The sequence below is a fragment of the Solanum dulcamara genome, chromosome 2 (genome assembly GCF_947179165.1).
Source record: "Solanum dulcamara chromosome 2, daSolDulc1.2, whole genome shotgun sequence".
Lineage (NCBI taxonomy): Eukaryota > Viridiplantae > Streptophyta > Magnoliopsida > Solanales > Solanaceae > Solanum > Solanum dulcamara.
In genome coordinates, this window is record NC_077238.1 from 79,304,373 (window position 1) to 79,376,461 (window position 72,089).

The window sequence follows — 72,089 nt, forward strand, 5'->3', positions numbered from 1 at the left end:
TTTCTACAATATTAATGAGAGGATCCAAATTCGAACTCTACAAAAGGAAGAAATTAAGGTCCAGTACAAATCACTTTTTTCTTTATGAACCTTATGTTACACTATCTAAATTAATAGGATGTTTAGGTTTTGAATATCATGTTACATAATTAATATAAAAAAAGAATAGTCAATGAAGGTACGAAAAAGGATTAAAATGTCCTTAAACTATGTGAAATGAATAAAAATATTCTTCGTTTATAGTTTGGTTCAAAAATATTTTTTTTATTAATATTTTGATCTAAAAATGCTTTTGCAGTTAATAGTTTAGTTAATAAATGCCCCTATTGTTACTAGATGAGTCAAAAATATTCTTTTTTGAATAAATATATTATTTATTCTTTTTAAATATATTTTGTTCCTGATAAAAAAACTGTATTCTTGTTTTATTTCTTTTGAAACTCACTTTAACAAATAAAAATGTAGAAAATATTTTTTTCTTCCTAATCTCATTTTATTGGTTAGAACAAAATAACTTAATGTACACTTTTAAAGGATAATATATGTCACATATATAAGATCATAGTAAGCCCGTCTTTAATTTTCATTTAGATAACGATAAAAAATAGGGAAAAGAACGTTTGTACCATAAAATGGGAAACTATTTAGAAACAGTTACCCCCTCCCCCTGTTTTTAACTGCTAATTCACATTTATTGTTTGATACCATTGGAGTATATATATATACTCTTATGGTATCAAAGAGAAGTAGAGAACACTACTCAATTACTCTTTGATACCATTAGAATATATATATATATATATATATATATATATATATATATATATATATATATATATATATATATATATATATATATATAGTGTAATGACCCGTTTGGTCATTTTGAGAATGAGTCATTTCTCTTCCATAAAATACTCTCTCCAAAAAAAAATAAAAATAATAATAATAAATTATAAATTTGGACTATTCAATAACTACGGTTATTTATTGAGGGGTGTTTTTAAATAATTAATTTAATTGATGGGCTAAATAATTAATTTAATTAAAATTCTATACCACTTTTCTTATATTTAACAAAATAGGTAAGTAGGGTTGTCATTGTTAATACATAATTAGTTTGAAAATAAATAAATAAATAAATATATATATATATATATATATATATATATATATATATAATCTGATGGCTTAATGCCATCAGATGTAACGAGAAGAAGAGGAAAAGAAATTAGGTCAATAGGACCTACTCGTCGGCGCCGTTACAAATAGAAGTCAGGTGATACTTTTACGTCAATTTTTCTTGGTTACATTAATAGTATAGATAGGTTGAATATAGATTAGTGGGATTGTCTATGAAGTAAACTAATGTTAAAGTGCAAAAAAAAAATGGTTTCTGTTTATGTTGAATTTGTGGGGTAAAGAATAAAGAATGTAACAATTTTGCAATGATGAGTAATAATTGCATACTGCTAATACAAAAAAATTACATACTAAATCCCTGTACATTGCATGATAGGATTGGATCAATTTGGCAACCCTTTTATTTTGTGCAGTAACGCACGACTAATGGTACTATGGGCTTCATATTATTTTTTTTACTTGGTTTTGGTTATCACATTATAATTTAAGTTTTGACATATTTGTATAGCTAATTAAATATTTGGTGTATTATATTATATGAACACCATTAGATTTTATGTATTTGGAGAAATTGGAACTTAACCCTAGGCTTGAGATTTAGGGAATAAAGTATAGATATGGGTGAGTTTTTGGGTCTAGGCTAAACATATAGTAATATGGGTATTATTAGTCTCAAAGATCTTATTGTGGTTATTTATTTGATTAGATTATACTTATTTGGAGGCCCAACGAAAAGGAAAGGCTCAAGTACCGGAGTAATTGCTTGATTAATTAAGGCAAGTGAATTTCTAAACCTCAGTTTAAGCTTATAGATGCTTGTATTTCCGTGTCATATATACTAGGGAGTAATGAAAATTGAACTGGATTATTGAATATATGATTGACCTTAAAAAAAAATAGAGATGAGAGTATAAAATGGTGATCTAATGACATGTATTGGTGGAATTGATATATTGTGATTTTGGACATGTGAAACGACTATGTTGATGTGAGATAGGAAAAATTATTGTGGTTGTCATGTTATTATCGTGAATTATATGAACATGAATTGATTGCACTGGTTCTGACATATTGTGTTGATACTGAAAATGATATGAAACAAAAGGGGTCGGGCCACACGCTCCGTGGCAAGTAATATGAACAAAGGGGTCGGGCCACACGCTCCGTGGCAGGTATTATGAAATAAAGGGGTCGGGCCACACGCTCCGTGGCAAGATATATATATTGAGGGGACGGGCCACACGCTCCGTGGCAGGTTACATGGACAGAAATGTCCCCCATGGGTTCCGGACTGTGATTCAGCGGATGTGTACCGATAGGACAGACATGCATCATTTCATTGCATCGCATTTTGTTGATATTTGTGAATTTGTGTTTACCCCTATATTGCTCTGTGTATGTTGAACTTGACTTGGTATGATTCATTGAGGAGAATTTGTGGACTGTATTACTGTTGTTATTGTACAAGTGTAGAGTTGGGCTGATTTTATGCAGGTTGTAGTTAAGGAGGTTCGATTGGGAGGACAGGAGTATTTGTATCTATTAAGCTTTGCTTAGTTTTAGTTATCCACTTGCTGAGTACCGTGTTGTTTGGTACTCACCCCTTGCTTCCACACTTGTGTAGGTTGTGAGGCCGGACTTGTTTGATCTCCTAGTGTTTCCACCACATCTGAGGCTATCATTTCGAGTGTTGAGGTAGCTGTTACATCCATCTAGCGGACACCTCTTACTCTTTTATTATGTTTTAGTCCTACTCTAGTGACAAAGACATTATGACTGTATTTGCTTTCGTACTTCGGTAATTTATTAGTGGCTTGTATACGTGACAACCAGTCTTGGGGGATTTTGGAGATTATTTATTTGTTTTTGACTAATTTAAACCTTATTTTATCTCAATTACTTCCGCATTTACTTTTCGTTGAGTTTTAGGCTGACTTGTCTCGGTGGGTTGAGATGAGTGCCATCACACCCGAATTCGGGTCGTGACATAGATGGTATCAGAGCCCAAGGTTCATAGGTCTCACGTGTATACAAGCCGCGTCTAAGTAGAGTCTTGAGGATCGGTACGGAGACGTCTGTACTTATCTTCGAGAGGCTATGAAGACTTTTAGGAAATATCTTCACCTTTTGATTCTCTATCGTGCATCCTTGATCCGATCTATTTTCTATTGCCTTACTCTGTTCTCTCACATATAGTGGTGACTCTAGCCTGATTTTATGTGCGTGTAGTTGAAAGGTCATCGGGTGGTCTAGGTCTAATTTGGAGGTGGAAGTAATAAACTTATGGAAAGGGTGTATGGTGAGATTTGTAATGCACGATGATTTTAAAAGAGTAAGTAAGGTTATGGTTCAATAATGTAATTTGAGGATATGGTATAAGAAGAGGAACAATGGTATGAAGGATTATATGAGTCTTATATTTCTAGATAGTGGTTAAGAATCGAGAATGATGCTTATTTAGCTTACTCGATGTTTGAAGTGGTTCTACATTTGAGAATGGTATAGTTAGGGGAATGACTATTTTGTGAGCACTGTGCCCTCGAGACTACAGACTGTGAAGTTCGTCGTGAAAGAATGAGTTACATAGTGTGTGATGAGGATGATTTGCGTTAATCAAGATCAGAATCTCTACAGCGGTTTGATAGGGTGGATGTTTTTCAGGAAGGGTTATTATAAGTCTACTACCGTGGTACTTGTGATTATTTAGTTAGGGTTATGGATTGTGTTGCTTCTGCTATTGACCTTACCTATTGAAGAGTGGTATCTATTTTGACTGGAAACTGAAATGCGTTGGTAATATATGATAGTTACGTAATGTTTAGGAAGATGTAGACTATCTAGGTATGATCTTTACAGTGGGCATGATGTATTCTAGTGGTGGATCTATCAAACTTTCACGGTGTGGTACTATTGGTATATAAAAATAAATACATCGATTATCAAGTGTGATTACTAACTACTTAAGGAGTTATCAGTTGTATCATCTTCCCATATGATGAGATTTGATGTTGCATTCACATTTGAAAAAAAAAAACCAACTAGTTGGTTACTTCGGATACTTGGGCTAAGCATTGTTTATAAGAAAGATCTTAGTGGTGGATTTTGGTATGATTAATGCGTTTAGGTTGTGAAGTGTATCCCGAGAATTCTAAGTGAGGACTTGTAATTTAACCGTAAACTCCAAGGGAGTGGATCGATATCAGAATGATAAACTTATGGATAAAGAAAGTAGCAGTGAGTATACTTGTGTGAAGGCAATTAAGAATTTTAGTGAGAGTGCGCATAAAATTGGGTTATTCCATTGGAGTTGGTTGGTATAACTGGGTTTAAGGTGTCTTATCGATTGAGAAGGTTGACTTCGAGATGATAGCAATGGTTATTGATCATAACGGTAATAAGAATTTGTGATGGATTATGATCATGACATAACCATACTTTAAGAATTTTGGGTTAAATAGATTCGATATGATAATAATGACTTGCAGGTATCTAAATTGTGATTTTTTTACTATTTGGTGAGTGGCGTGGTTGTATGAAAAGTCGTAGAATGTGTTGAGACACCGCTCGAATAGAATTGAAAGAATCTAGATTCATAAATGAAAATAATTAGTGAAATATAATTTAGCCTTTGAAACAAGGCGAGAACAATTATATTTACTCTGGTTGTAAGGGCCGAATGTATCTTCAGAGAGAGTGAAGAATTAAATTTAGTGAGATGTGGTTTTGTTTATTTTGCTTTGTTTATGGTGGCAGTGTTATGTGTTATTCATATGGGTTAATGATTATTGGATAAGATTTGAGAAATAACTTTATAGGCATTTGACTCGAGTGTGGTAATAAGTTCTTTTGTGGTTTCGAGTTTGGTAACTGATATAATTAAATTTTAATGAAGGATACAATAAGATCAATGGAGAGGTGATCAATGATAGCTAAGATACGTGAATTCATAAAATCCTTCAATGTATGAGCTAATATTGATAAATAATAAGATTGGGTTACATTGATGAAATTTGAAATTCAAGTTGTTCATTTTAAGACTACATTATGGCGGTAGGTTTCATCAAAGTATAGATTGGCAAGATGAAAATTGATCGATCACATGGGGTATTGAGCAGTTGAAAGAACTTGTGCAGGGTTTGGATTGCAGAGTTTATTGCTTTTGATCATTAAAAGGCCTAAGAAAGGGCTTCACTTAAAGTTTTGATTCAAAAGAATAAGGTGGTAAATGAGTTAGCAAAAAGAATAAGAGTCTGGTATATTAAATAGTTCAAGGTATTTGGAATTTGCTTCATGGGAAACATCTAAGAAATGATAAGAAATAAGACACCATGTGTAGATCTTTAGTTCAAAGTTGAAGATTATACGAATTTTTGCTCTTGTTTTCAGATATGACTATACAATGTCGATTGGTTCGACACAGACTTATGAGGGATGTAACAATGAATTTTCTGAAGGTTTGGTTTTGGTTTGAATGAAAAATAGTGAGGTGTCGAAGATTATGTATTTTATGTAAGGTTAGACTCTCAAATTATGGTAGGTGACTTATGGATGCACTACAAGATGGGATATAGTTCTTCATGGTTATTAAGGATATAGAATTGCATTGATACTACTCTGTTGGTGGGTTATACGAACTATTGTTATGCGTTACATAGACACTAGAGGGTAAATGGAGGCTATGTGCTCATAGTATATAGAATTATTCAGGTGACCAAGAATTTCTCTAAGTTTTGGTTTGGGGAACAGACTAGTCTATTGTGGGTAGCAAAAACATCAAAGTGATGGAGTCAGATGAATGAAAATGTTTGATATAAGCACTATGAGAGAAGTATCTTGTGTTATTCGATCTTGATTTCGTACATTCTTATGTAACTATCTGTTTTATTTCGGACATGAGTTGAAGTATGATTTGCTGTCTATGCCCACATGTGTTTTTACTTCAGTGGATGGATCCCTAGTGGTTGATCGGTGTATCGATCCTGCGATACCCTTTTGGTAGGGTAGGATGCTTTTACAAACTTGGGTATTTCAGTTGTGATAGATTTGGTGTTGTTAGGGATTGTTGAAGTATAATAGTGTGAATTTACATGCACAATTCTTTTTATAAGAATTTGTAGAAGAGCTACCATGAATACTTACAGTTGTCTGACAGTCTTAAAATTCAACTCTCATCGGGGTCTCATTCTGGCTAGGTATGGTAGAATGTAGGGGGCCAATGGGTCTAGTGTTACCGCTCTTAAGGGTTGTTTACAATCACAACTACTGATCTACCATTTTCGATAGTGTTATTAGAAGTTTTGTATGCTTGGGTGTATCGATCGCTAGGAGGGTATTCAATCATTTCATTCTTTGGGTTAGATAAATCATATTCTCCAGTAATGAGTACCTAATGCCTAAAGATCAGATTTGTATAGCTTAAGCTCGTGGGAAGATTTGGTAGTGAGAATGGAATCTTAACAAAATCTGTGATAGTCTGTGCATTATGAGTGTGGTGATTGATTCAGGTTCACTTCTGGTTGTAGCCGGTATTAGTCTAGAATTTTCTCGTGGTTATGTGATGAAAGATTGTCCTGATGGTTATGATGAGGTTTAGAGGGTTTTGATTAAGGTTTGGTTAATGGGTTAATCTGTGACGTCTAAATTATCCCTAATTTATAGATTTGCTAAAGTTTTATTCGAAAGTTCAGTTGTTAGAAGTTGATCTTGATGTAATAGTCTTAATGAGGAGCTCACTTGAAGGAATGAAAACTGACTTTTGAGGATTATAACTCAGGCTTTTGGTAACGTTGAATATTCTCTTTTCTCCTTCTTTATGTTCGAGGACGAACATGATTTTTAGTGGTGGATAATGTAATGACCCGTTTGGTCATTTTGAGAATGAGTCATTTCTCTTCCATAAAATACTCTCTCCAAAAAAAAAAAAAAATAATAATAATAAATTATAAATTTGGACTATTCAATAACTACGGTTATTTATTGAGGGGTGTTTTTAAATAATTAATTTAATTGATGGGCTAAATAATTAATTTAATTAAAATTCTATACCACTTTTCTTATATTTAACAAAATAGGTAAGTAGGGTTGTCATTGTTAATACATAATTAGTTTGAAAATAAATAAATAAATAAATATATATATATATATATATATATATATATATATATATAATCTGATGGCTTAATGCCATCAGATGTAACGAGAAGAAGAGGAAAAGAAATTAGGTCAATAGGACCTACTCGTCGGCGCCGTTACAAATAGAAGTCAGGTGATACTTTTACGTCAATTTTTCTTGGTTACATTAATAGTATAGATAGGTTGAATATAGATTAGTGGGATTGTCTATGAAGTAAACTAATGTTAAAGTGCAAAAAAAAAATGGTTTCTGTTTATGTTGAATTTGTGGGGTAAAGAATAAAGAATGTAACAATTTTGCAATGATGAGTAATAATTGCATACTGCTAATACAAAAAAATTACATACTAAATCCCTGTACATTGCATGATAGGATTGGATCAATTTGGCAACCCTTTTATTTTGTGCAGTAACGCACGACTAATGGTACTATGGGCTTCATATTATTTTTTTTACTTGGTTTTGGTTATCACATTATAATTTAAGTTTTGACATATTTGTATAGCTAATTAAATATTTGGTGTATTATATTATATGAACACCATTAGATTTTATGTATTTGGAGAAATTGGAACTTAACCCTAGGCTTGAGATTTAGGGAATAAAGTATAGATATGGGTGAGTTTTTGGGTCTAGGCTAAACATATAGTAATATGGGTATTATTAGTCTCAAAGATCTTATTGTGGTTATTTATTTGATTAGATTATACTTATTTGGAGGCCCAACGAAAAGGAAAGGCTCAAGTACCGGAGTAATTGCTTGATTAATTAAGGCAAGTGAATTTCTAAACCTCAGTTTAAGCTTATAGATGCTTGTATTTCCGTGTCATATATACTAGGGAGTAATGAAAATTGAACTGGATTATTGAATATATGATTGACCTTAAAAAAAAATAGAGATGAGAGTATAAAATGGTGATCTAATGACATGTATTGGTGGAATTGATATATTGTGATTTTGGACATGTGAAACGACTATGTTGATGTGAGATAGGAAAAATTATTGTGGTTGTCATGTTATTATCGTGAATTATATGAACATGAATTGATTGCACTGGTTCTGACATATTGTGTTGATACTGAAAATGATATGAAACAAAAGGGGTCGGGCCACACGCTCCGTGGCAAGTAATATGAACAAAGGGGTCGGGCCACACGCTCCGTGGCAGGTATTATGAAATAAAGGGGTCGGGCCACACGCTCCGTGGCAAGATATATATATTGAGGGGACGGGCCACACGCTCCGTGGCAGGTTACATGGACAGAAATGTCCCCCATGGGTTCCGGACTGTGATTCAGCGGATGTGTACCGATAGGACAGACATGCATCATTTCATTGCATCGCATTTTGTTGATATTTGTGAATTTGTGTTTACCCCTATATTGCTCTGTGTATGTTGAACTTGACTTGGTATGATTCATTGAGGAGAATTTGTGGACTGTATTACTGTTGTTATTGTACAAGTGTAGAGTTGGGCTGATTTTATGCAGGTTGTAGTTAAGGAGGTTCGATTGGGAGGACAGGAGTATTTGTATCTATTAAGCTTTGCTTAGTTTTAGTTATCCACTTGCTGAGTACCGTGTTGTTTGGTACTCACCCCTTGCTTCCACACTTGTGTAGGTTGTGAGGCCGGACTTGTTTGATCTCCTAGTGTTTCCACCACATCTGAGGCTATCATTTCGAGTGTTGAGGTAGCTGTTACATCCATCTAGCGGACACCTCTTACTCTTTTATTATGTTTTAGTCCTACTCTAGTGACAAAGACATTATGACTGTATTTGCTTTCGTACTTCGGTAATTTATTAGTGGCTTGTATACGTGACAACCAGTCTTGGGGGATTTTGGAGATTATTTATTTGTTTTTGACTAATTTAAACCTTATTTTATCTCAATTACTTCCGCATTTACTTTTCGTTGAGTTTTAGGCTGACTTGTCTCGGTGGGTTGAGATGAGTGCCATCACACCCGAATTCGGGTCGTGACATAGAGAGAGAGAGAGAGAGAGAGAGAGAGAGAACACTACTCAATTACTCTTTGATACCATTAGAATATATATATATATATATATACATGTAGTGTTTCAGTGAAAAGATTACTCAATTATTACTTGATATATATCATCAAGGTATATAGTATTCTGATGGTATCAAGGATGAATTAGAAGCAGTGGTTCAGTGAATAAAATAAGGTGGAAAAAGGGTAAATAGTTTGGTCCGTGAGTTCAACTCCGATAAATAATTTGGATTGAATCTAATTTGGATAAATACTTTGCTTAATGGGTCCAATTTATGTAGTTTATAATAAAATAAGAAAGATTTTTAATTTTCACGTATTGAAATTATTGAGGTGGGCTAGTTACATCACACTTCATTCATTTTCATTCTATATAAAGGTAATGAAATCAAGCATTTCCTCTGCACCACCCCAACCAAAACATCTCCCTTTGGCTTTTGCCTTTGCCATTTCTTATTTGAACTAATATTCAAATTTCTTTAGTTTCATCGATTTTATCTGGATCCCAACTTTCTTCGGAAAAAATGAAGTTGGAAAATGGTCAAAAAATTGGGAGGGTTCATGACAGAGCTGAGGGCCCAGCAAAAATTTTGGCCATTGGGACAGCAACTCCTTTTCATTGGGTTGATCAAACCTCCTATCCTGATTATTATTTCAAGGTTACAAATAGTGAGCATTTGGTGGACCTCAAAGAAAAATTTAGACGTATTTGTAAGTTATTTTCCCCTTCAATATTACACTTTTATTGTTGCTAACGTTTAAGTTCTATGCATTGATATTAATAGTATAAAAATATACGTATAATCAGGTCAACATGTAACATATTTTATTTTTAAAATTACAAATTTCACATACAGCAAGTAAAGAATTACAACATGTTAAATCACACTATTAATTAATGTATCTCATTAAGGTATCATTGATGATTCGAGGATTAATTGGACGACCAAGATAAAAAATAACATTTATCGTCGAGCAAGGCATTTATTGTTACAAAGTAATGCCCTTCAAACTTAATTAAGAACATCGAAACCACATATTAAAGGATTGTATATTAAACCTACTATAACAAACATTCTCATATTCGTCTTCTTTTTATAATGGTGCTTTACTAGAAACAAGATTCAGTCGCTACATGCCTCCCGTACCCATATTCCTAAACATCCCTGGGAGGAGAATAAGGATAGCTAGTCACAGATTATTTTCTCACCTACATGGTATACGAATCCAAGATGTACATGCATTTGGAGCATTTGTTTAGGTTTAATGACTCGTATACAAACTTGTTCTATTGAGTTACATCGACTATTAGGGACGGAAAGTCTATGATCTTAAACGAACATCACTTCTTAAGCTAGTTTTAACCTATATTAATCATAAAGAAAGAAATTTTCTCAAAAGATCTGCAATTTCTTGAAATTCCTGCAATGGAAAAAAATATTTATATATGTGATATTAAATAGTTAGTTGTATGGGATTAACCTTTACTCATGTTAATACATCTAATTAAGATCTAATATTTTTGTCATGTCAGAAAATTATGTGTTTATATATATAAAAATAAACTTCTAATATTTTTGCATAAAATGAACTTGAACGAAGTAACATGAATAGTGAGAATTTATACATATTTTAAATTGAAGAATAATTTTTATTTGTGTAACATTATTTATTATTCTGTCAAAATCCGGCAATTGTATGACAACACATAAAATAGTAATATAAATAATCATTTATCTCATGCACGTAAAAAAAATGTTTTTTAAAGAAAAAATATCTAATATGTCACTATGATATATTAGATCAAGTTAAGCAATATAAAAGAATTATGTGGTAAAGAGGCTATTTTCGATTGATCTTTTAGACTTTGGCATTTAAAACTGATAATGTGAACAACCTCACACCGGCAAAGTTAATGTTTCCAAAATATAAAACATAGAAATAAGTCATGACATATATGCTTTAATAAATATTAACATTTTACAAATGGGGATAATATCTTTGTTTCTGTTCAAGGTCAATTATGTAGAGTGTCAGTCACTTATTATTTGCTCCAATAATTCAACTAATAAATTAGCTGGTTGATTTTATTTATTAAAGATATTGTCTTCTCCCACTCATTAAAGGAAAAAAAATAAGAAAAATATATGCATTAATTGAGAAGGAAGACTAGTGGTTTCACAAATTTAATCAAATATTAATGATCCACGTATAATGTTAATTTTGCTGTTACACTATATTGAATTTTTTTAATTTTTTTTTTGCCTTTTACCTCTAGAAAATTGATTATTATTTTTTTTTGGTTCATTCTAACTGATTTATTTTTCACAAATAATTTCAGGCAGCAGAACAATGATTAGGAAAAGGCATATGTTTTTGACAGAAGAAATATTAAAGAAAAATCCCAATTTGTGTTCTTACAATGGGCCATCCCTTGATGTTAGGCAAGACATTTTGGTCTCAGAAATACCCAAACTTGGAAAAGAGGCTGCCCTTATGGCCATTGATGAATGGGCTCAGCCCAAATCACAAATTACCCATTTAGTCTTTTGTACAAGAAGTGGTGTTGACATGCCTGGTGCAGATTACCAATTAATTAAGTTATTGGGCCTAGGCCCATCAGTTCAACGTCTAATGATGTACCAACAAGGTTGTTTTGCCGGTGGCACGATGCTCCGGTTAGCGAAGGACTTAGCTGAGAATAACAAGGGTGCTAGGGTACTTGTCGTTTGTGCTGAGAGCTCGGCGATAGGGTTTCGCGGTCCGAGCGAAGCTCATCCCGATAACCTTATCGCGCAAGCATTGTTCGGGGATGGCGCGGTCGCAGTTATAATCGGTTCGGACCCTAAACCGGGCCTAGAGTGGCCCATTTTTGAGATTGTCTCGGCGGCCCAGACGTTTGTCCCTAACGGGGATAACCACCTCGCGCTACACCTACGCGAGATGGGCCTTACATTTCATTGTACCAAGGACGTACCACCAACCATCGCAAAAAATGTGGAGAGTTGCTTAATAAAGGCGTTTGAACCATTAGGAGTTTCAGATTGGAACTCGATGTTCTGGATTCTTCATCCAGGAGGTAATGCAATTGTGGACCAAGTAGAGACTACATTGGGCCTAGAGCCCGATAAGTTACGGGCCACGAGAAATATCCTTCGAGAATATGGTAACTTGTCTAGTGCATGTGTGCTATTCATATTGGATGAAATTAGAAAAAATTCTGCTAGAGAAGGGCTGAAAACTACAGGAGATGGGCTGGATTTGGGAGTCCTTTTATCATTTGGGCCTGGGCTTACAATCGAGACAGTTGTACTCCGTAGTGAGCCCATTTAATATTTCAATAATAGGCCCATTATGTGTCTCTTCTTTTTACTTGGGCCTGGCCTTCTATGATGTTTAATTTTAGTATTCCTTAATTTTATTTTCTTTTGTTTTTGGGGTTGGGGGGTGCGTAGTTTCCTCTATATGCATGTATTAATAAATAATAAATGTCCACTATCTCCAGACATATTATATATAATAAATAATAATATAAATTAATGTCATTTATTGCCAAATTTTTTATTATTTTATTCTTAATATTATTATTTTTAGTTCTCAAAACTTTTTTTGCTAAAATAAAACCCTAACTTCAGATTCATTCTACATTTGTTGTTTTTCCTTTTTCTTAAAAATATACTATTAAATTTGTAAAAGCTTAATAATAAATCAAGGGTATTTTAGTAATTTTAATAAAAATAGCTTATGAGATTATTATTATTTTATCAAACACGACAACCGCTTATTGTTGATTTCTATACTTCTATTCAAATAGATAATTATTTATTTATAAAATCAGTTTGAAAATTTAAAAATATTTTTATATTGTTGATTTCTATACTTCTATTCAAATAGATAATTACTTATTTATAAAATCAGTTTGAAGATTTAAAAATATTTTTTAGTACTTAAAACTTATGAGGTATTTACAAATTAGCTAAATCCAAAATCAATGGAAAGCGATAGACCAATTTTTATATTGCTCATGCAAACTTGTGGGATGATTTTGTTAATGGGGATATAATTAATACTTATCATAGTTTAAACATTAATTAGGTTAAAGATTCTTGGAATTAACAATGTGTGTGAACTCACAAAAAATCATCATCCGGCGCCGGCGGCACCGCTGCCAAAAATCCCTATAATATTTTTTTTATAATCGAGAAATTTCTAAGTTTTATTGAGTGGCCTTTTTACTTTCTATGCTTATTAAGCTTTTATTTTTGACAATTTAAATCAAAATAAATTTAGAACTCGGTATTAGCGGATAAAAGTGCATAAATATTTGATTTTAATTATGTTATTTAACTTGTATTAAAATCTTTATACGTGTACTCACTTTGTATCAATTTCGGACATTATGTTTGATATTTTATATAACTAAAGTTCGTATATATATGACTGATGTTCAGATAAGATTCAGTCATTCTTATTTGAACTTTATCAATATATAATTAAAATACAATAATTTTTACTATTGAAGACAAATACAGGTTAAATAACAATATTAAAATGAGCAGTTCAAGAATTTTTTTGCGTTATTAATACTTAAGATTGACATCTTAAAATTTAAAATTCATAAAATTAGTTGTAGTAGTTATGCTATAAAAAAAAATAAAGGGAATTGACCACATAACATATACCATGTCCAATTCAAGTTGCATTGTTTAATTAATGAATTCATATGTTCTGTCTAACAAGACATAACCAATACCTACCAACACATTAAATTTGTGGGGAAGTTTGAAATAAATTAAAATTCTAAGTGTGGCTTTAGTATATTATTCAAGATGGCAGTGGATCGAGGGAAAACTATTTCAATCTTTAATTAGAGATTTAGAGTTCGAGTTTTGAATATAAAATTTTCTTTATTAGGTAGCACTTTACCTTTAAATATGAATTTTTCGACATAAATTTAAATTTAATCGAACTTAATATTGATATTAAGCAATGAAATTGATCTACAATTAAAAGAATTTTTTTTATAACGTACTCGATAGTAACCCTTAAAACTAAAGTGGCCACACACACATATATATAATAATGAGATTGTCTAACTTTTTAAAATAATAAAATTAAATTTTAAAATAACTAACTGGAGTGAAAAATTAGATAAATTATCACACAAATATAATAGAATGAATGAAATTCCTTCACTTTTAATTAGATACTTCGCATTCAAGTTAGTTGCACCAAATCGACCCGCATTATATATCACGAATATGAATTAATAGATCAATAAATTTTGAATCTAGATAAACTTATCTGAATGAGGAACAACCTTTTGAAACATGTGGGATATCAAAATAGATATTATATTTTTTCTCTCCAATTCCCAAGTACATGTCTTGATAGCTTTCCTATTTAGTATTTTTTTAAAAAAAAATTATTTTCACTTTTGGGCACTAATTTAGATTTTGTATCGCATAATCCTCATTTAAGGAAGAAGTTTTCTTCTATTCAAAACTCAAACTCTTCGATTAAAGGTAAATAAATAATATGCATTTCATCACAATCCTACTTACCCTTAGTAGCATAGTCACATAAAGTTTAGGATGGCCAGTCGGATGCCCTTCGTCTAAAAATTATACTATGCATATAAAAATCGTTCAGGAGGGCCAGTCGGACACCCTTCGTCTAAAAATTATACTATGCATATAAAAATCGTATAAAGTATATAAGTCAAAAATTATTTTTCATACATATATATTAAATTTTGAACACTCTTAATAATTTTTTTGACTTTGCCACTGCTTACCCTACTTACTTTAATCGAATATTTTCTGTAAATAAAATAAGGTAAGTCCCCCAAAATAATTAATAAATTAGAGGGGACAAACATAAGGTATCAAGAACATGTCTCCTCTCAGAAAATAACGTGATTTATACAAGTTCAACATGCTCCACTCACTTTATTTTATTTTATTTTATTTTATTTTATATATGGACATGAATTTTACCACCAACAAAGGATATAATTACAAAATTACGATCAGATCCATTCAACTAAAGTTAGTTGCATTTAACCAACATTAATATTTATAATTTTATATGTCTGCATTTGAGATTCTCTTGGAACAATTATTAAATTCCTTATGGAAATTCTACAACTCAGAACGCACAGTCATGTGATATAAATTGGTAGCCTCAATAATACCAATAGATTTTGTTTGTTTGTATATTTGCATTATTTGAGTAGAAAATTATGAATTGAACTTATAGTAGTTCAATCTGTCTAAATTAAAGTCTACACTTGATGAAATGCAATGGACAAACGGACTTACTACCGTCTTATGCTAAATATAATAACTGAGAAAATATTATGTATATAATATTGTGTTGATATATATATATTTTATTATTAAAATAAAATATTAAGGATATATTTTAATGGATATAAATTGACAAGAATGTGGTCAATTATTCTTGGTGTAACTTATGTAACTGCAAAGCCATGTTCTACTTTATTATGCCTTGTAACATATGTAACTTGGATGACATAATTCCTCCATTAATTTACTTATATTATTATTCACTTTATTTCTATTCAAGACAAGGAAGGATTCCCCACCAATAAATAGTGGTGTTTCTTCCTTTGTGAAGAATATGACAAAGAAGATGAGATGAAATATGTTAAGTGTGGAAAAATATTGTAGTGTGTAGTAGTGAAAGAGAGAGTTGAGACAAGAAAATATTCTAAGTCTTCAACTATATTCGCTATACAAAAGAGACTAATTATATGTTGAACGAAAGTGTTCTTTTTATGGAGCTTTGAACTCTTCAACTAATCCAAAGTTGTTTGAGTTTTACAACTTTGTTGGGCTGTTGTATCCTGAAGGAGACAAATCAAGAGATATACTGTTGGATCGGTGTAGATTATGCCGCAGTGAGCTTGAATCTCCTTAAAGCGAGCGATATATCCACGCCTCAACCTGAATGAATTATTTATTTATTTTTATCATTTTTATTTTCAACTGTAATTATTATAATTGTGGTATATTACACCTATATATTGCAAATACATGATAATGTATATAATATTGCAAATACACGAATATACATTTTTCCGCACAAAAGAAAGATATTGACTACACCCTAATACCCTACTTCCATAGCTATCACATCCACATGTAACCTTATCAAACAACACCACTAGAAAAGAAAAAAGACATACCTAAACATGAAAAAAAAATCTAGAGAACAATAGGAGTTAATCTGATGATGAACACTCCAATTACTTTCAATTCAAAAATTGTCAGTTCGAATACTCTTTGAGGAAATAAAAAATGTAAAAGTTCCTAAGGAGCGATAAAAAAATGTAAAGAAAAGAGAGTGCAGGAGAGACAGTTCATGGTGGTTATTGGTTAATATGAAAGTTTAAAATGTTCAAATTGGGTAATTATCCAAAAGTTGAGTCATTTCTAATTATATACAATCTTTACTATTCAATTCCTATTTTGTACTTCCTATATTATAATTTCATATAATTTATTCACAAACTAAACAATTTCTTAATGAGAATCTTTAATGACCACTTAGACGTTATGACATATTGTGAGATCACAATAAAATAGCATTTAAGAACATTTCTCTTATACTTTTAAATCTAAGATTTTACTTTCTGACCAATCAAACCTACAAATGTCACGACCCAAAATGGGCCGTGAGTGGCACCCACACTTAACCTCCTGGGTGGGAGAACCAATGATACAAACCCCAGCTTAGATTAACGATTCAACTTATAAATCACGATAACACTGCGGAAGCTCAATCTTATTAAAGTCAGAAATAACAAAAGCCACTAAAATCTATTACTTGACGTTCCCCAAAATCTGAAAGTCATCACATTAAGGACATCTAAATTCTAAATCTAAGTCTGGAAATATCAAACACCAGAATAAACAAATAATAAAATGTGTCCGAAAACTAAAGACACCATGCCATAACCGAGAAATTCCATCACGAGCTAGAAGGGTAGCTCACCCTGAAATCTTCTGAATTGGAGACTGACTAGAGCTGAGGTCGAGTCGAAGCCGATGGAAGACTCGCTGCACTCCACAAAATAAAACAAAGAAAGATATACGTAGGGGTCAGTACAGGGCAACATGTACTGAGTAGGTATCATCGGTCGACTCAAAATAGAAATCAATATACATAAAATAATAGTGGGAAATCAACAACAACACTTAACAGGTGGCAACCAACGAACAATTACATAACCGGTCAACAATATCAAGATCACACATGAGGACTCAAGCCTCTACACCACACTCTTTGAAATATGAGTTTTTGGAGATTGGGTAGCATTAAGTAATTTTAATTTATTTCCCTTTAATATTACCGTGCCGGAACGTGACACCCGATCCAAATATACTGTGTCGGAACGTGACACCCGATCCAAATATACCGTGTCGGAACGTGACACCCGATCCAAATATACCGTGTCGGAACGTGACACCCGATCCAAATATAATTAATTTATCCTTCCTTATGATTACATTCCACTTCATTAACAATATTTCATCAAGCCTTCTTTATTCAAGGCACCATTTTTGATGGGGCAAGTTCAAGATTATGGATTTCATGGCCTCGGGATTTTAGACCAATCACAATAACATATCAACCATCCAAACCACATCAATTAAATGCGTAGTAAACTTCACACATATTACTCCATGAATATCAATCACTATTAAGAGTCTATCTATGATGTAGAATAAAAACCATAACCTACCTCCACCGAAGAACCAAAGTCAAGCAAGCTAAGTCAATGGTGATTTCCCTTTCTTCGATGCCTTAGAACGTTCCCAATCTATCAAGTATGCAATATTCATAAGTAAACGAGTATGTAGACACCCATATTATTATACATCTAGCCTAGACCCAAAAGCTCACCCAAATCTATAATCAATTTCTAAATATCAAGCGTAGGATTAAGTCATAATTCCTCTAAATAATATAACTTTGATGGATTTCATATAAGCACTACTCCTAATATTTAATTACATATCTCAATATATCAAAACTTAAATCATAAGGTGATAACTAAACAAAATTAAAAATCAAATCCACTAATTTATAAAAGCAGTAACTTCACTGCAACCACAAATTCCATACACAATGACACCAAATGGAATTCATTGATATTATTACCTACTGATGACATTAAATGCTTCTCCTCAAGCATATGTAGCCTACCAATAACTAGCGTATGTAATTACAACAACCAATTTTGACATAGCTACTTAGATTTCTTTCCATTCAATAGTAATAATAATAATTTAGGCCACTTACCTTTAGGATGCCAACTTATAAAGAAATTGAAAGCTGCTAGATGAGAATTTCTTTACATGAGCCACCTCTTTCTTCAGAGACGTTCGTCCGCCGCAGGTATGTTTCTTCTTCTCTCTTTTCTCGTTTCAGTTTTGTGTAGTAATGAACAATTAAAATATTAAACCCTATTCCACTTTATTTTAAATAAATATAGAATAAGTGGTATAGAGTACTAATTAAATTATCAACTTAGCCCATTAATTAAATTAGTTATTTAAATTTACCCCTTAATTAAATAACCTTAGTTATCAATTAGTCCAAAGTATCCACTAAAAATTTACGGAATAAGTCTTTTATGAAATAAAAAGTCATAGTATACAAAACGACCTGACTCGACGAACAAATGTGGATATTTTCCACGCATGTCAGCCTTAATCTCCCAAGTGAACTCCTCAACCGGACGATTCTTCCATTGAACCTTCACAGAAGCAATCTCTCTTGACCTCAACTTGCGGACCTCCCTATCAAGAATAGCTACAGGCTCCTCCTCATAAGACAAATTCTCATCAAGCAAGACTGAATCCCAACGAATAATATAGGTTCCATCACCATGATATTTCTTTAGCATAGACACATGAAACACTGGGTGCACTCCAGACAAACCTGGAGGTAAAGCCAATTCATAGGCCACCTCTCCAACACGCTTAAAAACTTCAAACAATCCAATATACCTCGGACTGAGCTTACCTCGCTTACCGAATCTCACCACACCCTTCATGGGTGAAACCTTCAACAACACTTGCTCTCCCTCCATAAACTCCATGTCCCTGACCTTTCGGTCTGCATACCCCTTCTGCCTGCTCTGAGCTGCTAGAAGCTTCTCCTGAATGATTTTCACCTTCTCTAACGATTCCCTCAAAAGATCAGTTCCCCAAGGTCTCACCTCAAAATGCATCAAATCAACCAATAGAAGACCTACATCTCCTCCCATACAACGCCTCAAACGGAGCCATATCAATACTCGAGTGATAGCTATTATTATACGAGAACTCTGCCAGGGGTAGGAACTGATCCCAATGACCACCAAAATCTATCACGCACGCACGAAGCATATCCTCCAGCACTTGAATTGTCCTCTCAGACTACCCATCAGTCTGAGGGTGAAATGCAGTACTAAGATCCAATCTAGTACCTAACTCAGCATGCAAGGTCCTCCAAAAGTTAGAAGTAAATTGTGTACCTCTATCTGATATGATAGAAACCGGAACTCCATGTAATCGAACAATCTCGCGGATATAGAGTTTGGCTAACTTTCCAGCATCATAAGTCACCTTTACTGGAATGAAGTGAGCAAACTTAGTTAACTTATCAACAATCACCCATATCGAATCAAACTTACCCAAGGTCTTTGGAAGGCCGACCGAAAAATCCATTGCAATCCTTTCCCACTTCCATTCAGGAATGGCATTCTTTGAAGTGTCCCTCCAGGCCTTTGGTGCTCATATTTTACCTGCTGATAATTTGGACAATGGGCAACAAAATCCACAATGTCACGCTTTATTTTGCTCCACCAATAATATTGTCTCAGATCGCGATACATCTTGGTTGCACCAGGATGTATAGAGTACCTCGAACTGTGAGCCTCTGCAAGAATAGTCTGAATCAAATTATCAATACGGGGCACACATACCCGCCCCTTAATCCTTAAGACGCCTTCTTCATCGATCACGGCCTCTTTGGCCTCTCCCTGCAAGACCATATCACGAATCCTGCTTAGCTTCTCATCATCAAACTGCTTTTCTTTAATCTTGTCAAGGAAGGAAGATCTTGCCTCCACACAGGCCAAAAACCTTCCTTTGTCAGTTACTTCCAGCCTCATATAGATAATGTCTCCACTGCTTCAATGCAAATACAATCGCAGCTAACTCTAAATCATGAGTGGGGTAATTACGTTCATGCACCTTCAATTGCCTTAAAGCATAGGCAATTACCTTCTTCTCCTGCATTAGCACTGCACCTAAGCCAGAATATGATGCATCACAATAAACAATGAAATTCTTACCTTCTACTAACGGGGCAAGAATCGGTGCAGTAGTCAATAAGGTCTTGAGTTTTAGGAAACTCTCTTCACACTCATCCGACCACACAAATGGAACTTTCTGCTTGGTCAGATTAGTCAGCTGGGAAGCAGTGAAAGCAAATCCTTTGACGAACCGGCGATAGTAGCTAGCCAAACCAACAAAGCTCCTTACCTTTGAGACATTAGTGGGCCTTGCCCAACTCTTCACTGCTTCAATCTTCTGGGGATCTACCATCACTCCATCCTTAGAAATGACGTGCCCTAAGAAGGACACTGAATCAAGCCAGAACTCACACTTAGAGAATTTGGCATATAGCCTTTTTCTCCCTTAATAATTCTAGAACAATCCTCAGATGCTCTTCATGTTCTTCTCTGCTCTTTGAGTAGATCAATATATCATCAATAAAGATAATAACAAAGAGGTCTAAATATGGCTTAAAGATTCCATTCATCAGACTCATGAAAGCAGCAGGCGCATTTGTAAGCCCAAAAGACATTATCAAGAATTCATAGTGTCCATACCTGATTCGAAAAGCATTCTTCGGTACATCTGCTACCCGTATTTTCAGCTGATGGTAATCAGACCTTAAATCAATTTTTGAGAAAACACAAGCACCCTTCAACTGATCGAATAAGTCATCAATGCGAGGAAGGGGATACCTATTTTTAATAGTCACCTTGTTCAGCTGCCTGTAGTCTATGCACATACGAAGACTACTATCCGTCTTCTTTACAAATAAGATTGGAGTACCCCAAGAAGAGGCACTCGGTCTAATAAAACCTTTACCCAACAACTCCTGAAGTTGGGCCTTCAACTCCCTCAACTCAGCTGGGGCCATTCCATAAGGTGGAATGGAAATAGGGCGAGTGCCGGGCTCTAAGTCGATACAAAAATCTATATCTCTATCAGGTGGCATACCAGGTAAGTCTGCGGGGAAAACATCCATAAACTCACGAACTATAGAGATAGACTCAATCGTCGGCACTTCAGAATTATCATCCCTAAGATGTGCTAGGAAGGCTAAACAACCCTTACTCACCAACCTCTTAGCACGAAGAAAAGAGATAATCTGAAATGGGGTGGAAATATAGTCACCCTCCCACACCAACTGATCCATCCCAGGCTTGGCTAATGTCACAGTCTTAGCATTGCAGTCTAAGATAGCAAAATTTGGAAAGAGCCAAGTCATACCCAAGATTACATCAAAGTCAACCATCTCCAGAATAATCAAATCTACATAAGTTCTGCTCCCACAAAAGTCACAAGACAAGACCTATACACTTTCTCAACTAGCACAGACTCACCAACAGGTATAGAAACACGAATAGGCATGTCAAGTAAGTCACAATATAAATCAAGTCCATCAGCAAATGCGGGAGATACATAAGAAAATGTGGATCCAGGATCAAGCCAAGCTATCGCAGACCAGAAGAGTACCTGTGATAACAGCATCGGATGCCTCTGCCTCTGACCTCCCAGGGAAAGCATAACAATGGGCTCTGCCACCTGTCTGACTATGTCCCTTACCGGGCTGTACTCCAGTAGTTCCAACCTGCCCGCCACCCCGGCCGGACTGACGACCACCACGACCTTGGCCACCACGTCCTCCAGAATGACGGCCCCTACCATAGCCGTCGCCTCCACCTCTAACTACTGAGACTCTATAACCCTGATCATGCCAAGCCTGACTCTGCCTTGGACAATATTTTCTGATATGTCCAGGCTCACCACATCCGTAACAAGTCTTAGGGTCAAGAGTGGGTCTTTGTGAAGACGAAGAAGACTGAAGATAACCCCCAAAGTTAGAAAAAGGCTGACTAGTCTTTAACGGACCTCCATCTGAAACCTGCAATGAAGACTGAATAGGACGGATTGAATAATCTCCAGAACTTTGCCCTCTGGAGTAAGAACCACTAAACTCACCTCCTTTACGAAACTTCTTGAATGTTGTCTCTTTAGTGAAGTTATCTGGCTTCACCCCCTCTACCTCTATCACAAAATCAACCACTTCCTGAAAGGATTTTGTGGAAGCAACAACCTGTAAAGCTGGAATTCGCAAATCTGACCTCAATCCCTTCACAAAGCGGCGAATTCGCTCCTCTGGACTGAAGCAAAGCTGAGTAGCATATCTGGCTAAGGCACGAAACTTGGCCTCATAAGCGGCAACAGACATCCTCCCCTGCTCTATATTCAGGAACTCGTCTCTCCTCCTGTCCCTTAAGGTCCGGGGAATATACTTCTCCATAAAAAAATCAGAAAAGGTTGCCCAGGTCATAGGTGGTGCCTCTGCTGGTCGGCACTCCACGTGAGACCGCCACCACATTTTGGCGTCTCCTTGAAACTGGTATGTCACAAACTCAACACCAAATCGCTCTACTATATCCATTTTATGAAGCAGCTCATGACAATAACAAGGAAATCATAGGCATCCTCAGATTCAGTACCCCTGAAGACTGGGGGTTTCAACTTCAAGAACTTAACAAAGAGATCATGCTGGTCACTTGTCATTACCGGCCCTGTAGTCAATTGAGGAAACATGCTTGTCCCCAAAGACGCAGTTATGCGGGGAGCCATAACAGCTGCATGTTGAACTCCTGGAATATGAGGTGCTGGGGGAGCTTGTCCCTGATCGGATAACCCACTAAGATAGGTGAGAACCTGGTGGATCATCTCTGGAGTAGGCTGGGGTGGTGCTTCTCTCTCATGAACTTGCTCCTCCTCCACCCCAACATCATCTCTAACTACCTCATCAGCCAGTGGAGGGCTCGCTGCTCTTTCCCTGGCTGGCCCAGCTGTTTGGACCCTGCCCCTGGTGGCCTTTCTTCCGCGACCTCTACCACGGCCTCTCGTTGCTACTCTTCCTCTGCCTACAGCCCCAACGGCTGGCTCAGGTGCTCTTGTTGCTCTAGTTCTAACCATCTGCGAAAGTAAAGTGGAGAAGGTCAGATACCAATTTGTATCACCTAGATACCAATTGGATTCAAGTAATAGCACGAAAGAAAGGAAGAATGGAGTTTTCCTAAAGTCCTGTAGCCTCTCGAAGAAAAGTAAAGGCGTCCCCGTACCGTTCCGCAAGACTCTACTAGACCTGTCCTTGTGTGATGAGATCAATGAACCTAAGACTCTGATACCAAGTTTGTCACGACCCAAAATGGGCCGTGAGTGGCACCCACACTTAACCTCCTGGGTGGGAGAACCAATGATACAAACCCCAGCTTAGATTAACGATTCAACTTATAAATCACGATAACACTGCGGAAGCTCAATCTTATTAAAGTCAAAAATAACAAAAGCCACTAAAATCTATTACTTGACGTTCCCCAAAATCTGAAAGTCATCACATTAACGACATCTAAATTCTAAATCTAAGTCTGGAAATATCAAACACCAGAATAAACAAATAATAAAATGTGTCCGAAAACTAAAGACACCATGCCATAACCGAGAAATTCCATCACGAGCTAGAAGGGTAGCTCACCCTGAAATCTTCTGAATTGGAGACTGACTAGAGCTGAGGTCGAGTCGAAGCCGATGGAAGACTCGCTGCACTCCACAAAATAAAACAAAGAAAGATATACGTAGGGGTCAGTACAGGGCAACATGTACTGAGTAGGTATCATCGGTCGACTCAAAATAGAAATCAATATACATAAAATAATAGTGGGAAATCAACAACAACACTTAACAGGTGGCAACCAACGAACAATTACATAACCGGTCAACAATATCAAGATCACACATGAGGACTCAAGCCTCTACACCACACTCTTTGAAATATGAGTTTTTGGAGATTGGGTAGCATTAAGTAATTTTAATTTATTTCCCTTTAATATTACCGTGCCGGAACGTGACACCCGATCCAAATATACTGTGTCGGAACGTGACACCCGATCCAAATATACCGTGTCGGAACGTGACACCCGATCCAAATATACCGTGTCGGAACGTGACACCCGATCCAAATATAATTAATTTATCCTTCCTTATGATTACATTCCACTTCATTAACAATATTTCATCAAGCCTTCTTTATTCAAGGCACCATTTTTGATGGGGCAAGTTCAAGATTATGGATTTCATGGCCTCGGGATTTTAGACCAATCACAATAACATATCAACCATCCAAACCACATCAATTAAATGCGTAGTAAACTTCACACATATTACTCCATGAATATCAATCACTATTAAGAGTCTATCTATGATGTAGAATAAAAACCATAACCTACCTCCACCGAAGAACCAAAGTCAAGCAAGCTAAGTCAATGGTGATTTCCCTTTTTTCGATGCCTTAGAACGTTCCCAATCTATCAAGTATGCAATATTCATAAGTAAACGAGTATGTAGACACCCATATTATTATACATCTAGCCTAGACCCAAAAGCTCACCCAAATCTATAATCAATTTCTAAATATCAAGCGTAGGATTAAGTCATAATTCCTCTAAATAATATAACTTTGATGGATTTCATATAAGCACTACTCCTAATATTTAATTACATATCTCAATATATCAAAACTTAAATCATAAGGTGATAACTAAACAAAATTAAAAATCAAATCCACTAATTTATAAAAGCAGTAACTTCACTGCAACCACAAATTCCATACACAATGACACCAAATGGAATTCATTGATATTATTACCTACTGATGACATTAAATGCTTCTCCTCAAGCATATGTAGCCTACCAATAACTAGCGTATGTAATTACAACAACCAATTTTGACATAGCTACTTAGATTTCTTTCCATTCAATAGTAATAATAATAATTTAGGCCACTTACCTTTAGGATGCCAACTTATAAAGAAATTGAAAGCTGCTAGATGAGAATTTCTTTACATGAGCCACCTCTTTCTTCAGAGACGTTCGTCCGCCGCAGGTATGTTTCTTCTTCTCTCTTTTCTCGTTTCAGTTTTGTGTAGTAATGAACAATTAAAATATTAAACCCTATTCCACTTTATTTTAAATAAATATAGAATAAGTGGTATAGAGTACTAATTAAATTATCAACTTAGCCCATTAATTAAATTAGTTATTTAAATTTACCCCTTAATTAAATAACCTTAGTTATCAATTAGTCCAAAGTATCCACTAAAAATTTACGGAATAAGTCTTTTATGAAATAAAAAGTCATAGTATACAAAACGACCTAAAGGGTCGTTAGAACAAATCATTATATTCCGCCTAAATCCACATTTGCCTACCCATGATAATACGAAGCATAAACATCTTAACAAGAATCTTATGCTAGTAATATAATAACAATCGATGTTGTTAATTTTCTAATAAAACATAAAGAGTTGACGTTAATCTCACGCCTTCCTCACAATAAATCGAAACCATAGAAGTGTACTTCTATTAGGAGCATAGGTAAATATTCACAGCCATCAACTTTGACTATAATGCAAGTAAAGTCAACTTTGTTCCTTACCTAGGGTACCACCATGTGAATTATTTCATAGAAGTCAAAATACCAAAGTACACAAGTAGTACTCTATTAGTTTCAAATTATTTATTATAATTTTTTAAAAAAATTATTTATCATTTTAAAAGTAAACAATAATTTTTTTATCATAATCTCCTCCTCGCTCTCCTCATGATTAGCATTTTCTTCGATAACGTGTAAAAAATAAAATATAATAAATAATTTGAGACATGACGACCAATCTTGTAACGTCACATTCAAGAAGATAGAAGGCCTTCACGTGCAAGGGTTCCGTAGCCATGTGGCTATTGAGACAGTCGGCACCAAAACTTGGAACTGCTGAGATAAGACAATATAATACTAATTAAAATAAGAGAGAGAAAAAGACCAAGCACGGGAGTGGTGGATTGCGATTCTCGATTCTTAATCAGATATTTTGAAGGTTATTATTGAAATAGTAAAACTTTTTGATATTGAGCATTTTATTTCCATGTTTGACTTACATATTATGGATAACGCGTAGTCTAATCAATAAACTTTAAATATTAAATAATTAAAAAAAAACAATTTTTTTTATATTGAATGCTTTATCTCTATATTAAACTTACATGGTGCAAATAAATATTAATCAGATTAGTGAACTTTGAATATCAGATAGTTAAAATAATTATATTAATATATTGATATTGATGACTGTTTTATCTTCGTAGACTTGGTGTGAACATGTATTAAATATAAGTGTTTTATCTTATATTATTAAAGTTACATGGTGTGAATTTCATATTAATTAAAAAAGCATTTATTTCATATTAAAGTTACACGATATGAATTCGTATTAATTAGATTAATGAATTTCAATTACCAAATAATTAAAAAAAATAATAAGAAAGAGATGTGAGGCTACACAAAGCTTATCTCACGGATCTTGCCTGCGGTATTATGGCTCCCACAATATCCCTTTAATTAAATGTTATATTCTAGTCTAGGTGAGATGTTACATTCTATATATATATATATATATATATAAACTCTTTTTTGTTCTTAGAAAATGGAGAGTTAGATGCAATAACAACTCTTTATATCAAAAGAAAAAGAAAAATGACTAAATGGGTCAAAACAATTACCACTCCATTCAGAAAAGCTAGAACTTTTTTCAATAATAATCAACAATCACCAAGAGATTCACCAAGGGAAAAGAAGTCACAAGAAGAAGGTATGTACAATTTGTGTATAATAGAGTGTATATATTTATGTTGCTTTGAGCTGAAAGTCTTTCGATCACAGACTCTGAAGGGTAAAGGGCTGTTGTTGTTATTGTTTGTGGAGTCGATATGTAGTGTGTTTGGTCAAGAGACAGATCTAGATAGAGTTTATTGCTATTAGCTTAAATCAATTAAACCTTTGTAGAAAAAAAAGAGTTTAAAGGTGTAAATATAGAAAAGATCAAATTCGTATTTAACTTGTTGACTCTAAATTTTAGATTCACATGTGGTTATAATTCATTTGGCCTCATAGAGGCAATTATGTATGAGTTTGGTAGAATCCAACAACTTCGATTTAAATTCCATATTTATCTTTAGAAATTTGTTTTAATTTAGAATCCAGTTAGTCAAAAGGGCTAAAATCAAGAATTTGTAAACTTCAAATTCTCAATTCGCATAGTCAGTTTGACCTTATTATTTGATCTTCTCTTAACACATGTCTTCTTTTGTGTTAATTTGCAGACCAAGATAAGCATGTGGTAGATTTGCAAGGTGAAGTAATGGCTTGTGGATATGAAGATGTTCAAGTGATGTGGTCAATTTTGGACAAATCCAAGGCCATCAGAACATGAATCTTTGTTCTATTTGGAGCTAATTAATTAAATCAAGGCACATATTGTACATATTTTATCATCATCTTGTTCATGTGGTGGCTAAATTGACGCCCAAAATGCAAGATTTTGAAAATTTTGATGATGTTCTATACATAACAACAACCTTACCCCCCCCCCCCCCCAAAAAAAAAAAAAAAAAAAAAAAACTAAAAGAAGAAAAAAAGGAAATAGCACATACCCAAGATTACTATTTTTTGGCTAATCCCCATGATCAATGAAGATCAAGGAAAGATTCACTGTATTTGATTTACATTTAATTCTAGATTCAGTAATCAAATATTCATTTATTTTAGCTTTGAGGATCGAAGGACCTACTGCTTGTTTTAGACGATTTTTTTTTATTAATAGTTTCAATCAAAATATATGTTGTTTAATATGCATTTAACTGTTTTGAAGTAAATATTTCATATGGATAAATTTTAAACCTAACTTTATTAACATGCTTTTCAAGTGTCTTTAATATTCAATTGCTGACCATTACGCCGAAGCCACGACTAAAACTTGATGAATTTAACCTTTGAAAGTTTTACAATTATAATTGTTGCTATTTTGAAATAGTAAGTTCAAAATTTAGTGTTTGTTGAAATTTCAGTGCTAAAGTTTCTTCCCTTGTCAAATGCCCCTCATTAGATAGGACTTAGCTGAAAGTTCTAGCACTTCGGATGTGTTTGGTATGAATGGAAAATATTTTCCTAGAAAATATATCTATATTTTTTGAAAAACAAATAGATTTTTTTTGTATGTGTGTTTAATATAGAAGCAAATATATTATTTTAAAAATATTTATATATAATCTAAATAAATATTATAAGAGGTGAAAATTGTGGAGTGGTGGTATGGGGGTACGGGAGTGGCAATGAAAATAAAATGTGTTGAAGAATGAGGACACAATCAATATGACGTGTTACTGAAACTTGTTTTTTCCTATTTCATTTTCTTCACTTTTAAAAAATTTATTTTTTTCAAAGAAATATTTTCCAAAATATTTAATCAACCAAAAAATGAAAAAAATTGAAAAACATCATACCGAACACATTCTTATTTCTTAATATGCCACATCCTGGGATAGAAGCTTGATGATAAGATGAGCTTTATTAGGCTATTCAAGCAACAAAACTCGAGTTGATTTCTCGTATGGTCACTCATCTAACAGTTATTATCTCAAAAACTCACTTTTTTTTATTGAAAAAAATTGAATCAAGAAGAGAAATGACTTTCAGAGATAATAACTATTAGTTGAGTGACTGACCAACTTAGAAATCAACCCCAAAACTCAGATACAAAGACAATAGCCAAGAGAATCACCAAATGATAATACTCTCCTCTGCAAAACTGTATCCTTTAAGCATGTTTTATTTGTTCAAATACTTCCATCTGGAGGAAAGTGCACTTCCGTACCTAGAAAAGGTCAGAAATAAAAGCAATTTGAACTCAATAACAGGAAATCACAACTAATCCAGCACACGACGCTCATTCACATATGTTTATGGAATAGTAGCTACCACAGACAACACGACCCCAAGCATTGCAAGATGCATATGCAGAGCTCGAGATAGTATGAGTGCTTGTTACTCTTGCCATGCATTCAAGCAATTGTTACCAAGACAGGAAGTGCTGAAATCTTGACTTGGTGTTCGTCAATACTTTGCAGTATTGCATACTTCCATTTTTTCAGCAATCACAAAAAGGTGTCATTAAGAAAAAACTGATGCATATGGCTGGCGCAAAATTCTTTTCATGAATATCTGTTAAAAAAGGGCAGAATCCGTTCAGCATTCCTTCATTGTTCGATTTTTCAACTAGTCAAACGAATAGCACCTTACATTTGCTTATACTATGGTGCCTCCCAAAACTACTAGCAGGGGAATCTGTTGGAAGTATGAGATGTTCTTCATTATACTTGACAGTCTCGAGACTAAGTCCATGAGGTGGAAGTAACAAGGTATACTTTGCAAGTTCCTTCCTATCACGAGATTCCAAAATCGTAACTACAATATCTGGTGGAACTGCTTGTCTTCCAACTTGAAGCAACAAAGCGACCTACAAAAGATTTTGAGAAAAAACACCACGTATTATCTTCAGTGTTGCCGTTCAAGAGCAGCTGAGATTCAATCCTGAAATCATGACGAATAATGGGAATATTTTTCTTTATGGGTAACATACCATGTTCCGAACTTGTCTATATAGGAAACCAGATCCTTCAACTTCAAGCCGTAAAAGAGGTCCCTAAAGAAAAACACAAGAAGATATCAACTCAAAACTTTATTGATAGACATATGACAAGTAATGCCTCCATGGCTGCAGTTTCATATGTTCTAAGCACTGGCTTCGTCATTAAGCTATGAAAACCAACTCAGGGTATGGCCCATAAACCAAACTTGGCTAAGTTTGACCTCCCTAGTTTGTTTCTTTTCATTATTTTCCTCTACAACTAATCCTAATCTGGGAATTTTGCTTTTTCCCTTTGTTTTCTTTTATCTCAAGTGCTTCCTCATCTATGTCATTACTTTCCTTTAATGTTTCCTTCTCAAGCACTGCGTAAGATGAGCATCAAAATCGAGTTACGGAAAACTAAAACAATTAAATTTTCGGAGGGATGAAAAGTGTGAGAGTGGAGAGTCTGTGGAGGCTGGATGATTTTGTGGTCAGAAGCAACAGTAACAGTATGCTTTTTCCTTCATTTTCACTTTTATATTTTGTTACTCTAGTCGTTGGGTAAACTATCATAGGAACATGCAAACTGCAGCCTGAAACATTTTTTTTAAAAAGCACAAGAGTTATATTGATAACAAAACTACAGCAATCTGGTTCAGAAAATATGTACAGCAAAGAAAAGGTTATGAATCTCAGATTGGGAAGTAAAGAGTATAAACGGAAACTATGAAAGGGTGGGCCTTCTTCTATTTTTTATAACAAAACCGGAGTGTATTTGTCAAGCACCAAGAATTTTCCAACTCTTTACACAATATACTAGTACAATTATTAAAAGCAATATGTATAGCCATCAACTTCTGTAAAAAGTCAGCAAAGATCAGACCAAAAATGTAAGGGACTGAACTCTATCTTTGAATGTTTTTTGTATCAAACACCATATTTTCTATCCTTCTTGTTATACAGAAAGGCCACCTTAACAGAAGTTCTTTACTGACACGGCATAGAATGGAAGTTAAGAAGGTTGGGTGTCTTCCATCATCCCATGGTTTGTACGGTGGACCGGGGTGGGTGCTCGTACCATTTTGAATAGTTCAAGGCGTAGAGGGCAATAAAAAAGTTTTAAAGGGGGGAAAATGTCCATAGTTATCCATTTTTCCTCTCATATAAGATAGTCTAATGCAGAGGATTTGCATTTAGGATAAGATAGCCTCACTATTGATTGTAAAATTATTTTTCTTTTGTGTTTGCCACCTTATGTTCATAGATTTACTACTAAGTATGGCACTTTAGAACTTACAAATCAGAGATACTTTTTAACATTATGGAGCTATATTTTTTTCAAAGGAACATTCCAATATAAATACTACTAGTGTTGACATGTACTCATCTGTCTATTATGAGATGTACTACGATATTGACACACTTCGTAAACAATAATATTTTAAGACATTCACAGAGTTATCCTCATGTTACAAAATCAACTTCTTAAACAATTCAAACTTTAACAATGATGTAATGGCTTTTTTACTATCCAAAGATAACTTTTTATCAATTGCTTTAGTACATTTACTCGTATTATTACCCATAAAGAAATGAATTAGATTAAATTCTTCATTTCCATGCCTAGTCAAAATATCTCAAATAAAATGGGATATAGGTGAGACTCATAAAAAATTGTACTCCTTTATTTTTGGAATTTGTTAGCATGAACTTCAAGAATACACAAGACTTGTTGAGTTTCTAAGCTTAGGGAAGCCCTGATGCACCTAATGACGGAATTTTGATATAAAACCAATATGCATGTACCTTGAGCCGTGAGACAGCTCAAGTGTATTTTGTGTAGACCAAGAGAAACCCACCCTCACTGCAAGCCATGGAATCTAATTGATAAGTCTTGTATCAGTAAAGGGATGAATATAGTACCTTTTCAACAACATCAAAGTGAAATATCGTCTTCACTGGATTTGGCACCCGGTCATTTCGTGATGTATTGGCAAAGGCAGAAAAGTTATGTTTCCCCACGAAATGCTTTGCGGCCTCTCTCATGACAGCAGCGTCGAGTTTATACTCACTATGGTAAGCATAGTGCCTCAAGAATGGGTCCATGATAGTGGAATTATATACTTGGTAGCAATATATCTTGCTTGTGACAGAGAAACGCGCATGAAACTCAGGTCCTGCAGGGCTAAATTCTCTAACTCTGATGTCAGAAGGAAGAAGACCATTTACAGCTCTATGAACATTGTCTAGTGTTTCATAGTTGAAAGGTGTAATGAAATGTGCCACCTGAAAGCCAAAGTTGGTTCTAAGTCTATTTATTTTGATCATTTCTCTTGGTTAGTGAGAATCCATTGGCAGGGAAAGCAGACCTGACCCCATGCATGAACTCCTGCATCTGTCCGGCTTGCACCAACTAAACAAAGTTCTTTGCGGTTTATTTTCGTTTTTTTAGTCAGAGCTTCTTCCAGAATGCACTGTACAGTAGGTGTTGACTGCTGATACTGCCATCCTACAAGATACTCATCATTCTGGATTATAACAATAAAGCAACTGCATCCCAACATACACACGCAAAAATATAGGGAATAAAAGAGGTATACAAACATTTAGAAGGTAAGTTTAACATCTTATTATCTTAGCAATCGTTGCGCCTGATAAAGAACAAAAAAATAGAAAAAGGATGACCTTAGAGAAAAACGAACTCAAATTACCTACATACACATGCTAGGAGGAAATCGAGAAACAGAGAACAAAAGGTAAGGTGTCAAATTTGCAATTACTAGTACCTTCAAAATCTTACTATGCCATCTGACTTGCCTAGTTCACTTCGTCAGGGTTGACTTGATTAAATTTCAGTTTAACATGGGGTGTTGATTTATTTCTTTTAAAAAAATATAGTATACAACTAGATACAACATCAAAAACAGTACTAACTTCCAAGTTTTAAACTTCAAACAGATTGAAAAGATAATTATGAAGGTCATAAACAAAGAATGTTATTGACTCTTTGAATAGTAGTTAGATCAAAATGGGATGGACGGAGTACAATCTTAGCAATCTAGAACCTGAATGAAAACTCTAACTAATCCATGCATTACTAATAACTGCATAACTCTACCAAGAAACCAAGTGACCCTTAAAAGTTTATAACCTCCTTTTGCAAAAATTACTTGAATGAACAATGCCCAGAAAAGAGTCAAACGCAGAAACGAACATGATTTTGAGATGAATCTGAATCCAAAATGACATTTAACAGCACTAAACAAGCTCTACGCCTTAATTGATTTTTAGGAATGACGTTAATTATCTATTATCGTACAAAAGAATCCAACGGTGATATATTGTGGTGACTTAGGGAATGTCAAATAAATTAGCCATTTTTAACAGTAAAAATGAGAGCACTAACCAACTTGGAAAACTCGAAGAAAATGAACGTGCAAAGAACAAACTTGAACAAAGAAAATGGATGATGTACTGTGGTATGTGAATGTACATAACATGGTTTTTTCCTTTCACCTAAGATTGAGGAAGGACTACTAAGTCAAGAAACTCATCAAAGAATATTTTTGAATATCTGCTGCTTATTATACCTAGGTAAATTCTCAGAAATATAGAAGACTACAAATCTGTCACAGTTCCATCTATCATTCTAAAGTATTTCATCCACACAAAGAAATATCAAAATACCGCAGTTACTTGTGAATGTAACTAAAAATTAGTTGTTAACTTTAGAGTAACAAAGACCACGGCGAATTAGGGGTTGATTTCTCGAATCCCTTTGTCCCAATTTCTGTTGCACAGTTGGAATTTCAAGAGCCAACCAAGTTTTTCTTTGACCGAAATTTCTTTACAGTGCCTTTACGATAGTTTTCAAATATTTAAATTTTATTTCAGAAAACCTAAAGCTTCAATGTCGAATTCACAGTCAAAATTTAAAAATTTGAATCTTAAAATTGTAAGTGTGTCCCTCAGAAAGTGACCTTTCTTCTCAGTTCCAATTTTCTTCAACAATATGTAACTAATAACTATTAGTTAAGCAACCATCTGAGAAATCAACTCGCCAATTAGATTATAAGCAAAAAAAAACCCAGAGATTTCAACCCTCAATTTTCTATCTGAAGTAACACGAAGATAAAATGAAACCTGAAAATCTGGTACCGTCGTAAGCAATAACTAATCGCCATTTATAAGCTGGTAATGACAGTTTCACCGATCGACCCTTATTTGGACTTTCATCCTTTCCACTACAATTCTGTTGGCAAAATTTCACATCAATTAGTGAACAAAAATAAAGTAAATTAGAGTAAAATGACAACGGAAAAGCACATACTGAGTTACAATTTGCAGAATTTGTCTCGAGATTTGGAAGTAACGGAAGTGCCAAAGCTGCTGAGAAACACATTCTTCATTAACGTTAGCTCAATTTTTACAAAATCAATCCATGAATTTTTCAGCTTCAAAATACATATGCTTTTTTTCTTGGGAGTTTTGAGCAAAGAGTATCAGAGTTTTATCCGGTTGAACCCGTATTGCAGCTAATTAAATCTGAATGCACGTTGCACAACTCATTTGGGTGACGCTTCGACACACACGAAAGATGGATTTAGAGAACGGGGGTTTAAAATATTAAAGTAAGCTTTTGTCATTTCATCTCATAATTTTAAATTATATGATTTCAAATTATGAGATGATAATTTTAAATTCTATAAAAGACTTAATTTAAGAATTTTATATCATAATTTTAAAATATAAAAATTGATCACAAGTTTATATTTTATAAAAACATCTATTATTTTATATTTACATAATTTTTTATGAGAACATTAAAGTAATGATGAAATATTCACAATAATTATATAGTTACTCATGACATTGATCGTGTTTAATTTTGTAGAGTAGTAAACTATAACTCATGCTTAATTTTACTTTCTTGTTTAATTAAAATTTGATTAATAAATTTTGTATTTTTTAAAAAATAACTTTATAATAGTGTATTATACTTTTGTTATGAATTTTGTTTATTTGATAAAATTGTACAAAGAATTGAAATAATTTTTATAGTTTTTACAACTTATGAATTTTGTATGTTTATGAGCAAAAAATACAATTTAAAATTTTAAATTGCATGTTCAAATAAAACTTACAACATCATCTTAAAAAAAATTCATGATTTGAATTTAACAAATAGATAACTTTTTATTAAAAGACTCTATATAGTGTTTATTAAAGATAGACTATTCGATTTCCTCCTCGTCCTTAAGGATGATGTTAATCTTAAGAGTTAGTTAAGAGCGTAACGTATCGAAGTAAATTTGATTTAATATAGAGTGTCGAAATAAATCAGATTTGACTTGATTTATGAAGTGCTTAATTAGTGACAAAATCTAGAATATACTAGACGGAAGTTCAGAAAACTTTGTAATAAATTAAGAAATCAAGTACTTTTTTTGTTTCATGACTTTATGTAGCATGTCAAAGTAAATGAGATTTGACACGATCAGTAAAGTGTTCAGTTAGCGATAAATTTAGAGTATACTGGACGAAAGTTCAGGAAACTTTGCAATAAATTAAGAAATTAAGTACTTTTTTCCAAATTTTTTGTGGCATCAAATCAACAAAAAAACTCATAAACATTAAATTCTAAATTCATCTTTGTATTTATTACGATGATATTGTGTCACACTATAAACATCAGTTAAAATTGAACAACACAGAGAAAATCAATTCTAAAGAAAAAGGGGCGAAAGTTGTATATCTCGAAATATTGAGGAAAGAATGTTATTTTTGCAAAGTTTTAGGTCATAGAATGAAATACCTCAAATTGCAGACTATTCTTCTCTATATTCCTCCCTATTGCCATGAGAAGATAAATCAACAAAGCAGAAATTATGAGAATACCCCATCTTTAACAGGTAATTTCAATTTTTTCCCCAATTTTTAGGGAAATCGACAAACCCAATTTTGCATTTGTTCCCACAAATTTTCCTTAATTCTATTTCTTGTCTAAACTGAAATGATGAATTCCTTCCAAAATTGTAAGTTTTCTTTCTATTAATTTCAATGCTGTGTGCTTGATTAGGTGTTTTTTCCTCATCTTGCTAGCTTTTGCATCTCCCAAAATATTATTGCACTCGTGTCTAATACTTAAAAATGTACTACTTTGAAAAATCCGACACGTCCATCCGAACAACATAGATTATCATTTTAATTCCTTGCTCCCCTAATTTATAAGTTTATGCCTAGTGATCAATTAATTAAGAGAGTAAGAATATCTCTTCAAGCTTTAGCGGACAGAGTTACTCGATACCATTGATATCTGTGCTGATGGGAGGTGAGATAGAATTAGTAGTGGCTTAGTCTGCCCAGACACCACGTTTGTGATTTTCTCTTTTTTTTTTTTTTTTTTACCTAATGTAGCATCTAAGAGGATTGAAGCTTAGTTTTAAAGTTGTTGCACTCGTATCGAATACTCCAAAAATGTATTACTTTGAAGGATCTGACACATCAGTCTAACATTTTCTGAAAATCCAAGCAACATAGCCCAGCAGTATAATTTCTCATTAATTTATAAGGTTGTGGGCTAGTGGTCAATGAACAACAACAACAATCCAGTGAAATTCCACAACATGGTGTCTGGGGAGGGTAGAGTGTACGCAGACCTTACTCCTACCGAGGTAGGACGACTGTTTTTGAGAGATCCTCGGCTCAATAAAAGCATAAAAATAGGTCAGATAAGGTTAAGAAATTCAAAACGATATGGAAAAACAAATAACGAAAGCGTCACAGATAAAATAGTGGTCAATGAAGTGAGTGAGAATTATGATACCTTATCATTTAAGCTTTGGTGGACAAAGTTACTGGGTATCTTGTTGCTGGTAGGAGGTAACAAGTTTCCATAGAAGTAGTCAAGGCGCAATCTACATGATTATCATTTTTTGAATTTACCTAATGTAGCCTCCAAGGGGATTGAAGCTTAGTTTTAAAGTTGTTGCACTCATATCGAATATTCCAAAAATGTATTCCCAATTTGGCCCGGACACCACGGTTTTAATCTTTTTCCTTTTTACCTAATGTAGCCTCTAATTAAGGGGATTGAAGCTTAGTTTTAAAGTTGTTGCACTCATATTGAGTACTCCAAAAATGTAATACTTTGGAGGACCCGACACACCTGTCAACATTTTTAGAAAATCCTTTTCCCCACTAATTTATAAGGTTGTGGCCTAGTGGTCAATTAGGTGAGTTGAGAATTACGAGACCTTATCATTCAAGCTTTGGTGGATAGAGTTACTTAGTACATGTGTTGTTGGTGGAGGTAACAAGTATCCACAAAATTAGTAACGAGGGGTAATCTGGCCCGGACACCATGATTATCATTTTTTTTAATTACCTAATGTAGTCTCTAAGGGGATTGAAGCTTAGTTTCAAAGTTGTTACTCCAACTGTTAGTTCTTAATATGCTAAAAGGTTTCAACTATCTATCTTTTGTGTAGGTTGTTATTTTTGTTATGCAATTAGTTCTTAGCTATAGGATTGTTGCAACATCAGGGGCCGGTGTCAAATTATTCGTCCAACTTTGGTTTAGCAATAGTTGTTGACATTTTATGTTGCCCTCGTCGTGATGGCTGCAAAGAAAATCATTGCAATATGTCAATCTGGTGGGGAATTTGTGACCAGTAATGAAGACGGGTCTTTGAGTTACACAGGAGGGAATGCATATGCTGTAGATATCGATGAGAATACGAAGGTGGATGCCTTTAAGCAAGAACTAACAGACACATTTAAGTTTAACGTTGATGGAATGACCATAAAGTATTTTCTTCCGGGGAATAAGAAGACCCTCATCACCGTATCCAAAGATAAGGACCTACAACGCATGGTTAAATTCTTCAAGGATTCTGAGCAAGTAGAAGTCTTTGTAGTTGCAGAAGGAGTTGTCGCGCCTAATGTTTCCAATATGCCTGCCAGTAGGTAATTTTCTTTTCCTTATTAAGGTCAAGTTCAGTTACTTTTCTTTCGTTTTCTTACTTGTACTGCTGCAGATATAAATAAGTAAAAGTGTTCTTTCTCTAACCGTTTAAAATTTTAAAATTAGTGGATGAGGTTTCTCAAACTTCGAAAGGGTGCTAAAGCAAAGCATAAGCTTTGAATTATAAAGAAAGATAAAGGGGTTAGCAGATTGAGATTTTGAGCTCAATTATCACTCTTACCATTAGCAAAAATACTTCCACGTGGAATTAGTCGATGTTCGGGCAACCTGGCCCGGACACCATGGTTAAAAAAGAGAGAATACTTTCCACGTGCTTGTCCAAGAAAAAAGAATCAAGCCTGCACGTGAAGAGGCATGTTGCAGACATAAATAAATAGAACTGTTTCCTATCTAACAACTTAAGGTTTTAGACGAGATAGTTACGCATAACAAATTTTTAACACACTTATCATGAATATGATTGTTTCCTTTTCCTTTTTCTTTTCTCTTCAAATAAGTAAACCTAGAATCCCAACATTTTCAGTTCAATGCTGGTGTTAGTGGTTTCTTGAACTCAATGAGGTCGTTTGGTGAAAAAATAATGCATGGATTAGCTTTGTGTATTACTAACTAATGTCAGCATTACTAAAACACAACACTATTCTAATATACCCTATCAAATGACCCCAATATGTGAGAATCAGGACTTCCCTTTAATGCAATGTGATTTCTAATGCATCTGTGGCCTGCTAATTATTCAGGTCCAGCAGGACAACTATGTCAGAGACAGCACTTTCTCCTGCTCCCCCTGTGGATTTGACCAGCCCTGACAATCAGCTTTTGGTTGATGCACCAATGGATACGACACCATTAGATATTTTTCCGAGTAGCAATGACGACAAGCACTGTAGGGCAGCTACACAGTGGGAAAACATTATTACTGGTGTGGACCAAAGATTCAGTAGTTTTACTGAATTTCGTGAAGCCTTACATAAGTACTCAATTGCCCATGGATTTACATATAAATATAAGAAGAATGATAGTCACAGAGTAACGGTTAAATGCAAGTCTGAGGGTTGTCCTTGGCGTATATATGCATCAAGGTTAGCTACCACCCAGCTGATATGTATTAAGAAAATGAATAAAAACCATACATGTGAAGGAGCTTCTGTGAAAGCCGGATATCGAGCAACAAGGGGATGGGTGGGAAATATAATTAAGGAAAAGTTGAAATTTTCTCCCAATTACAAGCCAAAGGATATCGCCACTGATATTAAACGTGAATATGGCATTCAGTTGAACTATTCTCAGGCATGGCGTGCAAAAGAGATTGCAAGAGAGCAACTTCAGGGTTCTTATACAGAAGCATACAGCCACTTACCGTCATTCTGTGAGAAAATCATGGAAACTAATCCTGGTAGTCTTGCTACATTCGCCACAAAGGAGGACTCGAGTTTTCACCGGCTATTTGTCTCCTTTCATGCTTCAATATATGGCTTTCAACAGGGCTGCCGCCCTCTTCTTTTCCTTGATAGCACTGTTCTCTATGCAAAATATCAAGGAACCCTATTGGCTGCCGTGGGTGCAGATGGGAATGATGGTGTCTTTGTAGTAGCCTTTGCAGTTGTAGATGAGGAGACAGATGACAACTGGCATTGGTTTCTTTCTGAACTTAAATCTGCTATCTCAACCTCTCGACCAATAACATTTGTTTCTGCTTTCCAGAATGGTATAAATGAGTCATTGTGTGACATATTCAGCAAAGATTGCTATCATGGTTATTGTCTTCGGAACCTTGGTGAGAAATTATATAAGGATCTGCATGGGAGGTTTTCACATGAAGCAAGGCGTCTTTTGATCCAAGATTTATATGCTGCTGCTTATGCTCCAAAACTGGAGGATTTTGAGCGCTGTGTTGAGAACATAAAGGCCATCTCACCTGATGCTTACAGTTGGGTCGTACTAAGTGAGCCTGATCATTGGGCAAATGCCTGTTTTGGTGGGGCAAGGTATGACCACATGACTACTAACTTTGGACAACTTTTTCGTGATTGGGTATCTGATGTGAGTGAGTTTCCAATTACTCAGATGGTTGATGCCTTGCGAGGGAGGATGATGGAACTGAATTATACAAGGCGTGTTGATTCTAGTCAGTGGCTTACAAGATTGACACCTTCTATGGAAGAAAAGCTTCAAAATGAGACGTCAAAGGCAATATCACTTCAAGTACTACACTCACATCGGAGCACATTTGAGGTCTGTGGTGAAGCTGTTGATATAGTTGATATTGATAATTGGGACTGCAGCTGCAAAACATGGCAGCTCAATGGGTTGCCTTGCTGCCATGCTATTGCTGTTCTCAAATGTCTGGGAAGGAACCCATATGATTATTGCTCCAGATACTTCACAACTGAGAGCTACCGTTTGACATACTCAGAATCAATCAACCCAATACCCCTTCTGGAAAAGCCTGTGAAAGCTGAAGTAGACATGGAAATCATGGTCAGTCCTCCTCCAACCAAACGTCCACCCGGCCGACCAAAGATGAAACAACCGGATGCAGTTGATATACTTAAACGTCAACTTCAGTGTAGCAAGTGCAAGGGCCTGGGCCACAATAAGAAGACATGCGAGTAGGTGCTTCTGACACTCTGGCTTGCAAATTTTGAGATCTATGTTTTCTTTGGACTAGCATAGTTATATTGGTACTGGTCAATTTGCTTACTTTCAGATCTTTTGTTTTACTTGAGCATTGCTATATCTTGGCTTGTTAAAGCTCTTTTATTTCTTCTATTTTGCCTTCCAATTCTTCCCATTATTTCTGGTATTCAAATTGTTTTCTATATTAATAAAGGTAAAAACATGCATATGTCATTTACTACTGCACTTGCAGCCTATTTGGTTTGGATGTAACTTGTTTCACACGATTTAATCAGTCTTCTTAGATTAAATTGTTATAAATTATCTCCGTGTTATGATTTTCTCTCCCTTTTCTGGTTGATTGACTCTGCTTGTTATGTTTGGACTACCAATAATCAGCCTTGATTTAAAAGTTTCTGTACTTGCGTGTTCTTTGGAAAGATATATGCTTGTTGAGAAGTTCAGCCTGGTCCGGTGAGATGATTTCAACCTTGTTATTTTACTTGATACAATAAAGAAGAGATGATTTCAACCTCACTCGGTCTGTCTTTTCTTCAATAAATTAACTGATCGAGTCAGACGACAGTATTATTGGTCATGTACAACTAATGTCGTTCACCAAAGTAAAGCTTTCTTTTGTTGTTAGAAAGTTTGACACCTTGCCTTCTCTTGAAATTTTAAACATTTCATGAAAGAAGTAATATTTCTGTTTTGCTCCTTAGGGGGTGGCCTAGCAGTTGAAGAGTTGGAGTATCAATCTTAGGAACCAGGGTTCACTCTGAACAGAGGTGAATTCTCTTAGGCGAAGTTACATGGTTCCTGTGTTGGTGGGAGGTTAGTTGAGGTGCGGCAAGTTTGCCCGAACACCACCATGGTTTAAAAAACAAATAGTATTTCTGAATCTAAGCCACTAACATGAAGAAAGAATGCAAGTACTTATTACTTACAACAACAACAACAACCCAGTGAAATCCCACAACATGGGGTCTGGGGAGGGTAGAATGTACGCAGACCTTACTCCTACCAAGGTAGGACGGCTGTTTCCTGGCAAGTACTTATTACTTGATTGAACCAAATAAAATTTGCTTCTGACAACTTAGATCCACTTTTTCCTTTTTCCTTTTTTTACGGCTCTCTACTCTCTCAGAGAGGTGATTATTTGAAACATGCAGAGTTCTTTTGTTTGTCGGAGATGAAATTGCTGTCCAAACTTCCCAGATTGCTGAACAGCCTTAAATAGTAATGAATTGCGTGGTCTATCACTGATATGTCATGAAGTTGTCTGTTTCTTGTATAATTACACTTTTGATGCTAAAGTAGAAATTTTGTGGTGTGATATTAAAGTGGCAAATAGTGTAAGTATATGGTAATATATATCTGTTCAGCTTCGATTGTATATTAACCTGCTACCATGATAAATATCTTCCATCATTTATGTATATGGCGATCTATGACATATCGTTATTTTTCTTGGAAGCAGGAAGGTAAATAAAATTGATGGATCTGATCCTCTACTTCTTACTGGCATGGTGGTAGCTGAAGAACCTGAAGTCACTGCATGATATTTGGTATCTTCTTATCCTATGTATATAAGAAAGTCTTTTGTGAAGTCTAGATACTAGTCTTAGATGCCGTTTGGGACAGAAGCGGATGGGGTGTATCTTTTAGGTAAGCTTTTATATACTAAATAAAAATGCCATTTTAATTAGTTTTTACATTGACAATTTTACATTCAGAAAGGCAATGTTACTTCAAGTATTACGTTCAAAATTCAGTAGATATTGATCCCGCCCCTCTACAGGATTGCACTTGAAAACTGAGCAATTATTCTCAAATGACAAATTTGAAGACCTATTGATTCTAACAACTGATTGCAGTGTTGATCATTCAGACCTTTCAATTCATAGATGTAAATCTCGGATCTATGAATGCGGAAAGTCTTTATTTACTAGTCAATGACATAGTGGTGATTCGTCTTGTCAAGTTGTATGTATGATTATATTGTAAAATTAGGTCTTGAGCTTAACTCACACCCCAAAAGCTAGCTTGAAGGGAGAAGGATTGCCCAAGCCTTATAAGGAGTCAACAATCCTCCTCCCTTTGAGCTAGCTTTTGGAGTGTGAGTTAGGCCTAAGACCTAATTTAAGATGATATCAGAGTAGGACCTGTCTCACCCAATGTTGGGCCCCCGAAATTAAATTGCTCATGCACCAGATGCTAAGTACTGGGCGTAAGGTGGGGTGTTGAAAAATGACAAAAGTTCCACATTGGTGGTTAATGAGATATGTGGACTCCTTATAAAACTTGGATAATCCTCCTCTCTTGGAGCTATCTTTTGGAGTTTGAGTTAGATTCAAGACCTAATTTAACATATATTGTGTACTTCTTTTTAATTATATTGTTTACATTATATTCATCCATATGGAAAGTCTTTATTTACTAATGTCATAGTGGTGATTCACCTTGTAAAGTTGTATACCTAATTATATTAGGTTTTGGAAACTTCATGCCCTAGGTGAGTAGTGATGAATAGTGCACTCGAATATGATAGTTCTGCCCAGTTCAAGTACAAGAATGACACGTGGTACAACCCCATGTAAAACCAGTGGAAGCTGCTCCCTATCAGTTGAGGTCAGGTTAAAGAGCACGTTTATGTATTATGTCTTAAGTATACACTGCACATATTTTGTATAAAAAAAACTACATAACTAAGCAAACATCCCTTTTGCTACTTCCGAAATTCATAGTGGATTGCATAAATCCTTTCTCTTGCTCGCCTCTCTTTTTAGATATATTGGAGTGGTTTTTAAAGGCTCATTATGTTTTCACTCACAACATTTTAATTGTGAATTTACATTCAAACACAACTTTAGTTGTAGAATTTATTTTGAACTTAATTTCAACTGTTATATAAACCATTTAATTCATGTCGAAACGCCTACATGATTTTGTAAAAATAAAATAAAATGTCTCTTGGACATTTGACCAATTGATGAACGCGGTAGGAGAAAATTTTCACACCTCCACTTTTAATAATGAAAAACATTTTCAATGTGTACTTAATAATTATTAATCATTTAACTATCATGTTTAAAATGTGTCATTAAAAAGTTTTAAAAGTAAAAAATAGGAAAGGAATTTTGATGAAACTAAAACCCCACACAAAGTAAACATAGTTATTGGTAGATAGCTAATCCATTTAGGCGGCTTTTTGATTTGCTTTTTGCAAAGGTAACATAAAATAATTATGATAGAAATTTTTTGAAAAAAACAATTAAGTGATTTTTTCTAAAGATTTTGAGCATAAGTGATTCTAGCTATTATATTTCAAGTTTGTTCTCTATTTTCACGGCTGATGTAATAGAAGCTTTTAATGCATATAATGGGTGATACAATTGGCGTTCATAGTCCTAGGTTGGTTACAATAAAAGTTCTTGTTGGAATATCAATGCTTTAGTTTTTGAAAAAATAAATCGATAGGCTTATTGCAAATCGTATATAAATAGACTTAGGACATATATATATTATTTTCGTAGTTTTGCTATTTAAATATAACTTTTAGTAATTAAATTTGATATAACAAATTAAATAGTGTTCATACTCGATACAATTTTTTTTTATGTAAGAACTAAATGCCACCAAGATAGATAGAACAACACGGAATTAAAGATAAAATACAAAACCTAGTGGAAATTATATGTTTTAGAATATAAATTGACTTAATTAAGCGTTAGTAATATGGGAGTTGTAATTAGACTTAATTATTATTCTTATTACTACATAATTTGATAACCATAATCTTATTATGTCACAATCTAAACACATAACATATATTGTTCGCTTTGATTCAATAAATATTATGAATTTGTCTCTCACAATCTCACGCTATATTATTATCGAGCCAAAATTGTGTGTATCATATCTTACAAAGTCTAGCATGAGTTGTTAGGTTGGGCTGATTTTCTGTGCAGGTTGTAGTTCTGGAGGTTCGGTTGAGCTGGAAAGGAGTTCGTGTATCCTTCTAGATTTACTTATTTTTGCTAGTTAGCTTGTTGGGTACCGTGTTCTTTGGTACTCGCCCCTTGCCTCTACACTTGTGTAGGTTTTGAGCTTGGACTTTGATCCCTCATTCATTCTGATCATCTGAGGCTTCCAGGAGACTGAGAAAGGTAGCTATTGATATTCAACGGGCTCTCATATTTTTTTGTACTTCTATGCTTTACTCTATTTGAGAGTTGAAGATATATTGAGACTTGTACTTTTCATTTCGGTCTTATTTTAACGGCTTGTACATGTGACAACTAGTCTTGAGGGTTATTTAGTAGAAAGACTTCCGCTTTTGTTAATTACTTCCCTACTTATACTGTTTTTGCTTTACTTCTGCTTTAATTGAATTTTTGGATGACTTGTCTCGGTAGATTGAGACGAGTGTCATCACACCCTGGTTCGGGTCGTGACAAATATGAACATCAAACCTTTTTTTGCAGCAAAATGAAGAAAATATTAGTAAATAATATTAACCTGTATGTACGCATCTCACTCACTATTAGACATGAGAATAGTATTGATTGCTGAATCATAAATATTGTCAGTTGTTTTAGTTATTGGCAACTAAGGTTGATATTTTTCTTTTAAATAATCATAAAGGTTCTTAGAGGTTTTTAAAATGTCTTATAAATTCTTCCAAATCACTCTTGAATTTTTTAAAGATCGTTCCATAACTGAAATATAAAATATAATAAATATAACATATGGACATATGCAACAAAAAATAACTGAACAAAGACAATCAAGATGATTAAAAAGATCAATAACGATGAAAAAAATCTTCATATTCTGAATATAGAAGCAAAAACTAACTTAGTTGTAGTATGTTATGATATTTTTCTTTTTACTACTCGCTGATTCACATGTATTGGGAGATTAAAATATAACAATAACAATGTATATAGTGTAATCTCACAAGCGAGTTTGATCATATCAGCGAGTTTGATGATCAAAGAGTCTCAATAAAATTAGTTGTCTAAAATAAAATTTTAATAAGAGAATATACATAGTTCAACAATAAGTATACAACTTGAAAAAAGTTCTTTTAAGTTAAAAAAAACGTTAGTCATTTGTTGCATTATAATAACTTGATTTTAATTCTAAAAATTATTACTAGTATATTAACTTTAAATAGTTTAATTTAAAATTTTAAAATATTAGACAAAGTTCTATAGTTATTTTACAAAATTCTTAAAAAATTAGAAATACAAATTAATATAGTACTAATGCCAAAACAATATACAAGGAAATAATGAATACTTTTAAATATTAATTGTGGTCTAAATCAAAATTTTAATAAGAGACCTCAAGTATATACATACTTCAACAATAATAATCTATCTAGTGTGATCTCACAAGCACATTTGATCATACAAGCGAGTTTGAGAGTTTGAAGATCAAAGAGTCTCGATAAAATTAGTAGCCAAAAATAAAATTCTAATAAGAGGTCTCAAGTATATACATAGTTCAACAATAATATTATATCTAGTGTAATCTCACAGAAGGTCTAATCATACAAAGTCTCAATAAAATTAGTGGTCTAAAATAAAATATTAATACAACACCTCAAGTATGTACAAAGTTCAATAACGATAATATATTTAATGTAATTTCACAAGTGGATTTGATGATCAAAGAGTCTCAATAGAATTAATGGTCTAGGACCAAATTCTAATATATATATATATATATATATATATATATAAGAGTCTCAATAGAATTAATGGTCTAGGACCAAATTCTAATATATATATATATACATAGTTATTGTTTTTAATCATAGCTAGTATTTTTTTTCAATCAGAAACCTTAATAAACACCAATACACCAAAAATATTATTGCAACAAGAGTTCTTGACAAACATCAATACACCCCATAAAAATTGTTAATATTAAAAAAATACTTGTAAAGATGTAATGACCCTCCAGGTCATTTCCTTCATTTTCCGATCTTTACAGCGTTTAGAGCTTTCCTGTAGTCATCTCAAGTCATTTATGACTTGTTGGCACTGACAGTTTGGATGCATGATCGTTCGTTTGGATTTTATGTTCGTTTTCCTGTTTTGGAGCTCTTGGAGTTTGAATATGCAGACCCATTTTGGTCTTCGCGTTCGCGCTACCTAGGCCGCGTTCGTGGAAACCAGTGGCTTTGGCTTCGCCTCCGCATTCGCGGGGGCCCTGCCACATTCGCGGAGCCTGATGAATTTTCTCTCCGCGTTCATGGAGCTTTGAGGGCTTAGCCTCCGCATTTGCAGACCTTTTCTCCTCATTCGCGGATAGCATTTAAATGGTCTTTTAATTAAGACTATGACGTGAACTCAGCTCATTCTTTTGTGTTCATTTCGCGATTTTGAGAGCTACACCCCTCCATTTTGGGTGATTCAAGTTGCATTGGGTCCAAAATCAGCGTGATTCGTAGTGGAGTGCTTGGAGAACTTCGAAAAGCATCATTTTGAGGTAATTTCTTACCCAAAGGGGCTGCCCAAGCTTGAATTACTTTTTTAATGGTGAATTAATTTGCATGAACTGATTCCTTCATTTTTGAGCATTGAATTGTCCTATATTTTTTTACCAAAAGTTCATTAAGTTCAAATGAACCTTTTCACGGAGTTGAATTAGAATTTTCGATGGGGATCCCACAATTCTGTTTTAGATCCGATTTTGGGTCCGACTCCAAAAAATGTGAATTGGGTGTCAACACGTCCGTAATTACATCATGATCAACATTTTGTTAGTGTTGCAGCAATTGGAGGTGATTCGGAGGTTGAAAGCTTCAAATTGGAGAATTTGGAGCGCGCATGATCTGCTTCGAGGTAGGCTACGGTCTCCCACTTTGACAGAGCTTTAGTAGGTATTGTTTAGTATATATTTCATGTGATTTAGGTTTGTATTTGCCGAGTTTAGGGCTTTCCTCCTTCTATTCCATTTTCTTGACACCGAGTGAGCCTTAAACTAGCGTAATCTCTTGAAATCCTTGTCTTAGGCCTGTGGCTTTACTTGTGTTTTGGATTGGTAAGATTATCCTTCTTAGGATTGATATTGATAGCCTTAGGTTAGGTTTGAGCCTTAGATTCTTTAGCTTGTGTTTCCTTGCCCTTATAGCTAGGCGTAGCTTCCGGTAGAGCTGGTTACGGTGGTTGTGCCTTTGTGCTAGTGCCTGTGACCTCTGTGGCTCGTCATAGCCATAGGCTCGGCTTAGTTTTGCTCATTGGGAGTTGAGATGGGATATTTTTGGGGTAAGTTGTCGATCCTAGGGATACTTTCTCCCCCTCTCTGACTTTGATTCGTTTTCCGATTACTTCGCTTTTTGTTTAGTAGTAGGCTTGAGATGCCAATATGTCTATTATCTGTTGTTGGGCCCGAGGCCGTATTCGAGGAGCTATTGGATCCCAGGTTAGTTCCTCTGTCTTGTTAGTGTGCTAAGATTTGGTATTTCATTTATGACTATGTGTATCTTGTTTGAATGCTGATGATTGTATTCTTGCATTGATTGAACATATTCACTCGTTTTGTGGTACGATCCTTGTAATGTCATTGGATTTTCACTACTGTTTTGAGATGACCTTCTCACACTTTTACTATTTTCTAAACTGATTTTACCAGGAGTCGTAGATCTTCGTCTTTATTTATTATTTAACAACCCAATTTTATCCTACCATTTAAAAGTATATATTTATAATCTATTTTTTATTTATAATATTGTAAGTTTAATCTCTAAATTGCTAATATATGACATTATGTAACGACAAAGCACGATATAATATATTCAAACATTGTATGCATCAAAACAATACAACACATTATAAAGCGAAATAACTATCCAAACGACTTGTTAAAAAACAAACATTACATAAAGATGGAAGACAGGCAAATCATATATAGATCGGAGTTGCAACTTCACCGTAGGCATTAGGAGGTTCAGGTTTAAGACCTTCATCTCGATTTTTTTTCTCATTCATTTGCCCATCTGATGTTTAAACTTATTAGACTAATAACAACCTAATTACTTGGTATGCTCCATAAACATCTTTTTGGTTGTTTTCATAATAAGATCATATGAAGAAAAACAAAGAGCTAGTTATTAAATTCCCATCTAATGGCAAGGCAAATCCCGCTATTCGTGCCCATTGCTACGGTTGGAAAATACAGAAGAAAAAGAAAACAAGGCAAGTGAGCGGGAAATCTTTCGTCCATTATGTTGTTGAAAAAGAAAGGATTCCTTTCCAGGTAAAACCTATTCTTGCACTGATCTCCTGGCAGCATCTTCTTCTGCTTTCATCTTCCTTTCCCACTTTCTCTTCCTATAATCAGCCAACATTTCAGGCATTTTTTGCATCAGTTCAGCTGTCTTTGCCCGTTTTTCTGCTGATATTCTGTCACACTTGTGCCCTTTCTGCTTGGTTCTCATTTGCTTTCTCTCTGGATCGTATGGCCAATCTTGTCCAGCAAGAACAACTTCCTTGCGGAGGCGAGCTCGATGGCGAGCACTGATCCCTAGAGGTTTCCAGGCTCCAAGCTCCCAGTAACCCCAAACTCCCTTTGAAAGCTCATCCTTGTATTTAACTAACTTTTCTTGCCATGGATATTGATATTCCCAAACTGCTTTTGCTACAGACTTCACAGCTTTTCCAGCCATTCGTCCTGGAAACAAATACATAAAACTTTTCTTTGAGCTTTCTCACAAAGTCGACTTTTTAGACACGCAAGTCTATCAAGGCATACTAAAATGAGATGTATGCAAATTGGACAGGTTATTCCATGATTGTAAGTGGATGCCACAACATATAGCGAATGAAAATAATAGAAGAGTTTGAAAATACAAGATCCTCTCATAGGATGTCCCTCTGAACTAAACATCAAAACTACTACCTGCTGCTGCTGCTTAAGAAAAATTTAACTCGAATCTTTGGTATAACTACGTCCATACACACCTCCTTCGTACACCTTCATTTTATACTAAGGCAGGACTTGGATCTATTATGATTTCATAAACTATTCACTAAAGATTACTGATACAGTAGACAAACTATGGGAACTAACTTAACTGGAAAATGCTCTTGGTCCTTTTCAGCACAAAGAAAGCATCAGAAGCAATTTGAGGAGTCTATAAATAGTGTAATAAAAAACAATAGATATTTGCATCCACTTACAATCATTCTTACAACCCTGGGTAGGATACATTTCTTTTGAACCGAGGGTCTACCGGAAGCAGTCCACAAAGGTAGGGGTGAGGTCACTTATGGGATTTCAATAGGTATGTTGTTGTTGTTGTTGGTACCGAGGGCACAAACTCTGCCTTTTTGTGTAGCTTAAACTATTGATACCCTTTACAAATCCCTAAAGGAATAGCCATCCAAAGTTAGGCTACGAACAAGAAACTAAGCTTAAACCTCACATTATTTTTCTTTTAAATACTAAAGTTATAACATAGATGAATGGAACTATTTCTCAGATATTACAACAGATAATAAGGCAACACAGCAAATAGAGTAACATCACAATAACAACTTAGCATATAAGGAATGCTGCAGGTTTCATCATGCCAGAAGATTTATACTAATTTTCCATCTTTTTCGTACAGTGATAGTTTTAATGTTTCATAACTAGACAAGGTCAAAGATGATCATATATGTCACATGTTTTGCAGATAACAGGCTACCTCCAACCTTAGCCCTGACACATGAATATATAATACACTTTTATCATACTTAAGGTACCAATGGTTTGTGTCCTACTACACTATTATAACACTGTAAATGGAAATTACCAACTATTTTAAAGAATTTTGTAATGTCTAACTTCCACGGTTGAAACTTTATTGGCAAATAGCAGCTGTATTTATATTTTTGGGTGAAATGAGAAGGTTTTATTCATAACAGCACTAAGAAAGCTGGAGATCTTGTGAGGCAAAAGTGAGAAAACAAAAGTACATCCACGTCTAAAGTTGTAGGGATTCAGTACATCCACGTCTAAAATTGTAGGGATTCTAGGAGCTCTAAAATAGATTCAGCTTGTTAAAAATTTTCATTCTACACCAAAAGCAAACAAAAGAAATATGGTTAGTCTTTATTCTCTGAATGTGGTTGTGTTTGTGCTCAAAGCACCTCCAGTTCCTCTCTTTCTATGTAACATCTAACAGTTGAAAGACCACCATTTCAGGGGCATTCATGCAGGACCTATCAACTATCAGGATGCTTGGCTATCTACACTAATCTCGCATGGATATGAGTTGGAAGAAACTTGTAAGACGGATGAAATTAATTAATTAGAGGTTAGAAATTTCTTATAAGAGCAAGTTATCATATTTATGCTAAGAGAAAATCTTTTGCAGTTACCATAGCAACTTCCTGGATGATAATTAAGATGGCAGAAATCTCCTGGGGACTTTCAAGTATTCAACATAGGTGACAAAAGCCAGATTTTGTTTACAACTACACCTCAGTCGCAAATAAGTTATGGTCATCTACATGAATCCTTACTAACCATGTTACTCTATTTAAACTCATGTGATGCCAATATTATGCAAATACAAATAAAAATTGATAGAAGCTCTCAATATATAAAGTAACAGAACATCCCTACGACACCCACCACCTCTCCCTTTTCCACAAGAAAAAAAAGACTAAACTGATAAAAACTGGTTAATTTGGTATATCATAACCAGTCCAAATTTAGGCAAAAACACAATGGAGGACAAAGTTGTCCCATATCGAGTAGTGCAGGGCAAAAATTGATCATTTCAGTTGTTTCAAACATATCTTTCTGTCAGATTTGAAGTTCAAATAAAACTTTTGTTAAATGACTAGTTCTTCCAGCTATTCACGAAATTATATGTGTACATTGGAGCGACTAATTAACAGTTGGCGGCTTGCCTTGCTGACCTAAAATAAGTCAGAAAGCAAGAATTTCAGCTTATATAGAAACACAAGGGCCTAATGCATTCATAAGCAATAGGGAAACTACAAAAAGAAAAAAAGGGAATGCACACTATCCAATAACTTAAAGAAATGTGCGATACATAAAATCAGTTAATCGAGAAGAAAGAAAGCACATGTTCAATCAATCACAGTTGAAGTTAAAGAGTCTTTCAGTGCAGTCTACTTAGACAATACATTATACAAGGTCTTAATAAACTATCAGCCTCTTCATAACATGTTTGTTCAAGTCTCAAGGCATGGGCTACATACACTACACTAAACCTGAACAAGGGCGGCTCAACCCTAAAGCCACTAAAGCAGTGGCTTTAGGCCCCAACAAATAAGGGCCTCCAAAGAACCAAAAATCCTCCAAATTCAGTTCGCTCAAATACGAAAACATACAGAAGATGCACAAAAAGGAAATGAATTCGACCGATTAAACGAAGAACCAAAAGAAGTGAGCAGACAAAAGATGAAGGAAATACATACCTACATACATAAAAGAGACAACAAGATCTGATGAAAGGCGATGTAAAATGTTAATATTAATTGTGAGAAGCACACTTGGAAGAAACCTAAGTGGAATATAAAAAAATTACTATCTATTTATTGTTACACTTACTTTAAAACTACAAATTATAACAAACATTAATATATATTTATATTTAATATAAATAGTTATAGTTTATCATTTTTATGTTTAATGGATATAACTGAATATTAAATAACAAAGTTAATTATATAAAAATAATATTTCTTTTAATTTTATATCTATTTAAATAAATAAATATTAAATGTCAAAGTTATTACACAAGCCTAATTAATTACTTACTGGCATGTTTTATGGTGTTCTCTGAGTCTTACCATCTTCAATCTTTTATCTTTCAATGTTCATATATCACTGATTTCTTTATTTTCATATTTATTCTGATTTAACAATCTTTTTGCACGATCGAATAAGTACATTCGATCTAATAGAATGATTTTGCCATCAGGTATCTTTAATTTTTTTATACACTGGAATAAGTATACACTTGGATACGAGTAGTGTGTTTTGCTATTTTTTTTTTAATTCTAATATATCATATCTCTGATAACAACAAGACATTCATAAGTGAAAGGTATTCAAACTTTCGTGTTCATATACTAAACCGATATACTTTACCTTTGATAAATTAACACATTAATTTCTATAATAAGAATACATTTAAGTTATACAAGAACTTGTATTCAATTGAAATCAAGTATTCATTTGTGTCCTCGAAATACTTTATTACATTAAGTTATATAATCCTTTTATACATTTGAAATCAAAGTATTCACATGCTAATTGTATATAGGTATACATAATGTAAATGTATTCAAATGGGGAATGTTCACATGATTATTTTTTATAATTACCTCGTTGGATATTTTAATACATTAAGTTATACAATGGCTTGTGTCCTTGATATATTTTAATACATTAAGTTATATAATACTTGTATTTATTTGAAATCAAATTATTCATGATAATGTATCATCGAATGATGCAACCAAAGAAAGAAAAATCTGTCAAAGTAATAGAATCAATCGAATAAATTTTTTTTTTGGAAATAATGGTAAGTTGAATAAACAACAATGTATATAGTAGAAACAGTGATTATCTATACGGATCTTGAATAACAACAATGGAGACAAAATAGAAAAAGATATGTATCCCAAAATTTTCGTAACAGTGGTTAGGATCTTATGAGATCTGCCTTTTTAATAGGTAAATTAGTAGTTGTTAATTAAATAATGGTAAGTTGAGGTTTTATGGGCGTAATTAAAGGGTTGTCTGTTATAGTAATTGATTTGACCTTATTTAATGGATTACAATTAAAACCGTATTAATGTATAAATAAAAGAAAAAATCCAAACATACAGCTAAAATTTGTTATAAAATGAAGTCATTTTTAGTAAATACCATACTTATAGCTATTCAAATTCAATAATCCTTTAACTATAGCTATTTAGTTTCTCTATTTCGAAAAATCTATCTATCTATCTACACTATGTTAAAAGTGCGAAGATCTTAATATTGTTTGAACCTTTTGCCCTTTATTAAAAGATTCCGCTTTAGATAAAATTTTATTTTCACCATTTTTGTTCAATTATTATACCATTATATATATTTATAATATTAGATATTGACTACAATAAACATAATAAAAATTAAATAGAAATAATTATTTTATTATGGTTCAATTTTTACGAGGATAATCTTATACCAACTACAATAGACTTGATTCAAAACTACTTGTCAAAAAACTTCCAAAATAATAGCAAAAAAAAATTTAAAAATCTTCCCAAAAAAAAGGTATAAAAGGTCCAAAATATTAGGCCAAAAAGGGGAACAGAAAAATCACATCGACAATATATTATAATTACTATTTTTTGGTGGAAAAAATAAAAAAAAAACTGTCATATAATTGCTTTTAGGTTTAGGATTCTTTCAAAAATAATTGTTTGGGATTCTTGCTATCAATTAGGATTCATTATAGGATATAATCATAGTGTTTTAATAAATCTGAATATTGTTAAGACTCTTCTACAGATCTGATTCGTTCAGATCTTTTCAGATTCATTAAGAGACTTTTTTAAAAACAAACAAATGGACTTAATGGGTTGAATCTAAATGGTTTAGATTCAGACCTAAAAATCAAACGCACTAAATGAACTGAATCTGAATGATTAAGATTCAGACCTCCATTAAGTGTAAACAAATGAGGCCTAATATCCTTGATATATTTAGTTCATTACTCAACCTTACCAAATGTCCAAGTGGGTTCACGACCCCAAGTGACTCTATCATTTATGTGTGTATTATTTGAAAAATTGTTATGCCAACTATGAACCGTTTGTTCTAAACTAATTAAACTTTAGGAGGGAGGGTATTACTAACCCTAATGTGATACAGATATCTATGAAGATCCTAAGTGTTGGCCTATGGAGATTAAATTAGAAGCATGGGGTGAAGATGCTTAGATGTGAACTAGTATAAAATTAAGTTAATTATTTTAAGTTAATTAGTTTAAAATTAAGTTAATTATTTTACTTTGTCAAGATTAAGAAGCTCGTTAATTAATTAATATTAATTCATCCTATTTAAATTTTAGCCGATCCTAACTAAATTCAAATTGGCTAATTTCTTAATTTAATTGACTATAATTGAAATGATGTACACTTTTTATAATTTACAATTCTAGCCAATCCCCCCGCCCTAATTCTTTTATTTTTCAATTCAAACCAACATATATATATAACATACACATTACTCCTTGGAAATTGAGTTGTACAGACGTCAAGATGCTTTACGACAAACTGAAGGAAGATAATGTCAAATGTTCAAAGAGATAAATATGTGCCGACATAATAACGATACTAACTCTCCATTTTGAATTATGTTTTATACTTGTCACGACCCGACCTAGGGCCTAGTCGTAACACGGCGATCAAAACCCAAAAGGGCTCCAACCAAGCCTCTTGTACATATAATAAGCATACATAAGGTAAAGTAAAAGCGAAAACATCATAAGATAGTCTAAACCATGAATAAAAAATGAAGAATGTCATATAACAACATAGACTCGAAACATTTGTCCAACTAGATGCCTTTACACATGAGTATGGGCGGGGGCTAAGACATGTCTCTAGCTCACCCTCAATATGAAACATAACAAAAGTTTTTGAATACAATAATCAATTCGATGACTAGTCCCCGATAAATGAGGACTCACCACAAATACCGTCGGATAGAAAAGCTTAAATAGCCACGTGGATGAATATGATCTTCAACCTCAACCCCTACATTATGAGACAATGTAGGCAAAAAGTATGCATTAGTATGTTGCAATGTACTACGTATGTAGGCAATGCAATGTATAGAAAACCATATTTGTAGAAATGACAATTTTAAATAGTATGATAGGAGAAGTAGTCAAAAATCATAAGTAGTTTTTAAGAAGGATCAATGAATAACAAACCATAAGAGTATCATATAAAGTAAAAGATAGGATTAGTCATTTAGAACATAAAAAGGACCATACATATGTGGGATAGGAACCATAATCGACAATAAGACCATGCGAGTTATAACATGGAATCCGAATGTTACCCCTACATCGGAGGAAAGGTGGAGACTACTTGCCAAGGTAGACTCCTACATGCCTAAGTGGTTTCTTCTTCTATTTTGATTTAAAATTTGCTTGTTATAGACCTTCATTCTTTGAAAATTTGTCAATTTAAATGTCTGCTAGTCCTTCGTTTTCACCCGTCCTACCCTCTATAATAATGTATAACAAACATGAAATGGTCATATAATAATAATAATATGTTATAAAATAAAATATTAAAACTAAAGAAAGAAAGGAAGAGAAAAAGTGGCAGTAGAAGAAATAGGCAGAGGAGTAATGTAATATGCTTATCCAGTGTATCTTTCATTGAAGTATTTTGCCCCTTTAATAGGGATATATTTCATAACATAAATTAGTGGTGGGTCGCTAATTTTATGGACATTCACCCACTTAATATTTAAACACTCCCCCTTGGATGTCCATGTGTAATGTGCCTCAGTAAAAACTGTACAAGAAATAATGTACATAGTTATCCTGAACACCCATAAATGTTGTGCTTCGTTAAAACCTTACTAGGAAAAACCCAATGGAAAAAATTCTAGTGAAGGAAAAAGAGTACACATATCTGGTAATACGCCTTGAGTGCTGTCTCATTAAAAATCTTACAAAGAAAACCCAGTGGGACAAAACCTTGACTAAGGGAAAAAGAGTACAGCGCGTATTTTACTCCCCTTGATGAAAACATCACTTAATATCTCGAAGACGACGCATTCTAATTTTGTATCTCATTTTTGCAAAGGTTGAAGTCGGCAATGCCTTGATAAACATATCTGCTAAATTGTCATTTGAACGAACTTGTTGGATATCTATTTCACCCTTCTTTTGAAAATTATGAGTAAAAAAGAATTTTGGTGAAATATGTTTTGTTCTGTCTCCTTTGATGTATGCTCCCTTCAGTTGAGCTATACATGCAACATTGTCTTCATACATATTTGTTGGAACGTCTCTTTTCAAAGAAAGGTCACATGTTTCTTGAATGTGTTAAGTTATTGATCTTAACCAAACGCATTTTCAACTTGCTTCATGGATGGCTATTATCTCTGCATGATTTGAGGAAGTGGCAATCATAGTTTGCTTTGTTGAACGTCATGATATAGTTGTACCAGCACATATAAATAAATAGCTATTTGCGATCGACCTTTATGGGGATCAGACAAATATCCCCCATCTGCGTAACCAATCAATTGTGACGTGAATTCATTTGAGTAAAATAATCTCATATCAATGATCCCTCAGAGATATCTGAATATATGTTTAATTCCATTCTAGTGTCTTCGTGTTGAAGAAGAACTAAATCTTGATAATAAGCTTATAGAGAGAGCTATATCTGGTCTAGAATTATTGGCAAGATACATTAATGCACCAATTGCACTAAGATATGGTATTTCAACACCAATAAGCTCTTCATCATTTTCATAAGGTCGAAACGGATCTTTATTAATATCAAGAGATCTTACAACCATTGGGTATTCAATGGATGTGCTTTGTCTATATAAAACCTCTTTAAAATATTTTCTGTATATGTTGATTGGTGGACAAATATCTCATTTGCAAAATATACAATTTGTAGACCAAGACAATTTTTTTTCTTTCCGAGGTCTTTCATTTCGAATTCCTTTTTTAGACATTTTACTACCTTTGAAAGTTTTTCAGAAGTTCCGATGATATTTAAATCATCAACATATACGGCTATTATGACAAATTCAGATTCAGACCTTTTCATAAAGACACAAGGGCAAATTGAATCATTTTTATATCCTTCTTTTAGCAAATATTCGCTAAAATGATTGTACCGCATTCGCCCTCATTATTTCAGCCCATATAAAGATTTTTAAAGTTTTATTAAACAAGTTTCCCGAGAATCTTTATATATTTCAGACATTTTAAATCATTCAAAAAATTTCAGAAAAATATCGTTATCCAGAGAATCATATAAATAGGCTGTAACGACATCCGCCAGATACATGCCAAATTTTTTATGAACTGACAGATTTATAATACCTGAAAGTGGTTGTATCCACCACAGGAGAATATTTCCTTATAATCAATATCGGGTCTTTACGAAAATCCTTGTACCACAAGTCGTGTTTTATATCTTACGACTTTATTTTTTTCATTTCTTTTTCGCACAAAGACCCATTTGTACCCCACTAGTTTTATACCTTCAGGTGTTCGGACTATCGGTCCAAAAACTTCACGTTTTTCAAGCGAAACTAATTCAACTTGAATTGCATCTTTCCATTTTGGTCAATCATTCCTCTGTCTACATTCATCGACAGATTTTGGTTCAAGATTCCCATTTTGTTGCATTATTTCAATAGCAACATTATAAGCAAAACTAGTATCTCGACAATTACATTATTTCGATTCCATATTTTTCTGATGAGACATAATTTATTGAAAATTCTTTATCATTTTCAGGCGCCTTAATCTCTTCCAAGGTCTTTTCAATTGTTATGTCTCCTCGCTCTTCTTGAGCAGGTTCTTTCATATCATGACTATGTTGATTGTTTGCTCGTTTTCTTTTTTGAGGATTTTTATCTTTTGAACCGATCGGTCTATCACGTTTTAAATATGGTTTAGACTAATTTGCATTAATTAATTGTCCTACTAGGACATCAAGTCGAATTGGAGCATTAATGGCTGTAATATGAGATTTAGTAACTTTTGATAGGTCAGTGAATGCATCTGGCAGTTGATTTGCAATATTTTGCAAATGAATTATCTTGTGAACTTTCAGTTCACATTTATTTGTACAAGGATCTAAATGAGATAGTGATAATGCATTTCCAATCTATTTCTCTTTTCGGTTGTTTATTTTCTCTCCCTAATATTGGATATATTAATTCATCAAAATGACAATCAACAAATCTTGCAGTAAATAAATCTCCAGTCATAGGTTTTAAATATTTTATGATAGAAGGAGATTCATACCCAACATATATCCTCAATCTTCTTTGGGTTTTCATTTTTGTGCATTGTGGTGGAGCAATTGGAACATATACTACACATCCAAATATTCTAAGATGGGAAATATTCGGCTCCTGACCAAAAGTCAATTGTAATGGGGAGACTTTATGATAACTTGTGGGTCTAATCCGCATAAGGCTTGTTGCATGCAAAATAGCATGACCCCATAATGAAATGGAAACTTTTGTTCTCATAAGCATTGGTCTAGCAATTAATTGGAGACGTTTAATCAATGATTCTGCTAGACCATTTTGAGTATGAACATAAGCAACCGGATGCTTAACTGTTATCCAGTGGACAAACAATAATTATTAAATGCTTGAGATGTGAACTCGCCAGCATTATCAAGATGAATTGTCTTTATTACATAACCTGGAAATTGTGCTCTTAACTTGATTATTTGAGCAAGTAATCTCGCAAATGCCATATTATGAGTTGATAATAAGCACACATGTGACCATCTTGTAGATGTATCTATTAAGATCATATAATATTTAAATGGTTCACATGATGGGTGAATGGACCCACATATATCACCTTGTATACGTTCCAGAAATGCTGGGGATTCATTTCTCACTTTGATTACTGATGGTCTAGTAATCAATTTGCTTTGAGAACATGCAGCACAAGAGAATTCTATAAATTGAAGAATCTTTTGGTTCTTCAAAGAGTATCTATGTTAGCTCTCAATTATTTTGCGCATCATATTAGAGCCGAGATGGCCCAACTGATAATGCCAAATAATAAAATCATTTGAGTTAGTAAACCAAAGATTTACTATGGCATGTGTTTCAACCTTGCTAATACTTGTGAAGTATAAGCCAGATGAAAGAGCGGGTAACTTTTCAAGTATAAACCTTTTGTCCGACATCATTGTAGTAATATAAAGATATTCATTCTTTTCATTATTTGTAGTCTCAATAAGATAATCATTTTGACGAATGTGAAACTTAATAAGTTTCTTTGAAACTTACTACAATATAATGCTTTATTAATTGTTAAATTTGTTCCTCCGACAAGTACAACTTTAATTTTTTTAGATCCTTCAATTAATCTTGTATTACCAAATATTGTATTAACATTAGCTTCTTTCATAATCAAATAAGAGAAATATTTCTTATCTCTTAAAATAGTGTGTGTTGTGACATTATCAATAAGACACATATTATCATAATTAATGTTGGATCCAACTGATGATTGTGAATTTCCATATTCTTCATAAACAAAAATATACATTATAAGAATGTGAAAAACTAACAACATAAGAAGCTTTTAAGAAATTGCACTGCCTTAAGAAAATTTTACGAAGGACAACATAATATCAAACATAATAAAAAAACAATAACTATTTTTATCCCAGCTAGATGATCAATTCTTTAGTCAACATTCATAAAATCTTCAGCTTCCAAATGAATAATATTTGATAGATCTTCGAAAGTATCATCTTTATAAGCAAGATTCACCTCAATATCTTCATATTTATTTGAGGGAGTTGCTTCATTATCATCATTCCAAAAATTCTAGTGTGCCTCTACATTATTATCTCTTCTTTTGAGATAGCTTGATAAAGTTTCACAAAATGATTGAGCACACCACATTCACATGCCCAATGACCTTTCATACCACATCGGTGGCAAATATTGTATTTACCTCTCGAAGAATTATTTTAAGGAACTTTATTGTTCTCATGTTTATTTTCATCATCATGACGATAATTGTTTCGTCCTCTTCCACATTCACGATCATGGCCACGGTCCGATAATTATTTTGTCTTGATTCAGACTAATTATGCTCTTCTACAACATTCGCTTCAGGAAATGAAGCAGAACCAGTAGGACGGGCTTCATGATTTTTTATCAGCAAAGTATTATTTTGCTCAACCACAAATAAGCATGTAATTAATTCAGAATACTTCTTAAATTCTTTTCACGATATTGTTGTTGTAGCAACACATTTGAAGCGTGAAAAGTGGAAAGAGTTTTCTGAAGTAAGTCATCATCAGTGATAGAATCTCCACATAATTTTAACATGAAACTTACCTTGTGGATAGCAGAATTATACTCTGTCACAGTTTTAAAATCTTGAAATCGAAGGTGTATCCAATTATATCGGTTTTTTGGTAGCACCGTAAGTTTTAGGTGTTGATATCGACCCTTCCAATTAGTCCATAATTCAAGGGGTCTTTCATAGTTAAATATTCAGTTTTTAATCTTTCATGAATATGATGATGAGGAAAAATCATGACTTTTGCTTTATCTTGACTTGATGCTTTATTTTCTTGTTTAATAGTATATCACCATGACCTTTAGCGTCAAGATGAATTTCAGCATCAAGGATCCATTATAAATAATTTTTTCCGAAAATGTCAAATGCCACAAACTCAAGTTTTGATAAATTTGACATGATGACAACTGATATAGAAATTAATTTAGAAATAACAAAGACAAGTAAAATAAATTTTTTTCAGTAGCTATATCTGATATAAAAGTTAATTTATCTGAAGAAAATTAGAATTTTGTGCCGATAACGTGTTATAAAACAAAATATTAAAATTAAAGCAAGAAAGAAAGAGGAAAAGTGGCGATAGAAGAAATAGGCAGAGGAATAATGTAATATGCTTATTGAAGTATTTTGTCCCTTTTATAGGAATATATTTCACAACATAAATTAGTGGTGGGTCTCTAATTTTATAGACATCCACCCCCTTAATATTTTGACATAATAATAATAATAATAATAATTATTATTATTATTATTTGTTAGAAATGTGGATGTCCCTTTATCATGTGGGACCCACCCACTTAGAAAATGAGTGGACTAACCACTTGGGCAAATTGCCCACTTACTAGCTTCCTAAATCTTCCTATATAAAGATCAATGTAACGAAAAAATAATAGACAGACAGATATAGAATAAGAAAACATACTGTTCCCTGTTCTCCTCTTTTCTTTTCTCCTTCTTTTATATTTGCCAAGTTATTTTATATCATAACACGTTATCAGCACGAGGCTCTGGCTAATTTTTTAAGGTAACAAAAGTGGTAAGAGTTTTATTTAATTTTATTTTTATAAAATGACAAATATTTCTAAAAATGAATTTACTACTCTTGATATTTCTGGAAAAGACTACTTCTCATGGGCACTAGATGCCGAAATTCATCTTGAATCGATGGGTCTGGCAGACACCATCAAGGATGATAACCAGGCATCTAGTCAAGACCGTGCAAAAGCTATGATTTTCCTCCGCCACCATCTTGACGAGGGTCTTAAATTACAATATCTTACATTAAAAGATCCCTTGAAATTGTGAAAAAATTTAAAAGAAAGGTATGACCACCTGAAGTTGGTCATGCTTCCACAAGCACGTCATGACTGGTTAAATCTGAGACTAATGGACTTTAAAAATATAACTGAGTATAATTCTGTTTTATTTCGAATTATAGCTCAGTTAACTTTATGCGGAGATGAAATCACGGAACAAGATAAACTTGAAAAAACATACTCCACATTTCCACCCGCGAATATGCTCCTGCAGCAGCAATATCGCGAAAAAGGCTTTACAAAATATTCTGAATTATTATCTTACTTACTTATTGCTGAACGCCATAATGAATTATTAATGAAAAATCATGATAGTCGGCCCGTTGGTTCTTTGCCACTCCCTGAAATGAATCAGGCAAATTCTAACCAACGAGAAAGAGGTCATGGCCCCAGTCGTGGTCGTGGTCGTAGTCAAAGAAGAAATTTTAATCATGATGCTCGGCTGACATCGAGAAATAACCAGCAATATAAAAGGCAGGGTAAAAAGCCAGAAGCTTTACCGAAGAATAATTCAGAAACAATATGTCATAGATGTGGAGGTGTGGGGCACTGGTCGCGGATTTGCCGGTCGTCAAAATGTCTGGTTCAGCTATATCATGCATCGTTAAAGAGGACAGAAAATAATCCAGAGATAAATTTTATCTCTGAGGACAATATTGAGCCCATGCATCTGGATGTAGCTGATTTCTTTAATTTTCCAGAAGTAAATATGAATGTTGATAAGCCCGATAATATTTAAACAATTCTCTTTGTTGTTGTATGTATTAAATATTATGTTTGTATTTTTCTAGATCCATGTAATAAAATAAAATTTTGTATAATAAATTATGTATTAATTATAATATTTATTTTCTTTCCTTTTGAAGAAAATATGGAAATGCCTCAAATTTTATTTGGATCAATGATCAATCAAGAAGATATTTGTGTAATTGATAGTGGAACAACTCATGCTATTTTTAAAGACGAGAAATATTTTTCCAACTTGCTTAGAATAAAAGCTAATGTTACTACGATATCATGTTGAGACATTAAATGAAATGAATATTGAATATCTTGGTATAACCAAGAGTGTCTCAGGCCAGAAATATATTTTGGAAAAATTACCAACTCTGTCATCTGGCCTATATTATGCAAAAATTAGTGCAATTGAAACAAATATGATCATAAACCAGAAGTTTACTGATCCAAATATATTTGTGCTATGGCATGATCGAATAGGTCATCCTGGATCAATAATGATGAGACGAATTCTTGAAAATTCAACTGGACATCCTTTAAAGAACCAGAAGATTCTTACAAATGATGAATTTTCATGTGCTGCTTGTTATCAAGGCAAATTAATTGCCAGGCCATCGACCCTGAAGGTTGGCATCGAATCTCCTGGATTTTTATAGCGTATACATGGAGATATATGTGGACCTATTCATCCACCTAGTGGATTGTTTAGATATTTTATGTTCCTAATAGATGCATCATCTAGATGGTCTCATGTGTGCCTATTATCATCTCGCAACCTGGCGTTTGCGAAGTTGTTAGCACAAATAATAAGATTGAGAGCGCAATTCCCAGATTATCCAATTAAGGCCATTCGCCTTGATAATGCTGGAGAATTTACATCCCAAGCTTTTAATGATTATTGCTTATCAATTGGGATAAAAATTGAACATCCTGTTGCTCATGTTCATACTCAAAATGGCCTTGCAGAGTCATTTATAAAGCGCTTACAATTGATAGCAAGACCTTTACTAATGAAAACAAAATTGTCAATTACTGTTTGGGGTCATGCTATCTTACATGCAGCAGCACTTGTACGTCTCAGACCGACACATTATAATAAATATTCTCCGTCATAATTAGTATTTGGTCATGAACCAAATATAGCCCATTTAAGAATTTTTGGTTGTGCGGTATACGTGCCTGTAGCACCACCACAACGTACAAAAATGGGCCCTCAACGAAGGTTGGGCATATATGTTGGGTTTGACTCACCCTCCATAATTCGATACCTTGAACCGTTGACTGGAGATTTATTCACTGCTAGATTTGCAGATTGTCGGTTTGATGAAACAATTTTTCCGCCATTAGGGGGAGAGAAAAAGGAACCCGAAAAAGAAAAAGAAATTACGTGGAAAGTTTCATCACTATCACATTTTGATCCACGCACCCGCACATGTGAACAGGAGGTCCAGAAGATCATCCACTTACAGAAAATAACAAATCAAATGCCAGATGCATTTACTGATTTGAAACGGATAACTAAGTCACATATCCCTGCAGTGAATGTACCTATCCGAATTGATGTCCCGAAAGGACCATCTACAAGTATCATAGCTTCTGAATCCCAAGCACGCCAGAAGCGTGGTAGACCGTTGGGTTCAAAGGATAAAAATCCTAGAAAGAGAAGCGTGAGAAATAATAAAGATGATACTACAATAGAACCTCCTGAAGAAGGTCAAGATTTGAGTAATCCTGATATTCCTGAAGAAATCAGTGAACCCGAGACTCAAGTGAATAAAGAACTTTCAATAAGTTCTTTCGGTGATGAGATAAAATTAGATCGATCTAAAATCACGGTTGATAATGTTTTTGCATATAATGTTGCACTTAACCTCATGCAAGATAGTGAAAGTCTTGGGCCTAAATCCGTCGAAGAATGTCGACGAAGATGTGATTGGCCAGAATGGCAAAAGGCAATTCAATCAGAATTAGACTCACTTGCTAAACGTGAGGTTTTTGGACCTGTAGTCCAAACCCCTGAAGGTGTAAAACCAGTTGGCTATAAATGGGTTTTTGTTAGAAAACGAAATGAGAGAAATGAAATTGTAAGATATAAGGCACGCCTTGTTACACAAGGATTCTCTCAAAGACCCGGAGTCAATTATGAAAAAACATATTCACCGGTTATAGATGGAATAACATTTCGATATCTCATCAGTTTAGCTGTACATAAAAATCTTGAAATACACCTAATGGATGTGGTTACAGCTTACCTTTATGGTTCACTTGATAATGAAATTTACATGAAAATCCCAGAAGGATTAAAATTGCCTGAAGCATGTAAAAAATCTCGGGAAGTATACTCAATAAAACTCCAAAGATCATTATATGGTCTGAAACAATCAGGGCGCATGTGGTATAATCGCCTAAGTGAGTATTTAATAAATGAAGGCTATATTAATGATGTTATTTGTCCATGTGTTTTTATTAAGAAAACAGAATCAGAGTTTGTTATACTCGCCGTTTATGTTGACGACATAAATCTCATTGGAACCCCTGAAGAGGTCCAAAAGGCAATTGAATATCTAAAGAAAGAATTTGAAATGAAAGACCTTGGAAAGACAAAACTTTGTCTAGGTCTGCAAATTGAACATTTAGCAGACGGAGTTTTTGTCCATCAATCTGCCTACACTGAGAAAATCTTAAAAAGATTTTACATGGACAAAGCACATCCATTAAGTACTCCAATGATTGTTCGATCACTTGAAGTGGAAAAAGATCATTTTCGACCTCCAGAAGAGGATGAAGAAATTCTTGGTCCTGAAGTACCATATCTCAGTGCTATTGGTGCACTTATGTATCTTGCTAATGCAACTAGGCCTGATATAACATTTTCTGTCAATTTGCTAGCAAGGTATAGTTCATCCCCAACGCGAAGGCATTGGAACGGTATCAAACATATTTTGCGATACCTGAAGGGTACTATTGATATGGGTTTGTTTTATACTAACAAAGGTTGCGCAGACCTTATTGGTTATGCAGATGCAGGTTATTTATCAGACCCACATAAAGCTCGATCTCAGACAGGTTATCTGTTTACACACGGAGGGACTGCTATATCATGGCGATCTACAAAACAGTCCATTGTTGCTACTTCTTCAAATCATGCTGAAATAATAGCAATTCATGAAGCAAGTAGAGAATGTGTGTGGTTGAGATCGATGATACAGTTCATCAAAGAAAGATGTGGTCTGGAAAATAATGTTAAAGTACCCACAATTATATTCGAAGACAATGCCGCATGCATAGCTCAATTGAAAAGTGACTTCATAAAAGGAGACAGAACGAAACATATTTCACCAAAATTATTCTTCACACATGATCTTCAGAAGAATGGTGAAATTGATGTACAACAAATTCGTTCAAGTGATAATCTTGCAGATTTATTCACAAAGGCGTTACCAACATCAACTTTTGAGAAATTAAGATATAAAGTTGGAATGCGTCGTCTCCAAAATATCAAATGAAGTTTTCATCAGGGGGAGTAAAATACGCGCTGCACTCTTTTTTCCTTAACCATGGTTTTGTCCCACTGGGTTTTCCTGGTAAGATTTTTAACGAGGCAGCAATCAAGGCGTATTATCAGATGTGTGTATTTTTTTTACTAGGCTTTTTCCACTGGGTTTTTCCTAGTAAAGTCTTAACGGGACACAATGTCTATGGGTGTTCAAAATAACTATGTATATTGTTTCTTGTAACGTTTTTGTTTACACATGAACATTCAAGGGGGAGTGTTAGAAATGTGGATGTCCCTTTATCATGTGGGACCCACCCACTTAGAAAATGAGTGGACTAACCACTTGGGCAAATTGCCCACTTACTAGCTTCCTAAATCTTCCTATATAAAGATCAATGTAACGGAAAAATAATAGACAGACAGATATAGAATAAGAAAACATACTGCTCCCTGTTCTCCTCTTTTCTTTTCTCCTTCTTTTATATTTGCCAAGTTATTTTATATCATAACATTATTATTATTATTATTATTGTTGGTTGCCCACTCGAAAGTTTAGAGCCACGTGAATGGTCGTGGTTGAAATTAAAGGTAGAAAATAAGAAACAGCACACATGCATGGGGTGGAAAGTGGAATTGACAATTGTTTCACTTTCTTTATTATCTTTTTTTTTTATTTTTTTATTACAACCATTTGTATTAATAAGTCGTAAATCACACGAGAGATGTGAATAATATTAGGAAAATTTGACACGACGACTTCAATTGAGAAAGCGTTGACAGAAAAAATTGATCTGCTACATCAATTTGACCAATATATTTTAATTTAATATTATAGTGTTGGATAAAATAAAAAAAGTAATACTTTTTTATTTCAAAATAATAAAAATAAGTCATAAGTTATATGCCCATTCAAACTAGTCCAAAGCCCTTTTCTCGATGTAACTATATATTTGGATCGTTTCAAATTATGTGACTTTTTTTTAATAGTCAATATAAAAATGAATGGCATTTTTTTATTTTTTAATAACAATTTAACTTTAAAGTTTTAATTTTCATTTACCACATATATATATATAATTTGTTTTGACCACAAATTTTTTTAAAAAAACATTTATTTTTAAGTTTTGTATTCAAGTAAATACTTTTGCATAAATTTGGACGAATGGAGTATACTTTTATAAATTTTATTTTCTCTCGTATTTTGCCCTTTAAGGTATGTCGATATGGAAGATGTTTTCTTATGTTCAATTAATCAATTTCTTTTGAAAAACAAGTTACTTATCTTCAACCTCAGTACTTTATCTGCACTCCCACTCCTGAGCCCCCACGCTCCTACCACCACTGCTACCTTTTTAGAATATTTATCTAAATCATATATAAAAAAAATTATGATAATATTTTTTTACTTAGTACGAACACACGAGAAAAATAAATAACCCCCTCCCCCCAAACTTATTTTCCTTAAGAAATGTTTTCCTTACACACTATTAGTACTACTGTCTCCTCTTAAGTCAATTTGTGTCTTCAGTATTTATTTGTAGAATGATTTGCGTGGACGTTTTATTTTCCTTGCGAAGAAGAAAGTATTTTGGAAATATTTTGTTGATTATGACATATATGATTATCTATATTACATTTTACTTTTCAGAAGAAAAGAAAAATCCCAAGAAATATTATTTTATTTCTATAGGAATAAGAATATTCCTAGTATCTTTTGTAATCTTCAATATAGTACTCTTCCTAAAATTTTAAATAATTACACATAGATTTAAGGATATTTCAGTAAGTTTAATTTTAAGAAAAAGTACTTCACTCATCTATTTCAATTTGTTTAATTCGTTTAAAAAAATATCTCATTTCTTTTTTGACAATTTTTCACATGATGATGTTTACGGTCATGAAAGATAATTATAAATTTTCTATTGTACTTTCTAAATGTAAAGCTACTAATTCTTCTCAGATTTTCATGTATAATACTAAGTTAGCATTTGACCATAGATATTGAATTAGAGTTTAAAAATTTATCTTCAAATATCTTTTTAATTATAAATTTTGAATCAAATTTTGAAATTTTGATTTCAAATCTATTATCAAACAGGAGCTAAACCTTAGGTATTGTCACATTGATTAGTCCACTCACATCGACTAGTCCACTCAAATTTTTTAAATATGTATATCAAATCAATGAAGACAAAATATGTAATTTTCATATATATACGTTTACCACTTAACTATGGTTGAATGACATTTTTGTTTATCTTAGTTTATAAATGCCAAAGTTAGATAGCTCGATTTGATATAATTGTCAAGTGTGAGTCAGTATTTTTTGCTAAAAGTTGATGTGCATAAGAAATAGCGATCTTAACAACACGTGTTCCATATTGGTTGTAAGTGGAGTTTTCAATCTTCTTAGCTGGTCTTAGGTAATTCTTATCGTGAATTGGTTTTTGGGTTAAGTCGAAGGTTCGTTTTTTTATCATATATAGTATTAGAGTCAGACTCATCTCAAGCTTTAATATACATGATATTGGGGCCTCATATTATATTGTTCACACTTTAGATGTCCAGTTCCACGTGTGCCCGTTAGAGGGTGTCAAAGTCTCACATCGATTATGAAAGAACAATTGGTTGACGTCTCATTATATAATTTTTGGCAATAATTTCACCTCATAAGCTAGCTTTTAAAATATAGTTATACTCAAAACTCATTTTCTTATCATAATATAAGAATCAAAATCATTTTAACTTTTGACTTACCAATATCTTGGACTTCCATATTATACTATTCACGCTCCAAATGCTCCGAAGAACAAGTGTTGGAATCTCACTTCCGTTGTAAGTGGGTTCATTGGATCTCTTCATATGGGGCTCTCTGTCGATTCTTACATTATGAATTAGTTTTTACATATGAGTTAGGTTTAAAATTCATTTTTTCGTATCGACACGTGGTTGTCGAACTGAATTCAATAATTTTAAAAAGTAAAACATATAGCCATAGAAACATTTCCTGGAAGATGCATGAATATAGGCTCTATCTACCACTCTCAAATTATTTAAAAGTATCACTCAACTTCTGAATTGTTGTGGGGATTGAATGTTCATTCTCATGATTCAACTCTTCCCAGTAAAACACGGCATGTTTGAATTTTAATGACTCATCGTTCATGCTAATTTCTAAATTTGTGTCCTAAATTTTTCTACGCAAGAAAACAAATACACACACATCATTAAGGAGGGGGAGGGGGAGGGGGGGGGGGGGGGAATCAAACATACAAATGTAGAAAGAAATGAACCACACACCAAAGGATAAAAAAAATAATCCTAGACAACTCCTTGTGTATGTTCTTTCTTTGTCGTAAAAAGGCTGAGATTGTTAGAAATAAGACAAATTATAATGTTTTTCTTCCTTCAGACAATGTTTTTTTTGTTGATTTTACTTCGCAATAATTCAAAATATAATTTTACAGACATGATAAATCTTTGACACGTAAATTCAACGAATGAACATTATCATTCCATAATTTTGAATTGGACTAGTATTATGAACAATAATATTTGATAGTGTAATGGAGTAGTCTCTCTTCTTTTTTGATTGTCTTTCAATTTCTATTACTATCTGTTATTTCTTGTATTTCAATTATCTTATTATTATTTAGTTGTTGGCATTGTTCCCTCTTTGTTGTTATTGAATGTTATGTAATGATTTTCCTATTATTGATTTTGTCTCCTCTCTTCTTCTTTTCAAATTGCTTTGATATATGTATTAGAGAATTTTTTGAAAACAATCTCTCTACCTTCACAAGAGAGGCATAAGATTTGAATACACTCTATTCTTTTCAAATATAACTGTAAAACTTAACTAGATATATTATTATTGTACGGAATACTGCCACTTGTCAACCTACCAAAAAAAAGAGAATATATTTACCTTCATATTCCATATACCATTTGATTGAAAATAGAGAAACCCATTAGAAATTACTCCTCGTGTTTATAATTTTGTCCCTATATATTAATTTCACTATTTTTTGGCAGATTAAGCAAGAACAACAACATATTGTAATTTAACAAATAGGGTCTAAGAAGAGTGATGTGTACGCAGATTTATTTATATTTTGTAAGTTGTGAGGATAGATAGATTGTTTTCGATAGATCTTCAACTTAAACATAAAAAAATAAGTATATAAAACAAATACAATAGAGAAGAAGTCGTGTTGAAAACAATTACGAAAAAACAAGCAATAGTAACAAATAAAAAAAACTAAAGCAAAAATAAAAAACAAATAATTATACTAAATCAAATATTAAGATGATAGAAAGTAATAATAACAATATACTATAAGGCAAATTAAGCAAAAAAAAACCATACAATCGTAAATTTTCACTAATTTATCAAAGAATCACATAATTAATAGTCTTTTCTTTTCTTCTATCAATCAATTCGTAATTGGTCAAAAAGGTGGAAGTTGTATTTTTTTTATTTCATTAATTCCGTTATGAAATAAAGTTTGAACAACTTAAAGAAAAAACAAGTAACTATAAGGATTTTAAAAAAAAATTACGATAATAAATACATTTTATAAAGTTAGTATACTTCAATTTATTAATACAGTATGTTGTATGTAGCAGGTAATATGCTTTATTTTTTAAGTTACTCATCTCATTCTTTGATTACAATAATTACTTATAATTAACTTTTAGGTGGCATGATAGTTTAATATTATTTTTAAACTCTAATGATATTAGCATTGATTAAATCCCAACCACTTGCTAAAAGAAATCTTTCATCAATCCAAAAGGTCATATAGAGTATACTAGTATTAGTTAACCACTAAAAAGTACCTAGTGTCCAACTTTTATATTGTTGATGTAATTCACTTTTTGTGATTGACTTGATTAAACGTAATTAATTGGTATACATTAATGTGTATTATATCTTTTTTTTAAAAACTAATTAAATTCTTTAAATTTTGATAAAATTAATACCACTAATTACTATATTGAAGATGCAATAGAGTTAAATTCTTGGTCAACACCAGAGTCACACATTTTGATAATTTGAAGCTACACCACTTGCACTTGCTTGTGTTAAAATGATGACGACAACAACAATATATTCAGTGAAATTCCACACGTGGAGTTTTAATTGTATTAAAACGACATGAAACAAAAAAAAATCATGACTCAAGAGACTGTTTTTTAATTATGCGTGTAATTAACAATCTCATTACAACAACAACAACAACAACCCAGTGAAATCCCACAACATGGGGTCTAGGGAGGGTAGAATGTACGCAGACCTTACTCCTACCAAGGTAGGACGGCTGTTTCCTGGAGACCCTCGGCTCAGTAAAAGCATAAATGCATAAAAAATGTTAGATAAGAATAGAAAATTAAAAGCTTTATGAGAAAAACAACAAACAAATAACGAATAGATAACAAATAAATACAAATAAATAAATACTAATAACAAATAACGATTAAATAAATAATGAAATCCTCACAGGTAAAATTGAGTAATCAAAGCATAGAAAGTAATAAATAATAACAGAAATAACAGAAATCAGAAGTCAAAGCGCAAGAGATCGTAATGCACTACTACACCTATGAATAGAGAAGAATAACGAGACTATGAACTAGCCTTCTACCCTAATGTGGGTCCTCCACATCCTCCTATCTAAGGTCATGTCCTCCG

At 33.5% G+C, this 72,089-nt stretch overlaps 4 protein-coding genes and 1 long non-coding RNA gene across 15 annotated transcripts; 3 read left to right on the forward strand and 2 right to left on the reverse strand.

Annotated features, from left to right (window-relative positions):
• The first annotated feature begins 9,691 nt into the window (after positions 1–9,691).
• On the forward strand, positions 9,692–12,790 carry LOC129877996 (chalcone synthase B). The gene is made up of 2 exons (XM_055953433.1): positions 9,692–10,000; positions 11,631–12,790. The coding sequence occupies exons 1-2, from the start codon at positions 9,814–9,816 to the stop codon at positions 12,620–12,622; spliced, it is 1,179 nt and encodes a 392-aa protein (XP_055809408.1). The 5' UTR covers positions 9,692–9,813; the 3' UTR covers positions 12,623–12,790.
• Positions 12,791–27,133: 14,343 nt separating this feature from the next.
• Positions 27,134–28,281, forward strand: LOC129878012 (uncharacterized). Its single transcript, XR_008763717.1, has 2 exons — positions 27,134–27,326; positions 27,838–28,281. It is a non-coding gene; the product is annotated as an uncharacterized LOC129878012 (long non-coding RNA).
• Positions 28,282–29,290: 1,009 nt separating this feature from the next.
• LOC129880921 (uncharacterized) lies at positions 29,291–34,718 on the reverse strand. Of its 3 annotated transcripts, none has more exons than XM_055955181.1 (7): positions 34,474–34,718; positions 34,302–34,395; positions 32,513–32,652; positions 32,067–32,429; positions 30,153–30,215; positions 29,813–30,029; positions 29,291–29,734 (listed from the first exon to the last, which is right to left on the reverse strand). In XM_055955181.1, the coding sequence occupies exons 1-7, from the start codon at positions 34,543–34,545 to the stop codon at positions 29,661–29,663; spliced, it is 1,023 nt and encodes a 340-aa protein (XP_055811156.1). In that variant the 5' UTR covers positions 34,546–34,718; the 3' UTR covers positions 29,291–29,660. The 3 variants fall into 3 exon arrangements, with proteins under 3 accessions (XP_055811156.1, XP_055811155.1, XP_055811157.1); XM_055955180.1 differs by having other exon boundaries at positions 34,287–34,395; positions 34,474–34,715; XM_055955182.1 differs by having other exon boundaries at positions 29,291–30,029; positions 34,287–34,395; positions 34,474–34,713.
• Positions 34,719–35,954: 1,236 nt separating this feature from the next.
• Positions 35,955–42,473, forward strand: LOC129880923 (uncharacterized). 7 transcript variants are annotated; one of them, XM_055955188.1, is made up of 5 exons: positions 35,955–36,055; positions 37,634–38,111; positions 38,871–40,742; positions 41,472–41,537; positions 42,230–42,311. In XM_055955188.1, exons 2-4 carry the CDS (start codon positions 37,762–37,764, stop codon positions 41,488–41,490), a joined length of 2,241 nt encoding a protein of 746 aa, XP_055811163.1. In that variant the 5' UTR covers positions 35,955–36,055; positions 37,634–37,761; the 3' UTR covers positions 41,491–41,537; positions 42,230–42,311. The 7 variants fall into 7 exon arrangements, with proteins under 7 accessions (XP_055811163.1, XP_055811158.1, XP_055811164.1 ...); XM_055955183.1 differs by lacking the exon at positions 41,472–41,537 and having other exon boundaries at positions 35,956–36,055; positions 42,230–42,473; XM_055955186.1 differs by lacking the exon at positions 41,472–41,537 and having other exon boundaries at positions 36,037–36,178; positions 42,230–42,473.
• A 6,336-nt stretch (positions 42,474–48,809) lies between these two features.
• Positions 48,810–52,300, reverse strand: LOC129880924 (uncharacterized). Of its 3 annotated transcripts, none has more exons than XM_055955191.1 (2): positions 52,203–52,300; positions 48,810–49,437 (listed from the first exon to the last, which is right to left on the reverse strand). In XM_055955191.1, exons 1-2 carry the CDS (start codon positions 52,210–52,212, stop codon positions 49,031–49,033), a joined length of 417 nt encoding a protein of 138 aa, XP_055811166.1. In that variant the 5' UTR covers positions 52,213–52,300; the 3' UTR covers positions 48,810–49,030. The 3 variants fall into 3 exon arrangements, with proteins under 3 accessions (XP_055811166.1, XP_055811167.1, XP_055811168.1); XM_055955192.1 differs by lacking the exon at positions 52,203–52,300 and adding an exon at positions 51,984–52,007; XM_055955193.1 differs by lacking the exon at positions 52,203–52,300 and adding an exon at positions 51,132–51,148.
• Positions 52,301–72,089: the final 19,789 nt, after the last annotated feature.

What these genes read in the sequence shown, in the direction of transcription:
- LOC129880921 (XM_055955180.1), bottom strand. Translation starts at nt 34,545, where the DNA reads ATGTGTTTCTCAGCAGCTTTGGCACTTCCGTTACTTCCAAATCTCGAG. An exon ending in GAGTTCATGCATGGGGTCAG is followed by an intron (nt 32,430 to 32,512) that starts GTCTGCTTTCCC and finishes TTTGGCTTTCAG; the next exon opens with GTGGCACATTTCATTACACC. An exon ending in ACTTTGATGTTGTTGAAAAG is followed by an intron (nt 30,216 to 32,066) that starts GTACTATATTCA and finishes GTTTTTCTTTAG; the next exon opens with GGACCTCTTTTACGGCTTGA.
- LOC129880923 (XM_055955183.1), top strand. Translation starts at nt 37,762, where the DNA reads ATGGCTGCAAAGAAAATCATTGCAATATGTCAATCTGGTGGGGAATTT. An exon ending in TCCAATATGCCTGCCAGTAG is followed by an intron (nt 38,112 to 38,870) that starts GTAATTTTCTTT and finishes CTAATTATTCAG; the next exon opens with GTCCAGCAGGACAACTATGT. An exon ending in CACAATAAGAAGACATGCGA is followed by an intron (nt 40,743 to 42,229) that starts GTAGGTGCTTCT and finishes TCTTGGAAGCAG; the next exon opens with GAAGGTAAATAAAATTGATG.
- LOC129877996 (XM_055953433.1), top strand. Translation starts at nt 9,814, where the DNA reads ATGAAGTTGGAAAATGGTCAAAAAATTGGGAGGGTTCATGACAGAGCT. An exon ending in AGAAAAATTTAGACGTATTT is followed by an intron (nt 10,001 to 11,630) that starts GTAAGTTATTTT and finishes AAATAATTTCAG; the next exon opens with GCAGCAGAACAATGATTAGG.